This window comes from Carcharodon carcharias, chromosome 20, assembly GCF_017639515.1.
Source record: "Carcharodon carcharias isolate sCarCar2 chromosome 20, sCarCar2.pri, whole genome shotgun sequence".
Taxonomy (NCBI): domain Eukaryota; kingdom Metazoa; phylum Chordata; class Chondrichthyes; order Lamniformes; family Lamnidae; genus Carcharodon; species Carcharodon carcharias.
In genome coordinates, this window is record NC_054486.1 from 6857039 (window position 1) to 6928118 (window position 71080).

A 71080-nucleotide genomic window follows, 5' to 3' on the forward strand; every position below is an offset into this window, starting at 1 on the left:
TTAACTTGTGTTAATTAAAACTTTCGAGAGAGTTATTTACACGTTTTAAAATGCACAACAGAATAAGTGAGAGCGAGCATGGCAGTTACTTGTTGCCATCTCTGGACAAGGCGGATAAGTACCGTGTTCAACTTGATATTCCGGACGAAGTGAATCGATTCCATTTGGCAGCTGGGGCAAGACAATAAGACTGTAGCCAAAGAGTCAATCCCTGGTAAACTCTGTTCATTTCCATAGAATGTTACCATGGCGAGGAAATGGTAAGGGTTAACCTCACACATAAGCCGAGTCACTCGACTGAGTCCGGCCGAAGTTCGGCACCCCCATCCTGTGCGGCGAATCCTTGTTTCTGATCTCATAGATGGATTTCCGCCGTTCCTGTGCCCCTCTCACCGCCGTTTTGATCTTTCTCCAACCCAGGTGATTCAATTCCGCCAAGTTCAGGACCACGCAGAGTCCACTCACCGCGAACATGAAGACCAGGAACACGGTCTTCTCCGTGGGCCTGGACACATAGCACTCGACCTCTTTAATGCACGGGTAGCGGTCACACACGTACATGGACGGGACGTTGAATCCGTAGAGGAAATACTGCCCCATGAGGAACCCGATCTCCAAAGCATTTCGGAAAACAACCTGGATGATGTAGAAACGGGAAATCCCTTCTTGCCGCCGTATTTTCGACATTTTGCTGTTCCTCGCAGCAGAGTTCTGCATTTCTTTAACCTCTAAAAGGTCCGCCTGGGTCCCTTTCATCGGATTTTCCGAGTTCTGAAGAATGCCGTTCACAATTGTATTTTTAATCTTATGGTCTTCCCTCTTCTTATCTTTGTCCATTGTGATGAAGACGCTGGCATACTGCCTCTCCCGCTGCTTGGAGGACTGGTGGACCGAGTAGGTGATGAAGCAGAGGCTGGGGGTACACACCATGATGATCTGGAACACCCAGTAGCGTATGTGGGAGATGGGGAAAGCTTTATCGTAACACGCTTGGTTGCAGCCCGGCTGAAGAGTGTTGCAGACAAACATAGTCTGCTCGTCATCATACACCGTCTCTCCGACAATAGCCACGACCAGAATGCGGAAGATAACCACCACCGTCAGCAAAATCCTAAGAGAGGGGATAGAGAAACAGAAGGTGGAAGTGGCACAACCGGCTTGGTAACTGTAAGGTAGTTCTGCGAGACCCTCCTGCTTTTACCCACCCACCCAAACACATTCTCTACCCCGGGTCCCTCCCAGATTGAAAACCATCCACCGACACAACTTCGAGGAGAGGCTAATTTTTACGCAACTCTGTAAACATTCACATTTGCCAGCAAAGACTCGCGGAAGGTTCTTGGTACACGGGCGAACCCCATTGGCTTCCAAACGCATATTTACTTTTACCCTCTCTGGTTTGTTTGTTTACAAGGTACCTTTGAAATTTCCTGGATTTAAGGCGCTCCGCTACCTGGATTGAAATGCTCGCAAAGCTAACAGTCATTATGGATACATAATAATGGATTAAACTCTTCAGAATGAATGCTACACGCGAACTGACTTGGCCGCGTTAAGGGTCCGTTTGCTGATTTTGCAGATCTTAGCAATCCTCTTACCTCCCTATCATTGTGGAGTGTTGCTGCACGGCCGCTTCCAGCAGCCTCTCTAGAATTGTCCATTCTCCCATCTCGGTGCATCGGCGGCGGGAGCAGAACTACAGCGAGACAACCGGCCGTTCTGCTGGGGTTCTCCCTCCGCTTGTCAACCAGACGGCACAGACACCTGCCAAAGGGTGGCTTTAGCTCCGAACTGAACGCGGCCGGGAGAAACGCCACCAACGCAATGGTACCTCCACACAGAGCCTCTCTTCCTCTTCTCCAGCCCTGCCGATTAACATAATCTCGCTCGCTTTTGACAGGAGGCTGGAGCGGTCCGAATGGGGGAAGATGGTACTTAGAGTCATGAGGGCTTTAATCTTCCTTTAAATACTTACCTCCTGCGTCACGCACAAGCAGGTTCTTTTTTTTTAACATAGACATCAGCTAAATGAAGAAGGATTTTCTCGTTTTTCATTATTGTGAAATATCCCAGGGCGGATTAATTCGCAGCAAAATTTCCATTGTAATCTCAGAGCATTGAAATACCTGCCGTGCGACCGGGAGGTTAGAAATATAAATCGTCAAAAGCCAAATCCAAAACAGTAAAACCTTGGAGACAACTCTGCTGGATCAGGCAGCATCTGTCCATGGAACCAGCACGGCGATTCCTTCAGCAACAATGGTTTGAATTTGATTTTTTTTTCTTTTAAAAAAAAAATCGATATTAAAATCTAAGGAGGTGCTGCTCTTAAAAAAAAAATCAGTCAGCGTTCTCCCAGTTTCGGTTCTGAGCAGGAACTATCACTTGCGTTCTCCGCACATTTCTGCTTGATCTGCCCAGTGTTTTCTGATTTGGACGCAGATTTTTCAGCTCCTGCAGGATGTTGCCCTTGTGGACTCCCCTAAGTTAAACAGGGGAGGGAGGCCAGGTAAAACTGTAAAAACAGCGTAACCCGCGGACCTGACAGTTTGGTGGGGCCAGTGCGCGAGTGTATATGTTGGACACCGCTCTACACAACAGTTAACCACAAATCGCCACCACATGAACTTTGATCGAATATTGCCATTTTTCTGGATTCCACCAGAACACGACAACAACCCTTAAAGACAATGGGCTACATTAACATTCTCCTCCTATCAAATATACGTCAGGCTAAGATTCTTACGGAAGAGACAATGTTTCTTGTTAACTCTGAAGAAGAGTCATACGGACTCGAAACGTTAACTCCGGTCTTTCTCTCCACAGATACCGTCAGAGCGTTTCCAGCATTCCCTGTGTTTGTTTCAGATTTCCAGCAACCACACTATTTTGCTTTTATTTAATTATAAGATTTTTTACGGATTGGTTTCACTTATGGAAAATGCTGCAAATGCTTAGCAGTTCGGTTCGTCTCCAAGTTCCCATCCAAATAGCACACTATGCCGATTTGGATAGATAGTGCACTCCTGGGTCAGTAACTCCCTGGCTAACAGTGTTATGGGAGCACCTTCACCATACGGATTGCAGTGGTTCAAGATGAAGGCTCACCACCTTTTCAAGGGTTATTAGAGATGGGTGATAAATATTACACCTTGTCAGTGACGTCCGCAGACCAGGAGTGATTTCTTTTCAAGCCAGCGTCAATGGAGAGAGCAAACAAGTTAACCTTTTCGGTGTTACTTCTTCCTGGATGAAGGATTACATTTGTTAATTCTTTTCACAGATGCTGCTCAACATGCTGAGTGTTTCCAACGTGTCTTTATTTCATATATTCAGCACCTGCTGTTTTTTTTTACTTGGCTCCATTTATATTGGTTAAATTTCCAGAACAAATGGCAAAATAAGCTTGACAATCTATCGAAACTATTTAGTGCTATTTGATTCCTGATCAAGACTCTCCCACTGGAAGTCTCTGCATGCCCACAGGTGTCCATGGGTATCTGTTACCTTATGAGGCAATGGTGTGGGTATCTGAATGGAGAAACTAAGGCAATTCCATCTTTATAAACCATGTAAGACATTTCATCCAATGTTGGTGTTACTACCCATTGATTTAATTTTTAATATGCTGAACGGAGTAAAATTTAACATCCCATTGCTTCAAAACATTAAGGTGAATTTCAATCTCAGTCGAAGATACAGAAACACTAAAGGAAACTTTACTGCACTTCCATGTGCACTTTCCATCTCCACCAAGTTTGGGGGAAAGATTGAAACAGGTTGGCACAAATGTGAAAATTACATAAAGTTACAAAGCATCTTCCTCAAGAACAATCAGACAGTATTAGAAATCCCCAAACAAAATTAATTCCAAATTGTTGCCTAAACATTCTCGATGGACCATGCTTGTAAAGCAAGGAATATACTAAGCAAATAATCTAATTTAATGCAATTAAATAAAACATGTCTTGTCAACAATAATCTGAAAAGATTCATGTGTGAAGACAATCTGATAGAGAACTAAATAAATGTTGGCATTTCAAACCCCATTTCTGATTATTGGGGGATGACGTGTCATGTGTTTTAATTATTTGTATTTCTCTTTTGGATCTTTCAAATTTTGATTGCTTTTACATAGTACAACTAGTACAATATCAACAAAAACACCCATGTGTTTATTAACATACAGTGGTGTGATGTTATATGTCCTTTGATAGTACTTAACTGCCTTGTCTATTTGCAATTTGTTTTTACTGGGTGTGTATGAAAGCACATTTTCTGAAGCTGTTAGATGCATACATTCATTTTCTGAAGCTAGTGTACATCAAATCACGCAGTACAGAATAAGGCCATTTGGCCCATCATTGCTATACCAACTCTTTGAAAGAGTTATCCAATTGGAACCACTCCCCTCCTCTTGCCCCACAACCCTACAAATATTTTCTTTTCAAGTATAAATTTAATTCCCTTTTCAAAGTGATTGAATCTGCTCCCACCATCCTTTCAGGTGGTAGTACATCCTACATTATAACAACTCACTGCATAAAAATCTCTCTTCAAGATACAAGACCACCTCTAACAGGCAGTCTCACACTGGCCAGGCTGTGTATTAAACATGGTATTATTACAGTCTGATACAAGGTGACAATGTCAAAGCACCCAGAATGTCCAGTAGACCTTGTGAAAACCTTTTCAGTTTGCTGAGCGATGTTTTAAATGTTATTGAACATTTCTGATGTTACTTAGGCTGCAATGGGAATGTTGCTTTATAAATTCGGAATTAACCTGAATCTAATTACACAGAGGGAACTATGAGGCATCCTCTGGGTCAGGTATCCTCAGGACATTGGGGTTTGATGCCACATGGTATTTCATTGCAATACTGTGTCAAACTAGATTTGAAAAGTGCATCTGCTACATCTTCAAGACACCTGATAAATATACCTAGAGCTGAGTTAAATGTTTAGAATGAGATGACCCAGCCTCTGTGTCACCTCCTCCTCCACCCACCACCACCACCCCCCCACCCCCCGCTGCACCACTCCCACCCTCCACCCACCAAAGTATTTAGATTTAAGCAGGATAGGAATCCTGTACTTGTGCAATCACACAGAGCCAGAGCTTTCTCCTGTGCAGCAGATTTGCAACTGCAACCAGACAGTTTAAAAGGGATACGACCTCCTGAAACTGAGCTCTGCAGTATAAATTGAGTAAAACATACAGGTTTGAGATTAGTATCTGTCACAAGCTTTAAACTAATAAAATCTGATTACCATTATACCCCCGTTAAAAAAAATGAAACTGGTGTTTGTTAATTTCTTTAAGGCTGAAGAATTCCTAAAATACACCAATTAAATTGCTATAATTTTGTCTTTCATGTCAGATCAGTTTCTAAGTGTTTTCCAAATTATAGAGAAAATTACAGTACTGGACCTTTTTATCAGTCACTAATGCCTTTAGCATACATGTCAAAAATCAGTAATGCTTGTTAGGCAAGGGAATTGAAGGTCATCGAGGGTAGATGGGAAAGTAGAACTCAAAACACAAACAGATCAGCCATTATCTTATTGAAAAGCAGAGCAGGCTCAATGGGCTGAGTAGTCTTCTGCTCCTATTTCATATGTTTATGTTTGTATGAAGCATTTTGGGATGTGCTGAGATTATGAAAGATGTTAAATTAATGCAAGTTCTTTCTTGTTATGGGATCATCTTTAAAACATTGTTTCACTTTTAAAACACTGTGTCACTTTTACCATTTAAATCAATCAATTATTTTGATCTCTCTGCACTGAAACCAAAAATAATCCTAGTATCAGTTAGATTCTAACTGGTTGTTATATTGCCTGACAACTGATATTCTTGAGTGATGCTCTTGCAAAATAATTGGTTTAATCACAATTATACAACAAATAAAAATCTTTTTATTGCCTCATGATTGATTAGAAATTATTATAGGGCTGAAAAATGGGCCAATTCCCCCATCAGTAGTGTTATACCACAGAAACTCTGATTGCATTAAAATATTGACTGAGCCTTCTGTGTAATTGGATTATGTCAAACATAAGAATATAAATAAATTGTCTCATCCATCAGTTTAGATAGCAGCTTTAAGAGTTTGTCAAAACCCAACCCTTTCCTGGGGGTATTATACTATGCTTCATCTCCTTTCCATATGATCCTGCATCTGTACCAAATAACATTTCACTGCTGTGTCAGCAGGAGTATTTTAACAATAACAATGTATGATGATACAAAGTTCTGAGTGCATTACATGTAGACATGCATTTGGTGATTCTTACAACTTTTGGATCTGCCTTAGATATTCTCTCAAATGCAGTGGTACTGGTCATTCCAATAATGTTTTGAGCATCTTACATTTTAATGATGTGACCACATTGTCCAATATCTAACTTTGGAAAAGCATAGCCCAGGCGAGTAACAATAAGACACCCACCCACCCACACCCTTCACCGGCCTTGTGATCAGAACTGGATATTCTTGTCTTTGACATGTGCCCTTAGGTGCTTCTCCAAACACTTTAAAGGTATATGGATAAAACAGGATATGAAATGAGGCCAGATATGAATGATTAGCTACGTTATTTCATAGGTAAGTGAAATATAGATTAACTGATAAAGCAAACTGCTTGAGTTTGCTGAAAAAAGAGATACATCTAAGCTTTCCATCTTGCACTCATCAGGACATTAGCAAGAATACCAATATTAGGGGAAGACAACAGTTTATACTGTATGTGAAGACAGTGCTGATTGATTCAAATAAACTGCAGCTTATCCCTTTTGTTGGATAGCTTGCTTTCTTTTTGGCAAAACCTAGCTGCAAGCAGCATTGCCATCGTATATTTTTGCTTCCAGTTAAGGGCCTCAGGCCTATATCTTGAAGGATCTTATTTCTTTGAAACATTCTTTAGTGGCCTTCCATCTTGGGAGACAATGGTTTGCACCTTGGTTGCCAATCCTGTATTAAACATCGTCTGTGCAGCTCAGGATCCCCACTCTGGCATGGCAACATGACAGTGAGCTAAGAAGGTGCAAAATTTGCTGGCCTCTGTTTTCTCTGGGCCCTCTTCTTGGCCAGGTGAACTTTCTACTTCAACTCATCTCTTCTAATGCCCCTCCCAGAGTGTCATCCTCCAGAGCTCACAGCATATATAATCATTTGAAACCAGATAAACATCAAAGCAAAATACTGCAGATTCTGGAAATCTGAAACAAAAACAGAAAATGCTGGAAAAACTCAGCAAGTCTAATAGCATCTGTGGAGAGAGAAACAGGGTTGACATTTTGATTATGTATGACTTCTTCAGAGCCAAAGAGAAGTAAAAATGTGATGAAATACATACTGTCTAAGGGAGGTTGGAGCAGGTGAAGCTGGATAGAAGGCCAGCGATAGGTGGGGGCAAAGGAGAGATTGACAAAGATGTCATAAACAAAAGGACAAAGGGAGTGTTAATGGCAGTGTAAATTTGATCACATTTCTACTTCTCTTTAGCTCTGAAGAAGGGTCATAAAGACTCGAAATGTTAACTCTGTTTCTCTCCCCACACATGCTGTCAGACCTGCTGAGTTTTTCCAGCATTTTCTGTTTTAGATTCAGATAAAGATCAGCCAGTCCATTTTTCCATACTGTTGTGATGCCAGCAAGAGATCAAGTCAAGAGATTTCTTTTTACTCTCCCAGCTGAGGTGAAAAACATAAGGCCAATTCATGGAAAAAAATTTGGAAAACACTATTCCAATTCTTTTAGGCTATTTAAACTAATCCAGGTGGCTGCATTGAGTGTGACATGTTACTCAGTACCCACATCTTGTAGATGCAATCTCCTCCCCAGCCAGTTCTTTCTTGATGATATGGGCCCGACTTTAATTCTCTGCAAGTGGGTTGGTTATGACTGAGATAGAATCTTGCCCAATGAACCTGCACTCATCACACAACTGACATCTTGTTCCATAGACTCAAAGCTCACTGCCTAGTAAGGTTGCCAACTTTGGTTGGACATATTCTGAGAGATTTAATCACATGACCTCCTTCCTTAAAACATCCCACCCTACACTCCCACCATTGCGTGCCTTGGCATGTCCAGGTCCTGGGGCATCTTCTTCCCACATCAATTGGAAAGGGAAAAGGTTCTTTCTTACTTGATTGAATGATTCTTGACTGTCAGTTAAGCCTTTTATCAATCTTATATTTAGTTATATAGCTGGTAAACAAAAAAATGTTCAAAAGAATTTCTTTTAAAACTCATCATTTTTAATGCCTTATAAATTTTCTCCTGGGTTATTTGGCGCAGGAGATTGGAGATTAATCTTTAATTTATGGAGACTGAAGGACAATACCAGAGGGTTGGCAATCCTATTACCTAGCTGTTCCTTTTGTCCCTCCATGCCCCCAGCCAGGTGAAAGTGCTAAGATGGTGATTTCCTTCCCATCGAGGTTAATCAATAAAACAACCTCCACTATTCGATTCAGATAAGGAGGCTATTCTCAAGATGAATAGTTAATAGGCCTGAAATGTGACAATTAATTTCCTTTTTATTAGTTGTGATTTCTACAAACCTGACCCATTTGCCTTCAGTTCACATGCTGAATTCTTGGAGCCCGTGGACTTTCTTTTTGAACCTGTTTTATTTTAAAACAAAATCCTTACAGATAACTCAAACCCAAAATCCTCTCCATGAAGAAAAGAATGATCTAAAACACAACAGATTATTGTATGATTTGTCCTCAATTCTAACAGATTTTATAGGTTAATAACTATTTATATTAAACAAATGCCTTTACTTTGGATATAATTCCAGTCCTCAACATTAAGCTTGAATTTACTTTTACACTGTAATTTGCATCAGTTCCTGCTTTGTAATCCCTCACTGCTGTCTGCATTTCCTCCAATCTATACAACCTGACATTGCATCTGGTTTGAATGCTTTTACATGTAAACTTCACTCTAACATAACTGGCATATCAAAACTAAAGAGGAAATACAATGAAGAGAAAAGTTCATCCTAAATTATTTGAAAAAGAAAAGTGCAATGCTCAATTGATATGGCTTAAAATGCACCAGTTGATTTCCAGGGCACCCTTTTTGTTATTGCTGGAACATGTCCGCACCACTCTAGATCCTGGTGCAGCTGGTATTTATTGTAACACTGCCAAATGGACCTTTCTGAAAAGACTGGCGTGACTTATCACACATGTTCCAGAGATTAGAAAGTTATTAGGGATCACAGCATATACTTGAGATTATTCCTGTGAGAAGCCATGTTTTATCAATGGAAATGAAAAGCCCAGGATTAGCATGTATTACATGATGAAATGTCAGCTTCCATTTCTGCTCATCTAGTTGAACTGATGCAATATGAATGGTACTCATACTGTTTTATCTGTAATGAACCATAGTCCACAAGGGATCATAGGCATCTCTCTCTGTTAGACAGCAATGTGGTTATGTAGCTTGAGAGGCATCACTCAATTTCAAGCATTGGCAAGGCAAGGAGGCAGACCTCCATGAACTACCACAGCCATTAAGGGAATCAAACCCACACCGTTGACATCATTCTGCACCATACTCTAGCCAACTGAGCTAACCAACAATTCTTTTATCTAAGGCTGTTATAAATTTTAGGAATAGCTTCATGAATCTAAAATATGTTATGTCTAACAGGCATAAAGAAGAATTGAAATTATTGGGAAAGTTGGTAACCTCATTACAAGTTTCACCATGTCTAAAGTTATCCATTTTACAAATGAATCAGTGGGAAACTTATCTAAGGTCAAAATTAAATCCCCCAAAAGACAATGGCAACTTTAATATTTGCCTTCCTTGTCATTTGTTTGGTGATCCCATATTTACTTAGAACAGGCAGACTCAGAGTATTCGGTGGATGTCTTCTAGTTCAACTTAATTTGCCCCTAGCACTTGATTTTCCCTAATAGCCAATATTGGTCTCTATATTAACCTTCAGGAGGAGTGCCATTTCACATTCCTTATTCTTATATGGTATTTCTTTAGTGCGTCTTTTTTGCTTCTGCTCAATGGCTTCAAATCTGAAGTATTAAAAATGATCACAATATATATCGAGGCTCTACACACAGTATGTCAATGTCCATTTGTAAAGAGTTAACAGGAGTACTTCCATATTTCAGTGCTTTCATACTGCTTTCAGATAGTGCTGACCTTTATTCTGCTGTTAACACATACTCTGGACCAAAGCTTTAGACTTTAATACTACCATTATCACTCCCTCTGTCTTATGTTCCATGACATCTTTGTTATTTAATCTCTCCTGTGTCTAATCTATCCCTGCCTTCCATTTTGCTCCATCATTTTACAACAGCATAAAACCCATCACATTTTTACCTCTCTCCAGTTCCGAAGAAGAGTCATATTAGTCTCGAAACATTAACCCTGTTTCTCCTTTCGTAGACTGCTGCCAGACCTGCTGAGTTTTTGCAGCATTTTTATTTTTATTTCATATTTCAGTGTTTGATTCACATCAAAATTGTTGGTCAAATTGCTCATTTAGTGGTGTTAGACAATATCAGTGATTGGGGTTTACATTGCCTGCTTGGAACTGGAATTGTTTTGTGTATGGCTGGATATGTGGGTGAGCAGGACTCCCTACCCCAACAGTTAAACATTCAAATGTTTTAGAAGTGTGTGTAGGGAATTAACGTGGTGAAGAATTCCTGCACTGTACATAGTCAAACTGACCCCTTGAGCACTTTGTAACCCAAATATAAAATCACTGGATTTCATCTCTGCCTCCTGTCAAAGTAGTTGGTGTGAATCTACCATCTCCTGGGCATCCCACTACACTTGTCTGTGGAGTCAGCACAGGCCCTTACTCTGGATTTACAGAGCTAGATTAGTGTTGGTGCTGAGTTAAAATTGCTTATGTGGATTAAACCTGAAGTGCAAGGGTGGAATTATATAGTTATGATTCAAGTTGTTTCCTTCACAGGTGTTAAAGCTAAAGAGTGAATGCAGCCTGAAACCAGATTCAAATCTCTCCCTGAAGCCAGCTGGAATAGGATCCCTGCAGTCAATTAGAGATGTTCCCCCTATGTATAGGCTACCTGTAAAATCAACAGTTGGGTGGTGACACCAAAGTTGAGGTGTAAATAGACCCCATCAAATATCTCTCGTGTTATCACCTCCATGTACTGCCAACTCCTCCCCCTCCCCACCACCCCAATTTAGACACTATTCAAAAGTTGCAAGTTCCAGTCTCGTTTTATTCATTGATCAATAAATATTATTGTCACAAATAAATTGCACATGTGTAAACAAACTGTACAATGAAAATAGTTTTGAAACTATTTTGTATTTCCCAATGGCCTGTTGATTCAAAGTAACCAGAGGCACAACCTTATCAACCTGAGTTCCAAGTAAGTTAAAATCATGATGTTTAGAAGCATTTGCGGTGGACAATGGATGGACCTGCTTCATCATACTCCTGCTTGCTGATCCACATCTGCTGGAAGGTGGATAGGGAGGCCAGGATGGAGCCTCCAATCCAGACGGAATATTTACGCTCAGGTGGAGCAATGATCTGAAGCATGAGAAAAGGTCATTAGCACTGGTCCTTAGCACTGGTATGCACTGAAGGTCATTAGAACTGGTCATTAGCACTGGTATGCACTGAAGGTCATTAGCATTGGTCATTAGCACTGGTATGCACTGAAGCAATTCTACCTGAAGTCTATCTTTATACATTGCAGCACAGGAATATTTTAGAAATCTTAAAATTGTACGGTAATAGTATGTTATAAAATAACAGAGAATTATCAAAATTAGATGATTAAGGAATAAATTTGTTTAAATTAGCATTTGTTGTAAGAACAGAGTATCTTTTACAATTATATATACTACAAGCAGAATGCACAATGGTTTTGCATCCACTTCTTTTATTACAGTTTTAGATATGTTACCTTGATCTTCATGGTGCTGGGGGCCAGGGCAGTGATTTCCTTTTGCATACGGTCAGCAATACCAGGGTACATGGTGGTACCACCAGACAGGACATTGTTAGCATAGAGATCCTTACGGATGTCAATATCGCACTTCATGATGCTGTTATATGTAGTTTCATGAATACCAGCAGACTCCATTCCTGGTTTAAGAATAGACCAAGTCATACAATCATTATGAATGAAAACTGTCAAGCAGGCAAGATAAAAATTATGCCATACAAGTGGAGAGAAAACAACAGGCCACACCTGTTCAGGTTTAATACACATCAAGTCAGAATGAGACATCTGTTGCCAGATGGCCACTCAATCAATTGATATCTGACCTCCAATTGCTCGTATTCCACCAGTAGGTTCTTATCATAGATTTACATGTATTACCTGCAAGTTTTAATTCATTAGAGAAGTTTGACTGGAATGATTGGACGTTTTTAGGTATTGGGTGTAGGCTGTTAGTTGTATATTAATTGCACTGAACTGGTTGCAGGTGGTGGGTATTCACTAGGGATTCACTTAGTCTCCTATAAATAGGAACAGATGAGAATTGGAGCCTGAGCTTAGGAAGTATATGTTTATAATGTACATCTCTGTGAATAAATGTTTATAAAAGTATGTAAAGATCAACTCCTGTTTTATCCTTCACAACCAGACTTTCTGGACAGTAATATTTATATTTCAGAGTGCCTATCAAAGTCATACAAAATCCATAAATGGTGTATTCAATATGAATAAACCTGAATACCTACCGATGAAAGATGGCTGGAAGAGGGTCTCAGGGCAACGGAAACGTTCATTACCAATGGTGATGACCTGACCATCAGGTAATTCATAGCTCTTTTCCAGAGAAGATGAAGAGGCTGCAGTAGCCATTTCATTCTCAAAGTCCAGGGCGACATAACACAGCTTCTCCTTAATGTCACGGACAATCTCACGCTCAGCTGTGGACAGACAAGGAAATCATTGAGACATCCCTTGTTGAATTTCAGAACACAGATAATGTGGTGTGCTAAGTAAACTAGTAGCTGCATACCAGTTGTCACGAAGGAATAGCCACGTTCGGTAAGGATCTTCATGAGGTAGTCAGTGAGATCCCTGCCAGCTAGGTCCAGCCGCATGATGGCATGAGGTAGAGCATAACCCTCGTAGATTGGGACATTGTGAGTGACACCATCTCCAGAGTCCAGGACAATACCTAGAGTAACCGAATGGATATCATGAACTGCTATTCTCCAATCACATTTCCAAAAGTTCATTGATGACCTCACCTTCACATCACAGATTCAGCATTTCTCAGGTAATGATAATAGATCAATTTTATATTTCAGTATCTCCATCAATGTAATACAAAATTCAGAAGCAGTATATTCAGTATGGATGAATTACTGATAAGGCTTATCATTGTTTGTTAAATAAAAGTAATATGCAGTAATATTTTGGATGATAATTTTAAAAATATGTGAAATCAATATTCTTTAAATTCTACTGGTTCCTGGATCTTACATTTCAAAGTAAGTCCTGTAATTTCAGGGGACTGTCTGAAGCATCTGTCATGTCAGTAAGCATCATCATCTGGGATTTCTGTGCCTACCTGTGGTGCGGCCGGAAGCATACAGAGATAGGACAGCTTGAATAGCGACGTACATGGCTGGAACATTGAAAGTCTCAAACATGATTTGTGTCATCTTCTCACGGTTAGCTTTGGGGTTTAGAGGAGCCTCAGTAAGAAGTGTAGGGTGTTCTTCAGGTGCCACACGGAGCTCGTTGTAGAAGGTGTGGTGCCAGATCTTCTCCATATCATCCCAGTTGGTGATGATACCATGTTCGATGGGGTACTTCAGGGTCAAGATACCTCTTTTGCTTTGGGCCTCATCACCTACATAGGAATCCTTCTGACCCATCCCTACCATGACACCCTATGATGTATAAAAAGATACATTAACTGTTTGAACATTAACCAGCTTCTACCTTCATATTGTTCAGTCTATACTATAAGGTGATAATGAATAAATTGTTGTTGCAGACCAAACGCATAAGCATTAAAGAGCAAATTTTACTACTTGATTAAAAAGTTTAAGAGTACAACGTCGGAGACCCTAGAAATGGTAAAGTTTGAGTGTCTCAAGTTGGGAAAGCTTCTAAAGTTGAGTAAAAGTTGAGTGTACAAAATCCTGGCAAGTTTTACATTTCACTAAAGATGAGGCTACCTACTCGTAATGGCGTCTAGTGGAGGGTGAAAGAACGTGGGTACCTGGTGGCGTGGGCGGCCGACGATGGAGGGAAAGACGGCTCGGGGGGCATCATCTCCAGCGAATCCAGCCTTCACCAGCCCGGAGCCATTGTCACACACTAAGGCGGTGGTTTCCTCGTCGTCACACATGGTGATCTGGAATCTACAAAAAGAGCCAAGAGTGATGAAACAAGCATCAGAGACAGGGGGACTGTACTGTAGGACAGGTGCCACATTCCTGGACCGTGTTATGGACTCCAAAGCAGCTACCGCCGATAATTTCTAAATGAATAATTCCTATTTTCCTGACATTTAGCTATTCAAGTGGTTTAACTGCCAAGTCATTTCCCTAGCACTAGGTGCTGTTTGCCGTTAAACTGTAGTTAAAAATAAATAAAGCTGTAAGTTCTAAAGCTATATTGACACCGGGTTTGTAATTATCTTTGAGTTGTTTCCATAAAGGCTTGTTTGGGTTGCATTTATTTGTCTATAATACCAGATGTCATATATCTCTGACTGCAGAGCAAGCAAAGGATGAAGTCCGGGCTAAGTTGTGCTGGATTCACTGTTTCACAGGTTATTACAAATTACACTCAGAAAATAGTGATCCCAGGTTCAACTCGACTTAAATTCTCATTGCTCCGTCGTACTGGTACAGCCAATAACCTTTCCCCTGTTACACCTGGCCAGCTTTTAGTTTCTTTACCAAAAATATTAAAATCTTAGTTGGAACCTTGAAAGGTCCACTGGTGACACCTGAATAAGTAATAGCAAGGCACGGGGTGGGGGGACAAAAAAAAAAACAAGCAATGCCGAGATTCATAGAGAATATTTCTAAAACGCTTAAATTATATTTGGCGAAAATAAATTGAGAACTGTAATTTTCCCTTTTTTTTTGCATGGGGTAAGTTTTGCAGATTAGCTGCGGTGTGTCCAAGAACCGTTCACCCGCTTCATTAGTTTAAGTTATTCGTTTTTTTTTAAACTCTGAAATTCCACTTAAACCAGTTCGTTTAAAAAATAATGCAGCTGCACAAGTTTGTAGCGTTTCGATCGTAGAGCGCTCTACTCTCTTGTCTCACCCTCCCTGGTTTAGATAGGCTTTAGGGGACTTACCAGAGCAGCACCTTCAGTCACCCGTTCCTCTGCGATGCTGAGTCGGAGATTAATTGAGAGGCAGGCAAGAATTTATATTCCCTGATGTGTTGCTGAAACATAGACCTCCCACCCGCCCCCACCCAGGGACAGCCCGAGACCTTGTCCTTATTTGGTCGCCTGCGCGCCACAGAGCCCTGGTGAAACCATTAATGGAGAGAGCGGCGGCATAGAGGAGAACAGACAACAGTGTGTGCACAGACCCCGCCGTTCCAAACTGAGCCCATGTAAGGACAGCGTCTTCCGCAGCCCGCAAATCTGCAGCGGTCCGCGCAGAAACATCAAAGGGGTGGCCAAATAGGGAATTGCAACTAAAAAACATCCGTAAATGCCGAAAGGTGGGTGGGAATGCGTGGGCAAGCCCCCCCAAAAAGCCAGCGCCGTAAAGTCAATTACTCGTGGGCTAGTAATAGCGCCACAGCGGGTTACCGTCAGAGGCACATGTTTCCCGCGACCATCTTGATTTACATTACATTTTACAATCGGATGTTCATGTGAATGGCGCAAATACAACATTTCTCTAGACAGTGTTCAGCTCAGGACCTTGGGATGACTCTGATTCTAACACTTTTCAAATTCTGATTTGGCGCGTTTATTGTAGCAGCCACTGTAGCGCAACATATAAACATGCCATGTACATTGTACAAGTGTATATTGGATGTATTATATTGTGTAAGTTTATGTACATACATATAATACATGTATGTACATATATAATACATGCATGGACATATATATAATATATGTGTACATACATTATACATGTATGTACAAATAATACATATATGGACATATATATAATATATGCGTACATACATTATACATGTATGTACAAATAATACATGTGTGGACATATATAAAATATATGTGTACATACATTACATATGTATATACAAACAATATGTGTACATACACGTATTATGTACGAACATACATGTATTATAAGTACATGTATTATGTATGTACACATATCTGTGTGCACATACAAACACGTATTACGCATGTACATATATAATACATGTATGTGCACACACACACAATACATCACTTATGTAGTAGTAATCTCCATTTAAACTAGGCTGCATTGATTGCCACGTGATGTTAACAACATATTAGCACAGGAGGATGAAACTGTCGGGAACACCAGAAAGAAACTATGAACAGCCCCACCTCTGAAACAAGTAGGAGTTTATATCAGACATAATGGCAAATAATAGTCATATCACTGCTTTAATAAACTGGTCTATAGGCATCTCCATAGCAATGTACTGTAAGTGCCTTCGATTCTTAGCTGTGTGTGTGTGGGGTGGTCTGTTCTGAAACGGCTTAAAGCTACAGACGTGTTGACTGAACTGTTCAGTAACTAAAAATAGAAAAGTATAAGAGGAATTTCCTAGGTTACGCGATTCCCGACACACGGAGGGAAGGCTCCGAGGGGATTGGGGATCCCAGATGGTTTCACCAAGGCAACCTTGAATTTTCTTGAAGGAATGACTAGAGTGATCCATGGAATTATTGATATTAGCTGATTCCGAGTTTGCCTCTAACAAATGATATTAAGTGGGAGCAATTTACGTAATTATATTTCCATTTCTATCACTATTATAGATTGAGAAATATCAAGCTATGTGCTGTAACAGTGCAACAGTCGTATCGCTCCAGGGCCGAACAAAATGGACAGATTCCTTCCTGGATTTTTCCCTTGCTTTTAAAACATGAATCTGGATGGGCAATTGATAGGAATGTCCTGAGCCTGGAACTGTGTGAGGGCCAATGGTACATAAAGTGGCACCGACCATATTCTGTTCATTGGCAGATAAAACGTGTTCTCTGAGTTCCAAAGACGCGGAATTCTCCCGTCAAAAAGCTAAATCCCAAGTGCAGGGTGACACAGTCAAAGGGCGGGAGACACAGGGGTCTCTCAGAATATTTCAGCACTTCAAGGTTGTCTAAAAAAAATAAATTTTAAGTTTCCTGTTCAAAACTAATTTAAGAACGTCAGAGATCACCGAAAGCAAGGCAGGACTTCATCTCGGTTTTAACAGTCAGACTGTAAAGCGAGATGCTGCGGACGCCAGATATTTGGATATTTGGGATAGTTCAACTGAAGCGCTGAATTAGATCTAATGTGTTGTTCCAGCTGTTGCACAGACTGCCTCGTACAGCAAGGTTGCTATTTGTGTGATAAAGTCTCGATGGAATGCAACGAATAACTTTGGCCTCGTGCCCCGCTTCTGCAGTTCGCTGAAAGCAGTTACCACTCGAGGAGGGAAATCGGTGTAGTTATATTTGCTCCGGGAGCCACTTGTCCAAAGACTTTGAGTAGTGTTTGGCTCTGGAACTAACCGTAATTAGGGAGACAAAAAGAGCAGCGGCCTCCGGGGAGCAGCTGTAATCTTTCTCCTTAACCGATCAGACTGAAGAAGTGCTAGTAAGCAGTGTAATAGTTTGAACCAGGAAGTGTCAATTAGAATATTTAATTCAATATTGAATTCACAATTCAGTTACAAAGAGCAAAATAAAAATGAGGGAAAGAAAGATCGGTTTCTATCTTCGGATCGAAGAGCGCTCACCCTTGTTCTGCTATAAACACATCCTGCTATCTTACCTTTATGTCACTATCAGCACCTCCTTTAGTCTTTAACACTACCATTAAAACTCCCTTTGTCTTAATCTTTGTCAAATTTCCCCCTAACTCCCATCTATCCCTGACCTATTTTGCTGCACCTGCTCCTCCCCCTCTTAAACATTGCAAATTCCTTCACATTTCTACTCTTTAACTCTGGAGAAGAGTCATACAGACATGAAATGTTAACCCTGTTTCTCTCTCCGCAGAACCTGCCAGGATTTTTTGTTTTTTGTTTCAGATTTCCTGCATCTGCAGTATTTTATTTTTATTTTATAAGAACATAAGAAGTAGGAACAGGAGTGGACCATTCGGCCCCTCAAGCCTGCTCCATCATTCAATTAGGTCATAGCCGATCTTCTTGTGTATTGATTTCCACATTCCTATCTAACCCTGATAACCTTTGATCCCTTTGTCTAACAAGAATCTATCTACTTCTGCCTTAAAAAATATTCCATGATCCCACATCCACCACCTTCTGAGGCAGAGAATTCCAAAGTCGCACAACCCTCTGAGAGAAAAAAAATTCTCCTCATCTCTGTCCTAAAAGGGCGATCCTAATTTTAAAACAGTTCCCCCTAGCTCTGGACTCACCCACAAGAGGAAACATCCTTTCCGCATCCACCTTGCCAAGGCCGTTCAGGATCTTGTAAACTTCAATCAAATCATCCCTCACTCTTCTAAACTCCAGTGGAAACAAGCCCAGTCTGTCCAACCTTTCCTCAGAAGACAACCCACTCATTCCAGATATCAATCTAACAAACCTGCTTTGAACCACCTCCAGCATATTGACATCCTTCCTTAAATAAGGAGACCAAAACTGCACACAGTATTCGAGGTGCAGTTTCACCAATGTCCTGTATAACTGAAGCATAACATCCTTACTTTTATGTTCAATTCTTCTCATAATAAAGGAAGCATTCAATTTGCCTTCTTAATTACTTGCTGTACCTGCATACTAATTTTTTGTGACTCATGTACCAGAACACCTAGATCCCTCTGCACCTCAGAATTGTGCAGCCTTTGTCCATTTAAGTAATACTCTGCTTTTTTGTTCTTCCTGCCAACTTCACATTTTCCCACATCAAACTCCATTTGTCAGATCTTTGCTCACTCACTCAACCTATCTATATCCATCTGCAACCTCTTCATATCCTCCTCACAACATACTTTCTTACCTATCTTTGTGTCATCTGCAAATGTAACCACCATGTCTTCACTCCCCTCATCGAAGTCATTGATGTGAACCGTAAAAAGTTGAGGCCCTGTGAGACTCCACTCATCTAATCCTGCCAATCTGAAAAAGACCCATTTATGCATACTCTCTGTTTTCTGCCAGACAGCCAATCTTCTATCCATGCTAATACATTACCCACTACACCATGCGCTTTTATTATCCGTAATAATCTTTGATGGGGCAACTTATCAAATGCCTTCTGCAAATCCAAGCACAGTACGCCTACAGACTCCCCTTTTTCCCCTCTGCATGTTACTCCTTCAAAAAACTCCAATAAATTGATTAAGCATGATTTTCCTTTCACAAAACCATGGTGACTCTTCTCTATTTTGAGCTCTTCTAAATCCCCAGCTATAACCTCCTTAATGATCGATTCTAATAATGTCCCCATGACAGACATCAAGCGAAATGGCCAATAGTTTCCTTCCTCCCTCCCTTCTTGAATGGAGGGGTTATATTTGCTACTTTCCAATCTAATGGAACCTTTCCAGAATCTAGTGAATTTTGGAAAATTAACACCAGCACATCAACTACCTCATTTGCCACCTCTTTTAAGACTCGAGGATGTAGTCCTTCAGGACCTGGAGACTTGCTAGCCCACAGCTCCCATCAATTTACTCAGTACCATTTCCCTAGTGATTTCAATTTCACCAAGTTCCTTTCCCCTGTTCACCTCCTGATTTGCAGCTATTACTGGAATGTTTTTTGTATCCTCTATAGAAATGGAAAAAAAAGACTGGATTAAGAGAGAGAGAAAAAGGAGACAAAAAAGGAAAACAAAAAATATATATTATTTTTCTAAACTAACTTGGTGGAGAATCTTTGGAATTCTTTAACCCAGATGATTGTGTAAGGTCAATCATTGAGCAAGCCCAAGACAGAAATTGATAGATTTCTGAATAGTAATGACATCAAGGAATTTGGGGATTGTGGGGGAAAATGGCATAAGAGGTAGATCATCATCTGTTTGAATGGTGGAGCAGGCTCAATGGGCTGAATAGCCTACTCCTGCTCTTATTCCCTATGTAATTAAAACCTAAGACTCCACATTTATAAAAATTAATTTTCAGTGTCAGAGAGGTTGCTTGGCAGTAATTAAGAGTTACCCTGTCAAGACTGGAATGGACAAACCCTCATATTTAGTTCATATCTATGAGCTAAGTACAACAGCTCCATGGAATGTATTTGAAATGGGAGCCAGATGGCAAGATGCTGTTTTCAGGGAGCTTTTGGAGGAGCATCACACTTCCACAACAACTCCTGGATTTCTGTGTTGAACTGCACAAGTGTGGCTGCCAAAAATTGCTGCCTGATGTCCACATCAAAAATGGCAAACATTGTTCGTCTTATCATTATTTCTACAGCAAATTCCAACTCAAATGGAAGTGTGAACTAGCTGTGCCAAGTGCTAAAATACTTATCTCAGAGAAAATGAAACAACTTGATTTATCACCTCTGAACCTAGCAATAACTAGCACTACCTTGAGAATAGATTTTAATGTAACATTCACTGGCCATTCACTGGCTTAGATATCCATTCCTGCACTGCCTCCTGACTCCCCAAAGCCTTTTGTCATGGCACAGCCAACACTAAATGCTGAGCTGTTCAAATCCCAAAGGGAAACTTGAAACAAGTGACACAACTTGTTTTGCAGTTTTTATAAATTTTGAAATGTGTGCCTTGAATTCAGTAGTAATGAGAATCATAGAATCACAGTGCAGAAGAGGCCCTTCGGCCCATTGATAAGACCACCAAGTCTTATAGGTTTTTATAAAACTAAATTAAACATTTATTAATAAGAGAAATGATTTTAAATACATACATAGATCTACAAATTACTACTATGATAACTTCTAAATCCCCTAATCAATCTAACTCCCAGTTAGACTTTCGTTAAGGCAACAGTAAGACACAGATTTTAAAAGACCCGGGCAAAGAAACACAATACCCTGAATAAGTCAAATATAAAGTGAGTTTTCTTAACTTCAGTTCTTTGAAGACAGCAGCTTGAGGCTTGGATGCCTAAGACTTTTCACACTAGTAAGATCTTAAAATATCTCCCCTTACACACAGCTTTCACTCCATTATACATATTTTCCCTTTGAATGCAAATACTCATTGTTTCACTATGTCTTTGGACTTTATCTTCCTGATAATAAAAACCTCTCCTAGCACTAAGTTTTACCAGTATTCTTTGGGAAAAATAAACACACTCTTTCTAAACTTCGCCTGGCTAGGAGACATATTTCACTCCCTCTTTTGAAAACAATTTAGTCTGGTTTATTTAAAAATGTAAATGTTCCCTTGACACCAATGTTTCTAAACTTCCCCATGTTTACCTAATTAACATTTCAACCTAATTTCTTTTCTTACATCAAAGCACCCAGACTAGCTGCCTCTAATTCAATTAAGTCTTAAACATACACACGCAGACACGTAGACACATCCCACTATTACTCTATTTTACAATAAATTCCAATAACATTATGGAAATTATTATATCTTCCTGACACTTTTTACCACCTCCAAGGCATAAGTCAGGAGTGTGATGGAATAATCTCTACTTGCCTGGATGACAGCAGCTCCAACAACACACCAGAAGCTCAACACCACCCATGACAGAGCAATCTGCTTCATTGTTAGTCCATCAAACGTTCACTCTCATTCTCAGTGTACCGTAGCTGCAGTGTGTAGTACTGCCAACTTGACAAGTCTTCTTCCATACCCACATCACAAACTTGTGACCTCTGATAATAATAAGGATGAGGGTATCAGGGGCATAGGAGTGGTATCATCGGCAAGTTCCCCTTCAAGTCAAACACCAGCCTAACTTGGACATATATTGTGCTTCCTTCAAAGTTGCTGTTTTAAAATCCTGGAACTCGCTACCTAACATTATCTTCAATGGTTCAAGAAAACAGCTCACCACCACCTTTTCAAGAACTACCAGGGGGTGAGTAATTAATGCTAGTCTTGCTCGTGACACCCTTATCCCCAGAATAAATTTTTAAATGTTATTTGCAGCCTTTGCAACCTGCAAGGATTGTGACATTTGCTATGTTATCAGACTTCTGCACAGCAGAAGAGTCAACTGTTTGAAAGGGTCATTATAAATGTCGTCCTGTTTCATCTCGTTATTCAGGATTTCATTGAATTCACTGATATTCAAAAGAATGCCTTTAGACCTACTCTTCAAAATGTTTGCATATTTTTTTCAGAAATGAACATAAAGTGGCAGTTTCCAAAGCGTACACTTGGTAAAGCCACTTGTGGTCTGATCCAATCTTGGATTTTTGTGGTTTTAACAACGGAGCTCGGTTTTATCCAGCCATGGTCTTTTCACACTAAACGTATTGATTCTCAGTTTATAGTAAAGGACCTTCAATGTATTGTAGGTGCAAAGATTGTTAATTTTGAGAGAAAGCTCCAATCTTTGCCAATCGCGCAGCAAACCCGGACATCATCCAGGCTTAGGCTAGTAAATGGAAGTAGCTTTAGTGCCACTCAAGTGTCAGTCAATGCCCATCTTCCTTTAATGTATGTTAAAGATATCATCACCCTTATTCTTGACCATCAACATCCTGGAGATGACCATTAACCATAAACTGAACTGGACCAGTGGCATAAAAACTGTGGCTTATAACCACGTCAGAGGTTGGGCATTCTGAGGTAAGTGGCTCACCTCTTGACTCTCCAGAGCCTCTTTACTACCAGATATAAGTTAGAAATGTGAAGGAATACCCTCCACTTGCCTAGATGGGTGCAGCTGCACCAATGTTCAAAAAGTTCAACACAGGACAAATCAGTCTGCTTGATCAGCATCTCATCCAGCGGTTTAAATATTCTTTCCCTCCTCCACCAGCGTACCATGCCTACAGTTTAGTATCTACAGGATGCTCAGCAGCAACTTGCCAAGGTTTCTTCAGCAGCATTTCCTGAATCCATTTCCTCCACCATCTAGAATGAACAAGGGCGGCAGGTTCATGGGAACACCACCACCCCTGAGCTCTGCTGCAAGGAAGATTCTTTCCTGACATGGGCATATGTTGGGCATTCCTTCATTGTTGTAGGGTCAAAATCCCAGAATTCCCTACCTAACAATATTGTGGAAGTGCGTTCACTATGTCTTCCTGCAGCCACACAAGAAAGAGATCCACTGCCACTTTCTCAAGGGCAATTAATGCCAGCCTTGCCAGGAATGACCACATCCCGAGAAGGAACATTAAAAGTGATCAACTTTTTGTTTTTGTCATTGAAATGATGTTATTCTAGTTAGCTCGCCATGTTACAAACCACTTTCCAGCTAACCGTACAAACAATTGTGGTGCAATTTCAGCCTTTGAGCAGTAGCGTCTTCATGTGAGACCCAAGCCTCTTACCAGACATTGTCTCTGACGCACACCAGCTGTCCTGACCACCTGTCATTGCCCAACACAGTAGCCAGCGAAAACAGGCAATTCAGTCAGGAAAGCTTTGGTGCAGTTGTTGAACAGTTAATCCAAAACGTCTTGCAAGTCACAGCTGAAGAGAAAGCTTCAAGCTTGTACAGAAGTAGGAAAGCTCTTATACTAGTGATCATGCTTGGAAATTCAAAACTATCTTAACGCAGGAGTTCTGACCTACATTTCAGGGAATTACTTGTAACATACCACTGTTAAATTTCTAACCCTGGAATTAGCCGGTCATTTAACCATGACCTGTACACTCTGGATAATCGAATTAAATTGGTGGTTTTCATTGAATAGAACCGTAGGATGGTTACAGTGCAGAGGGAGGCCATTCGGCCCATTGCGTCCATGCCAGCCTCTGCAAGAGCAACTCATAAAGCGCCACCCCTGGTCTGCCAGACAGCCTCCTGTCACTGTCAAGGAGCATGGAGGAGCCCAGCACCAAGTTGGCAGAGGGTATCTTGTTGAGTGATCCCTCTCTGCTCCATCTCCCTATCGTGCTGCAGGCTCAGAGACACTGCCACTACTGCCCCCAAAGCTGTTGCTGTCTTTGCGTACACAGGTCACCCACTGCCCTGCCCTCCCTGCGAGAATGTGGCAACACTCTTTGGCAAATACAGGAGCTCACGAGAGCACTTCCAAAATCACTCCAGAATACTTCCAGACACTGCATCAGAAAACATTCTGAAAATGTAAGTCACCTGTGCCTGGCCCTTTAAAAATATTGCTGCAGGGTAATGTTCCCTCCTGTTGCACAGTGCCGGCCCTTTAAGGATGAGGCACAGTCATGTATGTGCGCATCTTACAGGGAGCGTTGCGTGTGCATGGTCTGCTTGTTTCCTGCTCAGTACACTTCCAAAAACTGTCCGGCTATGTACCCATGCAGCTTAGAGGAAACATGACCGCAGGGTCCACCTTGCTGCTTCACTCTCCCTTTTTCTAGAGTGGACAATGGAGGCACTGCTAGGACCTGAACTGTCGAAATTTGGATTCCTGGTGGCATCTCAGTTGGGCGCAGTGATGTGAGGATAGCACAAACTCAACATATTCAGCTGCACCCAGGGGACGCACCTTTGTGCAATCATTCCCTTGAAGGATGCCACCCAGGCTGTGCAGGTAGAGCCAGCGGCACAGTCTGCCCCTGGGAAAGCTAGGCAGACCCCCCTAGCAGTGCCACGAATATGAACCTTATACCCTCAGGTTATTCCCAGGTTGGGAGTCACTGTCGCCTGTCCCTCAACTCCAGGGTCTTGAGTTCCTGCCATGGACTTGCATGTGACTGAAGAGGCTGGTACTCGACACAGATCTTTGGGCACGTGGGAAAAGACATCCCAGGGAGTAGTGGGATCCGCAGTGCGGGATTTGCTTCCTATTCTTTCCTCCTCTGCTGACACTCTGCCTCATCATTACATCGCTGGCACTCAAAGTGTGTTGCAGCTTGATGGACAAATTGTCGCTATTCTCAATGATTGTTAGCAAGTGCCTCCCAGTCATTAATGCCAATCTGGTCGTGCTTCAAGGAGAGCTTCAGAGTGTCTTTGAAGTGCTTTCTTTGCTCTCCCCTGGAATGTTGGCCATTTGAGAGCTGAGAAAACAGGGCCTGGTGGGGGAGATGCTTTTCGGTCATCCGGACACAGTGTCCAGTCCATCCAAACTGATCTTGCAGGAGCTTTGGCTGAATTCTCATAGAGCTGGCTTCAAGAAGAACACTAGCATTCACTCAACGGTCTCCCTCATTGAATCTAGACGATGTGGTGGAAGCATTGTTGATGCAATTTCTCTAGCGCTCTTCCGTGTCACACAGTCCTGGTCTCACTGCAATACAGGAGTGTGGTGACAGCAACTGCTCTGTACACGAGGACTTTGGTTGACGTATGGAGGACTTTGTTGTCAAACACTCACTACTGTAGTTTGTAGAAGGCTCAATTCGAACAGCTGATCCAGTGTTGGATCTCCCTGTCAATCGTGGTCTTTTGAGAGATATGGCAGCCAAGGTATGGGAAGTGCTCAACATATTCCAGAGTCTCTCCTTTAACATATGTGGGAGGTGGAATACTTAGCTGACCAGGTGTGGGTGATAGATGTTTGCAGAATTGAAGAGATCGTGACTGGCTTACAAGTCTGGTGCAGAGTGGGCAATGCCACTGCTGTCATCTGCAAAGTGTAGATCATGTATGTCTTTGGTGGTCAGTTTAGTTTTGGCATGGAGATGATTGAGATTAAAGAGCTTTTCATCTGGGCAGTACTTAATACTGACACCAGAGGACAGTTGATCTTTGACATTTTTGATCTCAAGGGAATCAAGGATTATGGGGGACAGGAAGGAAAGTAGAGTTCATCAGATTAGACATGGTCTTATTGAATAATGGAACAGGTTTGATGGGCCAAATGGCCTATTCCTGCTCCTGTTTCTTATTGATTTTATTGATGAGGTGAATAACCACTTTCAGGTAGATTGTCAGTCACATCTGGGGATACAGAAAACAGCTTGGCCCATGACATCTAATGTCTGGGGGCCAGAGTCAGGAGTAGAATTAAATAACCTATGGTTTCTGTGCGGAGAAGATTTTTCACAGTCGTGGGATTGGAGGCTCAAGGATGTTTCTAGATTTGGGGGCCAAAGTTGGGCCAGATAAGACCCCCTGGGGCTGGAAGTGGTAGGATGTTTGGGGATGAGAGGCCAGATTCGATGGGTGAAAACACTTCAACTGGATCTGCTTGTCTTCTGCCGCCAGAACTCTCACCTGGTGCAGGAACTTAAATAAAGTGGAGTAATAAATTAACTAAATATAAACTTAGACCTATCGACATCTTGGCTGACCGACTGGAGGTAAGAGAAATCTTAGCTGCTTACAAATGTAAAACTAATTAAAGTTAAATTTTAAAAAATGGATTGCATACATTACTGAACAAAGTACAAATACAGCAAGAGATGGAATTGTATTCCAGGAGCCTGGGAGGTGATCTCTCTGCCACACAAGTAAAGTCTTATGTGGGACTAGAACATTTCACAGAATCCGATCACCTATTTGTGAACAGGGTAACAAATTGTGCTATTTATATAAACTGAGAGCTTCTAAAAAAATTTAAAACAGTCGTAAGAAACGTATGGAGCTGACGACAGCTAATGACGCAAAGCGAGTTTATTTGTCTTTGTTTGAAAAGGGCGTACAACGGTATTAATACAAATTAAATTATCAACAGCCACCCACAGAGTTCAGCAAGGTGATGCCCCTCAGCAGATTTTAAAATACATAAATCTGCCGTCATTTTTGTGGTAAAGTAAAACTTTGTGCCAGTTGTAGTGAAGTAGTTGAAATGGTAGCGATGGTCCTTTTAGCAGGCAGGTTTACTTTTTAGCATATTTTTAGCACAGAGTCTCCCCAGGTTTGCACCTTTTAGAAGGGCATCAGTTATTTCATTGAGTCCAAGGAAATCAGCCAGAGGAGAGAGAAAGCCATACAATCCACCCAGAAAAATACCAAGTGGCCAACCAAAGAAAATAAACACAATTAACCAGAAAACGGACCAGAAACGATTTTTGCTTTCAGCCATGTTTTTCCGTAGTCTGGAAAAGTTGACGAGCTGGGTCTGAGTCAATCCCAAATGCTGGAATGAAAAAAATGAATCACATTAAAAAGAACTCTACAGTCATCGTGAGAATCGTGCGCAGAGACAGTATGGATGTAATTTTCACACAAAACAATTACCCAGGAGTACAACATGGCCAGTATTTTAGAAAGCAGGCTCGCATATTTGCCAGTCCACAGTGCATTTCGCGTTGGGGCTTGCTTCAGCTCACATTGTCTTCAGATAGAGCCTTGGGATGAGACTCTTCCTCTCCGTGTTCAAGCGCAGCTGCCGTTGTGATGCACGCGGGATTGGGTAAGTCTCCGTGCAGATCCAGGGCAGGTTCTCAGAACACAATGGCGTAGGATCCATGGCTTGTGGATGGGTAGCGGTGTGGCTATCACTGCTTTTCTATGGAATAATCATGGAATCCACGGCTGGGGAACGAACAGCAGCCTAGCCGGATCTGAGCTGGAGTTGAGGCTGTTGAAAATGGAATTCTCACCGTCAAGGCTAACACTGGCAGCGCCAGATCTGATCCGAATCCCAGACTTGAGGTAGAAAACGAAGGACAACGTCATAACTTTACACCCGGAGGTGTAGCGATGTGATTATGCTCCTGAATTTACATTTATGTCGTGAATACATAATAATTAACTAGTGGGTGGAACTATAGCAACAATATATTGTGGATGCTGGAAACTTGAAATTAAAACAGAAATTGTTATAAACACTCAGCAGGTCAGGCAGCATCTGCAAAGAAAGAAATAGAATTAATGTTTCGGGTCGATGTCCTTATGTTAGGATTAAAACTATAGTGGAAAGGTGCATTAGAAAATGTAGGACTGAGTGGCCTTGTGCCTCAGAGTCACACTCAGTCTCGTGATTACTATATGCAGTGATCTCACTATTCCGCACTACTTATGTCATCTTCAAAAGAAGCTAAAATGTTTGATCACCAATGAATGTTTGTTTCTTCCCACACAAGACAAATGAATAAAAATGTTAAATTATTTAAAGTTATACATATTTCACAAAACATTCAGCTGTTAGACTACACAAGTGGACTGGAAAAGCATGACAAGAGTCAACCAATGCGGACACACCTGGGTGGCAGAATGATATTAATGGGTCAATTCAATAGTCCACAAAAGTTTGACTGATCCAGGTGCTCCTGTGGGATCTGTTCCCTATTATTGCCAAGACTTTGGAGCTACTCTTCAAATTCATCTGTACATCAAAAGATCATGAGTTGATCAGAGCTTTTTTTCCTTGTGTATCTCCGGGCACCAGAACTTGATTCAAAGTAACAGATTTCCCTCTGTAAAGACAGCTCCATCCACCACCATTTTTGTAATGGCACCTTTGAATGTAACTTTGGACTTGTCTAGTACTATTTGCTTTCTCTTATAGAGTCAGACATAGAGCATCTTCATATCTTGACTTAGGCTAGTGTGCTGTCTAGGAGGCAGTTGTAAAGCAGTTGTTCTTTGTTCTGTACCTGCCTGGTTAGCACAGTTTACATTATGACTCTGCAATGTGCACAATGGTACTGATCACAGCTTTCTCCTATTAGAACCTGATGACAAAGTTGTATAGTAGCTTTGAAAGACATGTATGGATTCTTTTCTTTGCCCCAGTTGGTCACATTATTTGAGATGAGAACTGATAAATTATCCATCAGTTCCAATCCTGCAGATGTTGATATATTTGAAGGATAGCTAAGCAACAAATCCCAGCTTTCAACCGTGGCTAAACATGAGCTGGTCAGGTACAGATGTTTTATTTATGTGGATACCACTATTCATTCTCTTTTGGCTCACTAGAAATGTTGACAATCTGTGATGATAAACTATCAGTGACTTTGCAATAATGGATAGCAACTTTAGGTACTTAGATTTTTCAAATAATTTTGCCCTTTGGCTAAGCATAGATTGGGCGGACCTGATTGTAAAATTGGACAAATTTCATCACACTGGTACGCACTCACTGGGACACACATAGCATCCCAATACAGGGGATATCAGGAGTGGAAATTCCAGAATAAAAACAGAAAGTGCTAGAAAAATTCAGCAGGTCTGGCAGCATCTGTGGAGAGAGAAACAGAGTTAATATTTCAAGTCAAATGACTCTTCTTTGGAACTTTCAACCCCAAGCATGCAGGAGCTCAATTAAGCATTCATTAATTAAGCATTCATTAAGAATTAATTTCTGGCAAGGGGATCCAGCATTTAATTTCTGGCATGTAGGACATGGGGGTCAAGTGATCCCCACATGAAATTGGCACATTGGATTGCTGACGAAGAGTTATGAACAGTTAACCCAAAGGGCACAATAGGATCGGGCAGTTTTAAAGCCACATCTTGATTACTTTTCTTCATTATTTTCTGATGGTGCTTAGATTTTCATGAGGCCCTGTGGCAATCCTCTTCATTTCTCCTAATTTTCTTTAGCCCCAGGGCCATTTTCCTCCACCAGTGAGAATCCTCCATCTGATATGTCTGGAGCAAGAAGCCTCTGGCAAGCCACCAGTACCTGCATTTAACTGATGAGAGGTCCCTATTCTGAATGGAGGTTGGGAAAGAAGTCCCAGTGGTACCACTATGAGAATACTTCATCAAATACTTGTGGGAGAATCTAGAACTAGGGGGTCACTGTTTAAAAATAAGGGGCCGCTCATTTAAGGCAGAGATCAGGAGAAATTTTTTCTCTTAGAGGGTTGTGAGTCTTTGGAACTCTCTTCCTCAAAAGGCGGTGGAAGCAGAGTCTTTGAATATTTTTAAGGTGGAGCTAGTTGGATTCTGGATAGACAAGGGGGTGAAAGGTTATCAGGGGTAGGCAGGAATGTGGGCTTGAGGTTACACTCAGATCAGCCATGATCTTATTGAATGGCGGAGCAGGCTCGAGGGGCCGAGTGGCCTACTCCTGCTCCTAATTCGTACGTTTATATGTTCATACGTAACAAGATCTGCCTGCTCATTTGAATGGTTGCTGGGTGTAGGTGAGTGCTAACCACACTGTTCATTGGCTGCACACATCAGCAGGGCTGCAAAATCATGATTCACTAGCACCACTTAAAGCTAGCCTACACTGTTTAAAGTTAGCCGGCATCTCTTAAAGGGGAGGTGCATTGCGGCTGGAGCAGGTTCTGGCAGTCATACAGGAAGTGACTCTGATCTAGGTAACAGTGACGAATGGTACAACATGGGAAAGAGCAGGTTCCAAGGTTTGCAGATGTTGCCATGGTGGGAGGAAGAAGAGATGTTCTGTATCTCCAGACAGCCAAGAGGTCCTCTGGACACACAGTAAAAAAAGCAGTGGGAGCAGATAGTGGTGGGGTCAATGCTAGAGGATAAGCCCTGAGGACCTGGATATAGTGTCACAAGGAGTTCAGTGATCTCACATGAGTGGTCAAGGTCAGTAGATGCATCTTCAAATGCCATATCCTAACAACTATACTACCAGCCTCAGTAACTTCCCAATTCACCATATCCCCCATCAGTCAACTACCAACAATCTCCATCAATCAGGACTCATATCTAACATCCACTTTCTTCACTTCACCCTCATAGTTAGCACCAATGCAAGCCTCACACACACATGTCCCAGCTTGCACACTTTTCCAACTATTCAACCATGATAACCACATCAGTCAAACAGATTACTCACTGACCCGCTTCCCTGTCTCTTGCCAGACAAGGTGTCACACAGCCAGAGCCAAGAGGAGCTAACTGGAGGAGGACAGGTGCACCTGCATGTCCTAACCTCCATGGGGGAGATGTACTGGCCATTATTGGGAGATCCATTGCTGAAGATGTGGCCATACTGCCTTGAAGATGATGCCATCCTCATACCTAATCCTCCTTCTCAACCCACCTCTCCCTCATCCTGCAGATGGTGTAAGCATACACCTCTTACTTCCTTCCTTCCCCTCAGTACAACCTGTACTGCCTTTTACCTTTCAGAAAACCAAGAGGTGTAGCCTAACCAGGAAGTGGAGGAACAGCAAGAAGACAGAGATGATGAAGACACAGTGCTGTTACTTGATATCACACCCACAGCCACCAGCTCAAGCACTGACACTGCATCTACCTTGGAGGGTAGGGGTGGAACCAACATGTATTAAGATACCGGGCACGAGTGGGCTGCAGTCAGGGGACAAGGATAGCTCAGGTGCCAGCTCGCCAGAGGCTGTACACGGGTTGTGTTGCAGTGGACTCAGATGAGCACTTCAATGGGGAAACCTACATGGAGGAGAACGCTAATGGTTATGCAGGACAAAACTCTTGGTGCATTGGGAAACCTGTCAGAAAGCCTGTGGTCAATGCCAAGGAGCTTGGAGGAGTCCAACACCAATTTGGCACTGGCTTTGCGCAGAACATGGAGCCTATCCTTTCCTGAGTTGTGGCAACCAACTCTTCAAACACTTGTGAATCCAACCATGATACGGTGTCTGATGGCCAATGTTGCAAATTCCATTGCACGTTAGCAACAGCCACCCAGCATCTGAGTGCTGTAACTACAAACTCTGAGAGCTCTCATGCAAGGTTAGCTTACTACTATCATGGCTGTGGATTACAGTGTGCAAAAGGTCCTTGAATGTGTCACAGCTGTGCGACAATCTGTGCTCCATCAGGAGGGCAGGCTCAGCTCCAGGGCAGCACCACTGGCTCTGTGGAGCATGATCCTGCTCTCCAGTTTGGACACAGTGTTCATTCTCCCACTGCTGCCAGTGTCCTTGTGTGTCACCTAACAGTCCTGGACGGCTGCCCATGCGGAGATGTCGCAGACCGAAGCTGGGTCTTCTAGGGCCGTCTCCCCAGTGAAAGTCAGCAGCCTTCCATCAGCTATGCTGCAGTCACTGGGATAGCACGGTGTAGCAGCACTGGGACAGGCAAAGGCACAGGGAAGACAGCCTCTAAGGGAGTGCACACGGATAAACCGGTGACTTTTGTATGCAATATGGAAAGGTCACATTTGCAAATTTGGTTTGGAATTTTTATTTTCTTCCAGTTTGTATTTTACATTGTGGAGCCTGTGATGGTCAGTGACAGAGGGACAGTAAGGTCTGGTGATTGGGCAGTTGTGAATGTGGTTATCGGCATCCTGGTCTAATGTGCTCTTCACAGACAGCCAGGGCAGAAAGGAAGTGCCTGGGTTGCCTCCTCCCTACCTTCTCCTCCTCCTCTCCTACCTCATGCTCCTCTCCTTGGCTGCTCACTGTACAGCTGGTGGCAAGTGCTGTCCCCTCAGGAAGATGTGGTTGTGGGTATGTAGCAGACCACCACAGTATTGACACCTATCCTGCCAAGTATCACAGGGCTCTGCCAGATCAGTGGGACAGGGGTAATGTTGTTTAAGTACACCAATGGTCTGCTCCATCACAAGGGTTCTCAACATTTTTGCTTCTGAGGTTCCCTTGCATGTTACACAAATCCCTCAGGCCCTCTGGAACAAGTATACTTTCTGCATAGAATTCTGTCAGAGTTTCTCCCAATCGCCACAGTTGCTGTCGCTGCTGCTGCTGTCCCAGTGAATCCTGATCCCCACATCCAACCCCTCTTTCCTTCCACAGAAGACCTGACTCCCAGTCTCCCCCTTTACGCTGCAAGTGGCCAATTATGTGTCTCTCCCCATCTCTGTTCTGCTGATATTTTACCATCAGTAGAAGTTCTTCTGCCATTTGGGACAAGTAAATGCTGGCTGCCTCCCAGCAGATTCCCAGGGTTGGCAGTGGGTGGGAGGGAAGCCCCCTTTTTTGGGAACTCTTTGACCCAAATTGCCCCCTGGTGGCAATGGCTGCTTCTACAGCATCAGAGCTGTCTTCCCTCAGCAACCCAAACCCCCACCTTGCCTGAGGCTGCCTGATCATCCCTGGGGACCCCAGACCTGACTGTGACTGCGCACATTGGTTAATGTGCACTCATCCTGCGGGCGCAACTCCTGTAATGGCCACCGGCACCAGGGGCGCTGCTGGGCCTCTCATTAGGTCTGTAGCTCCGAGGGAGGTGGGGTGCGGAGGTGGGATGTGGAGGTGGGCTGCAGAGGTGGGGTGTGGAGGTGGGGTGTGGAGGTGGGGAGGTGGGGTGCGGAGGTGGGGTGTGGAGGTGGGGTGTGGAGGTGGGGAGGTGGGGTGTGGAGGTGGGCTGCAGAGGTGGGGTGTGGAGGTGGGGTGTGGAGGTGGGCTGCAGAGGTGGGGTGTGGAGGTAGGGTGTGGAGGTGGGGAGGTGGGGTGCGGAGGTGGGGTGTGGAGGTGGGGTGCGGAGGTGTGGAGGTGGGGTGCGGAGGTGGGGTGCGGAGATGTGGAGGTGGGGTGTGGAGGTGTGGAGGTGGGGTGCAGAGGTGGGGTGTGGAGGTGGGCTGCAGAGGTGGGGTGTGGAGGTGGGGTGTGGAGGTGGGGTGCGGAGGGGGGGTGTGGAGGTGGGGTGTGGAGGTGGGGTGCGGAGGTGTGGAGGTGGGGTGTGGAGGTGGGGTGTGGAGGTGGGGTGTGGAGGTGGGGTGGTGGGGTGCGGAGGTGGGGTGTGGAGGTGGGGTGCAGAGGTGGGGTGTGGAGGTGCGGTGTGGAGGTGGGGTGCAGAGGTGGGGTGTGGAGGTGCGGTGTGGAGGTGGGGTGGTGGGGTGTGGAGGTGGGGTATGGAGGTGGGGTGTGGAGGTGGGGTGGTGGGGTATGGATGTGGGGTGTGGAGGTGGGATGGTGGGGTATGGAGGTGGGGTGTGGAGGTGCGGTGTGGAGGTGGGGTGTGGAGGTGGGGTATGGAGGTGCGGTGTGGAGGTGGGGTGGTGGGGTGTGGAGGTGGGGTATGGAGGTGGGGTGTGGAGGTGGGGTGTGGAGGTGGGGTGGTGGGGTGTGGAGGTGGGGTGTGGAGGTGTGGTGGTGGGGTATGGAGGTGCGGTGTGGAGGTGGGGTGGTGGGGTATGGAGGTGCGGTGTGGAGGTGGGGTATGGAGCTGGGGTATGGAGGTAGGGTGTGGAGGTGGGGTGTGGAGGTGGGGTATGGAGGTGGGGTATGGAGGTGGGGTGTGGAGGTGGGGTGTGGAGGTGCGGTGTGGAGGTGGGGTGGTGGGGTATGGAGGTGGGGTGTGGAGGTGTGGTGTGGAGGTGTGGTGTGGAGGTGGGGTGTGGAGGTGGGGTGTGGAGGTGCGGTGTGGAGGTGGGGTGGTGGGGTATGGAGGTGGGGTGTGGAGGTGGGGTATGGGGGTGGTGTATGGAGGTGGGGTATGGAGGTGCGGTGTGGAGGTGGTGTATGGAGGTGGGGTATGGAGGTGCGGTGTGGAGGTGGGGTGGTGGGGTATGGAGGTGGGGTGTGGAGGTGGGGTGGTGGGGTGTGGAGGTGGGGTGTGGAGGTGCGGTGTGGAGGTGGGGTGGTGGGGTATGGAGGTGCGGTGTGGAGGTGGGGTGGTGGGGTGTGGAGGTGGGGTGGTGGGGTGTGGAGGTGGGGTGCGGAGGTGGGGTGCTAAGGTAGGGTGTGGTGGTTGAGTGGGGGAGGCACTGTCCTCAGTTGGATGAATTGGTTGGCAGGTCTGGTGGCTGCCCCTTGGTTTGTTCCTGCCTAGGTATCATTGTCCTCCAAAGCAGCATTAACCGCCCCCCCTCCTGCTTTTGGCCCCTGTGGCAGGATTCCTGCTACCACCAAAACTTCCTAGCCCTGTAGCTATACTGCAGGCTGCCTCAACACTGATAGCAACAGAAGAGAAAATGGCAGGAAAAATGTAAATATTTAGGAAATTTAAATAAGTTTACAATCTGTCAGTTTTGCTGGTCGTACTTATCCTAATAGTTTCCTGATGTTAACATATTTCAATGTCCTTCCTCCACAAATACATCAACTCACTGTTGACCTCAGCAGCTCTTTTCCTACTTGCAGTGCTCACCACTCCTCTTTGCCCCTGCTCTAGCTCTATTTGGTTGACAGCTGAGACTGAGATTAACAAAAACAGGACAAGGTAAATTCAAACCTGAAATAGAACCAACGTACACAGGTGCACAGAGCCACCATTGGCTGATTTCGAACGTGACAGAATACATGAGCTGAATGGGCTCCAGTCCCTGTTGGTGATGAATGGCAGTCAGAGGATTCAGGGGAGTAACAATACAAGAGCAATTGCTCCAGTTAAGCCTGGGGTGGGTGGGAATGACTTGGTGGGGGGGCGACAAAATATACAATGAAACCGGCGGACATGAGGTTTGAGCCAGGGGTCTGCACCTGGTGACCAGTAAGAACCAATTCTCTCCCTTCTCAGTGAGCGGGGGGAACTGCAGCTCAGCAGCTGTTGTCAATGTCATTTCACAAATGTTCAGGAAACAGTAAAGGTCTGAGTCAGGGCCAGAGCCACCTGTTTGTTCAGCTCAATCCCACCTTCCAACGATGGTGTTTTTTCCCCTTTGTTAAAATCTGCTTATTTTTCATTCCAGGGCTTATTTATGACTGACCCCTTGAAATCTTCTTGCAGACCCATAGGGGTCAGTAGATCCTCAGCTGACAACCACTGCTTTATCACATTTCGTATGGCAGCCTGGCTTTCATTGTTTCCATATTGAGCCCATGTGTGTGTGTGTGGCTTGCAAACCAGAGTCATGAGCCATATTGCCAGCAGATAGCCCTTGTTGTCCAGTTGCTACCCTTTGGTTTGCCATGGTGGCTCATTTGCAGCTGGCACAGTGGACTGCCACAGAATGAAGACGTCATGGCTGCTGCCAGGATGTCGGACACTGACCTGCATGATTCTCTGTCCATAGTTAAACACCAGCTGGATACTGAGGGAGTGGAATTCCTTTCTTCTGGTACAGGGCAGCACTGGCATGCAGTGCCTGCTAAATGATGTGAGTGCAGTCAATGGCACCCTGGACTGTGAAGAAGCCAGTAATATTAGTGAAGCCATGTGCTCGCTTCTCTTGCTTCACTCTGGTAAGAAAGAATGGAATGTAATTAGCTCACTTTGAATAGAGAGTCTCAGTGACCTCCCTTTGCAATAATGTAAACTGTGAGATGTTGCTAATATCTCCAGCCTGGAAGGAATCAGGCGCATGAAAGTTCATCACCACAATCACCTTCACAACCACTGGTAATACAGTCTTTGCTCTGCTCTGAGGTTGCAGTTGTGATTGGAGGAGATAGTAATGTCAATGAGGATATCCTTACTGAAGATTAGGTGTCTCACACCTTGTTTCACACTGAGGCTCAGGTAGAAAAATAGCTCACCGAATACTCTAGGTGGGTAGGGCCTCCTAGTGAGGCTGGGTGGATATAGCTCCTCCTCCTCCCTCTTCCAGCAGTTTGTCCTGCTCTGTGTCACCTCTGCTTATTCTGCCCATCATGCTGTAGTCCAAGGAGGATTTAAACTACTGCTCCCTTGTCTCAGAGCAGCTAGTTTGTGCAGAGGCCTTGAAGTCAACAAAAAATCCTTCGGCAACTCACACACCACCTCTTGTAGACTTTTGCACCTTTAAACAGTAACAAGTAACAGGCACTTGTAGAACCGTAGCAACAGCCAGAAGAAATCACCCAGCAACTAGTTGATGAAGTTGTTAACCAGCATTGATATGATCCTTCCTGACGCTGATCACATGTTCAGCTTTGCAAGATTAAGTGAGGGCATTAGTTAGAGTGTCAAGCAGCTCCAAAGTGGCACCCTGATGGATGTCACAGTCTGCCTGCTCTGTGTACTTGTGATGGACATTCACTGCATGCATGTCTAACACCTCATCAATATGGTCTCCAGTGCAATTCATCCCACAAGTATGCGCACGCACAGTGCTTGCCATTTGAAGCGCTATAAACTTGCACTAATGAGCCCAATGTCCTGCCCACTATGCAGCCCTTGCGCTTTGTACCCATGCAACCCATTTGAAAACTTTGAACATTTGTAGTACAGAGTAAACTCTACACAACTGTTTCCTGGCTCTCCTTTCTACACCAGTGTAAATTTTACTCTTATCAAAACTAGCAAATGTTATGACCTCTCTAAGTGAAAGCGCCATTTAGGTGGACATCTGTGCATAGTTTTACAATGAGGATTGCAAGGCACCAGGAACTGCATAGACCGTCTAATCTCACTTCACATAGGACCATACAACTAAAAAACACAAGAAAATGTCTCATTCCATCCGTCTGGGTAGGGCTGGCCTGAAAACTCAACCCCAGGGTAAAAGGACAGTGTTGCATTGTCACTTATAGTAAATATATTAAGCCACAATCTCTGTCTAAAGGAAAGAAATTATGATAACTTGATTTTACATTTAACAAATGCCCACTTAGAAAAACATAACATGTATAATAAGCAGAATACATCAGGAAGTGTTGCATTACAATAAGTGAAGCACTCCTCATATGATTTATTTCATGCTCTCCTCGCTGATATTACTAGATATTTATTTTCTGATAATTCCCCACCACAGTACATAGTCCCTGTGTACCTTCAGTCTTGTGTGAATCTAGGGCACGAGATTTTTTTTTTTTTTTTGCAGATTCTGACCATAGATTCATGTAAACAGTAAGTTGGGGTATTTCTATAAATTGGAATTTTAAATAAATATTGAAACTATGTTTTGAAAAATGTGAGAGGATGGTCATTTATTGCAGCATTTTAATTGCAAGTAATTTAAAATATAACTGTTTTCATTCTAAAGGTATAATTCCACCAGAGCTGCTGTAAAAGGGCTAAAACAAATCTGTAGCCATTGGTTAAGGTTAGAAAGGAAATGAAAAGTTCTGTGATTATTTGTTTTAAAATTGAGTGATCGGCAGGAATCTAAGTGATGAAGTGGAAAGCTCACAGTTGTGATGAAGTGGAAAGCTCACAGTTGTAGTAAAGTTTCTTTGTTGCTGATAGGGTGGTAGCCATCCATTTGATTTTTAGCAGAGAGCTTTGCTTGATCTCATATTCTCAGCACAGGTTCGGCCCAGATTTGCACCTTGCAGAAGGACATCGGTGACCTGATCCAGTCCAATACAGGTGGTCAGAGGTGATAAAAACCCGTAGATTCCCCCAAAGAATATACTGAGTGGCCAGCCTATAAAGAACAGCACAATAAGCCAGAAAAGGGACCACATAAGCTCCGCACAGCTAGCCATGTTGCTCTGAAGATTGATAGACTGGATCTGGGTGAATTCCAAATACTGGAGTGAGGAAAACAGAAATTGTTTAAAGAGTACACTACAGTTAACCGTGCAATGCATGATGCGTTAAACAATTATACAAACATTGTTCCTTATACAAATACTCTGTAATTTATGGTACATACTAAATAAATATGGTGGATGGACAACATACAAGCAAGTGACTCAATATCCCACAAACACACACTGCCATCAATTCCAGTGATTTCACTATTCAGCATTATGCCAGCACATTGCATAACATCAGAAACGTAATATTTGAAGTGATAATTCAGTGGTGATACGATGTTTATATATAGTCCTTATGACTAATTAGGAAAGGTATTTGGGAAATCATTTTGTATCATTATTGATATATTTTCCATACACCATCAGCTACTTAGTATGCATTTTTGTGTTAAAGCAAATAAAAATGTCTTTTTACAAGTTTTCAAGACAAAATTCGAGTTCTATGGTGCCATGTGACATCATAATGCAAGGTAATGAAGTCACTACTCACATGAATCCTGTGTTTATTTTCAAAACATTATTTAAAATTAGTTTTAAAAATGGAAGCTAAAATATTTTGTTCCTGGTCCAATGCACATTTCTAGTAATTAATGCTGTGTCATTCATAGCTGTGCATTATTCTATTTAAATGGGGCTGCAACTAGGAACAGTTTTTTGAATGTTAAAAACACTGGGAAAGGTTCTTCCAACCAGTGCTTATTTTAAAAATGTTTTCTACCAAAGCCTTCACTCCTCTGTTTCTTCCCTGCTGAGGCCCTGTAGTTAAATGATCAAAGGAGAGAATGCTTATTAATTAATAGGAAAGGTTTAGATTTTTTAAATAAACTGTTGCTGCATCACTCTTCCCTCCTCTAATTTTTGTTCAATTATTTTGCTGCCCTATTGTCAGGTCAGCGATATTTGACTAACCTGTGTTACTTCACTGACTGGCGTGGAATCCACCGAGCACATTCTAGAATCATAGAATGGTTACAGCACAGAAGGAAGCCATTCGGCCCATCAGGCTTGTGTCAGCTCCCTGCAAGAGCAAATCAGCCAGTTCTGCTCTGCTGCCCTTTCCCCTTTGCCCTTGTGGCCCTGCAGATTTTCTCTCTCTTAAGATGCTTATCCAGCTCCCTTTTAAAAGCCATGATTAAATTTGCCCCCACCACACGTAGTTGTAAATTTGAACCTCCAATGCCACCTAAAACCTCTCAAGCAAGAAGCTATAAGCTTTAACACACGATTCAACTAAACTGTGTAAACTAGCTTCTTAAAAACATTACATTATTGACAATGGCACATCCACCAACATTGATACGTCTTATGGTAAGGTTTCCAATTTAATAAAAAAAAACATTACCTTTGACGGACTAAATAATGTGTTTAAGTAACAAGTATCGAAGGCTGCAATGCCTGCAGTATTCCTTTGTTGAAACTTTGGGGTCACTTCCTTTCCAGTAATTTACCAGCACACAAAGCTGGACACTGTTTGGAAAAGTGAGTAAGTAAGAGTTCAGAAACGTCAATAAAAAAAAAGCACTAAAAGAGCTGGCTAATTTACTGCTAACCCTCATGTGACAATTTACAAATGGCACAAGAAATAATTTTTCCACAGGTAAGGATGTCACAGTGACAAAGTGACATGACAAAGTGACATCACAAAGCAACTTTTTCAACTACAAGCACCCTCACCAACACACTTTTAGCTGACATATGAACACATGTTATTAACAGAGTGCAATTTGGATTTTAAACAATGCACCTTTTGACAGCTTTTAAAATGCCTGGTGACCAAACAGCAATTGCTTTCAACAAAAGGTCTCAGCAGAGGCTCTCCTTTCAAAATATCTAAGCTACATAGTTTATCCTCTAGAAGCGGATAGAGTGATGAAAAACATTTTAAAATACTTCATATCAACAACTATAACTTCATTTCTAAAGTGGCTTGACCATCAAAAAGATGTCCCAGGGTGCTTGACTACAACAACAATGACTACTTGTATTTCTATAGCATCTTAATGCAGTAAAAACATCCCAGGAGCATTATCAAACCATATTTGACACCAACTCCCAAAAGGAGATGACCAAAAGCTTTGTCAAAAAGGTAGCTTTTAACAATCATCTTAAGAAAGAGAGGGAGAGAGGCAGAGAGCTGTAGGGAGAGAATTCCAGAGCTTAGGGCCTAGATAGCTGAAGGCACAGATGCCAATGATACTGCAATTAAAATTGCGAATTCCCAAGAGGCCAGAATTAGATTATCACAGATATGTCATAGGGTTGTAGGACTGGAGGGGCTTACAGAGATTGCATTTTAAAATCAAGTCTTTGCTTAACTGGAGTTCATTGGAGGTCTTTGAGCTCAGGGCTGATAGGTGAACAGAACTTGGTGGAAGTTAAGATAAAGGCAACAGAGTTTTCGGTGACCTCAAGAGTGGAATGTGGGAGACTGATCAGGAGTGTGATGGAACAGTCACATCCTGCGGTCGCAATCGACATGGATGAGGGTTTCAGCAGCCGAAGAGCTGAGGCAGGGTGGAGTTGGGCGGTGTTACAGAGATGGAATTAGGCGGACTTAATGACGGCATGGATGTGTGGTCAGAAGCAAATCCCAGGGTGAAATATGAAATCAAAGTTGTGAAAAGCCTGGTTCAGCTTCAGGTTAATTGCCAGGGAGGGATGGAGTCAGTGTCCGGGGAGTGAAATTTGTGGCTGGGACCAAAGACAATAGCTGGGATTTTCAGCCCCGCTGCAGCTGGTCTCTGCACGGCAGATATGGCGAGCTAGTCAGATGTCTGTTGACTTCGGCAAGACCGGAAGATGCCGCCGGTGGGAAGGGCCGGAGAATCCCGCCCTGTGACTTTGGTCTTCCCAATATTTAGTTGCAATCCCTCAGGATCGAGGAGGGACATGCTTCCTCTCCAGTTCAATGGGTTCTGAATTGGCTGATAAGTCCAATGTGTGATGTGCAGACTGCCATGAGAATCAGCGCTAGAACAGTCAGGTGGATGACTTAATATGTCACATGAGACGCTTAATTTAATTTTTAAAAATGCCCACATGTCCGTCCTTGGCCTGCTGCAATGTTCCAGTGAAGCCCAACGCAAACTGGAGGAACAGCACCTCATCTTCCGACTAGGCACTTTACAGCCTTCCGGATTAATATTGAGTTCCACAATTTCAGAGCATGAACCCTCTCCTCCATCCCCACTCCCTTTCCGATCCCCCTTTTTCCAATAATTTACAATTTTTTTACGCTATATTTTTTCTTTTCCCATCTATTTTAAAATTTATTTCAATCTATTGTTTCATCTCCACCTTTTAGCCCTTTTCGATCCCTTCCCCTCACCCCACCCCCACTAGGGTCATCTGCCACTAGCTTGTCCTGCTTTCTACCCTTAATATCCCCATTAGCACATCCTTTAGATAATATCACCACCGTCAACACCCCTTTGTCCTTTTGTCTATGACATCTTTGGCAGTCTCTTCTTGGCCTCCACCTATCACTGGCCCCCTATCGAGCACTCCTGTCCCACCTCCTTCTACCAGCTTATATGTCAGCTCATTTCTACATGTCTTAGTTCTGATGAAGGGTCATACAGACTCGAAACGTCAACTGTATCGCTCTCCGCAGATGCTGTCAGACCTGCTGAGTTTTTCCAGGTATTTTTGTTTTCGTTGCTTATTTTAATGTTGGGAAATGAAGTAGGACAAAGGACTGATTAGAGAGTGGGAGAACAATTGAGGAATAAAGATCACAAGACAGTTCAGTTCAATGTGAAAATTGGACAAGACAATAAAATATAAAACCAGAGGGTGTGAGACTGGAAAAGGACCAAGTTTCCTTGCAATAACGAAAGATCTGGCCCAAATCAACAAATAGAAATGACAGATCAGCAGTGGGGAAATCTTCAAATGTGAGATGTGAAAAAATATGTTCTTAAGAGGCAAGAGGATGAATTTCCAGGTATAAATAGAGATGAAAACTAAGGAGAGACTTGAGCGAAGTTCATCAGTTGAAATTGTAGTGTGAGGTGAAAAGGGTGGTTAGAAAGGCTAAAGGGAACTTTACAAAGAGACCAGCAGATAATTTAAAAAGAAACAGGAAGGGGTTTCATTTTTGTTAGCATGTTGGATCACTCAGGGATGAGCAAGGAATTCAGTTGTGCTGAATGAAGATATGGAAGTGACACCCAGTAAACATTTTATAACAGCTTTTACAAATCAAGGCAGGATGAGAATATAAGATCGAATAGAGAAGGGTACAGAGCAATTGTTAGGAGTAGCTGTAGAAACAATGTTCATTCTGAAACATTAGTAGAGTTGATGTATCTGAGGCTGTCAGAAGCAGAGGGGAGTCAGCAGAGATGCTGGCCACAACTTTTCAATCCTCCTTACATAATGCGAGGAAGGTCATGGGACCAGATGGAAGTCAATGCAGTCCCTCTATTCAAGGAGGAAAAAAACTGGGGGCAGAATTTTCTGCCTTCTGGGTGGGCAGACCTGACCCAATCTCCGATGGGTGGGGAGCCGATCCCCACTGGAGAAGCGAGCCATGCTGCCATTTTATGCCGGTGGATGAGGTTTCGTGTTTATTCTATTCCCCGCCGGAGCTCCTGGCCCACCCACCAGCCTTAAGGTCACATGAGCTGGGACATGTCAATGAATTTTAATTTAAGAATTTACTTGAATTATAAATCCTTCATGAAACTTCATCCCGCCCGTGGATGAGGTTTCATGATAAATGTGAAGGCCGCCTGGGCTCTTCACCTGCCCGACAACCTTAAGGTTGGACGGGCAGCTCCATTAATTATTTTAATTAGTTTTTAAATGGCCTTAATAGGCCTTTGATAGTTCGGCGGTGCACAGCCGACTCCGATGTGGGCCTGCCAAACTGAAGATCTGAATGACGCGCAGTGACCATCAACGCACGTCATTTTATGTGTCAGCGAGCAAGGCTCACCCCGCACCCCCCCCGCTTGCCGACCTGAAGATTCTGGCCCAGGTTTCAAGAATGGCCCGATTTCTGGCAGATGTTAATAGAGCAGAATTATAAAGTAATGCATTTTCGCAACTAAGGACTAAGCGTATAAACTAAAAAGTGTTGAAGAGTCTGAATGTACAAAGAGACCTTGGGGTTCAAATTCAAAGAGGTAAATTTTCATTTTCACTGCATGGACAGTAGTCTGGCAGAGTCGATCAGAGTGGATCTTATAGAAAACATTCAAGGTTCATTATACAGAAATCATTGGAACGAAAACCAGCAGGCAAGTTGTAACAAGACTTCCCTACTTTTACACTCCATCCACTTTACAATAAAGGCTAATATTGCATTGATCTTCCTAATTACATGCTGTACCTGCATGCTGTCTTTGTGATTCATGTATATTTTCACCAATTTGATTCATTTAATCTATATACAGTGCCTATAAACTACACCCACCAATGTCTTCCTTCCTTTGTCGTTTCTTATATCCACCCCAACTGATTCTATACTTTGATCTTCCGAACCAAGATCATTTCTCACTATCACACTGATCACATCCTTTATGTCCTTCTGAAAAGTCAAATACCCTTGACCCCAGTTGTGGTCAGTTTTTAACTGTGTCTCTGTAATTGCTATCTTATCTTACTCATTTAATTTCCATTTCTGCTATCAATTCATGCATCTTGTTACAAATGTTATGTACATTCAGACAAAGAGCCTTTAGTTCTGTCTTTTTACCATTTTTGCCTGCTGTGTGTGTAGTTCCAGGCTTCTCTATTATAAAAAGCTATATAGAGCATACAGGAATAATTCATCAGAATGATACCAAGGATAGGAAACTATAGCTGGTGACAGTGACACAAGAGATATATGGACTATTTCCACTGGATCAGAGAAGGCAAAAGGAGATTTAAATGAGTTTTTTTTTTAATGATGAAAGGTTTTGAGAGGATGAATAGTTAAAGATGATTACCACTGGTTGGGAAAGCAGTGAAACTGGTCAGCAATTAAAAATTTGTGCTTAAGAGAATGAGAGAAATCTATTCAGGCTGAGAATTTTTAGAATATGGGATGTTTGGCTTCAGGACAGAAACCACTGCTCCCTTTATGGAAGGAAACATGGAACTTTCCCTCAGTAGTAAGAATGTAATATCTGAAGTAAAGGAAGATACAAGGCTCTGTGGAGAAAGAAGAGTGCAGTGATTTGTTTTGGATTTCTCCTACAGTTAGGACAGACACAAAAGGTTCAGTGGATTCCTGTACTGTGCCTCAATAACTTCCCCTATATAAAAAACAAACAATGTGAATAAGCAACTGTTGGAATAAAACTCTGCTTACACTGCAATGATATCAGGATGGCTGTGACACCACAAAAGACACTGTGAAAGAATAAAAGCAAAAAACTGCAGATGCTGGAAATCCAAAACAAAAACAGAAATACCTGGAAAAACTCAGCAGGTCTGGCAGCATCGGCGGAGAAGAGCAAAGTTGACGTTTCGAGTCCTCATGACCCTTCAACAGAACTGACCCTTCTGTTGAAGGGTCATGAGGACTCGAAACGTCAACTTAACACTGTGAAAGAAATTCATTGAAATCCTCCAGCTCATTGCATAAGAAAGGAGAGGTGGATATTTGTTAATCCCCAGAAGAAAAAAACCAGTCTAATGACCTGAAGTTAAATAAACTTCAAGAAATAAAAAACTTTTTTTAAACACACATAAGTTCCAACACATTTTTATAATTCCAAAGTGTATTTGTATCTGAGTATAATGGCAGAAGAAAAATGTTGAACTCATTGTCAAAAGTCAGCGCATGCAGATGTTCAAATAAATTCCTAGAGTATGGTCCAGGCTTTCTGGGCTCCTTTGCCTGGAGCATATCTCTGGCAGGATCGGACTTCAACCTGTCCAAACTTAAGCTGATTCAAGTGGGAAAGAGGCAGAAAGACTAGGCCTATAAATCCATGGAGATTGTATCAGCTGTCCATTAATATTTGGGAATAATTGCCATTGGTTAAAGCAGGTCAGAAATGTTCTGTAAATTGTTAAGCAAAGATGGTTTTGCAAAAACAAAAAAACTGTGGATGCTGGAAATCCAAAACAAAAACAGAATTACCTGGAAAAACTCAGCAGGTCTGGCAGCATCGGCGGAGAAGAAAAGAGTTGACGTTTCGAGTCCTCATGACCCTTTCACAGAACTCATGAGGACTCGAAACGTCAACTCTTCTTCTCTGCCGATGCTGCCAGACCTGCTGAGTTTTTCCAGGTAATTCTGTTTTTGTTTTGTTATGGTTTTGCATATACCGTTCTGGAATATGTTTTCCATTTTAAATAATGAGAGTTGTAGCTAGTTTCTATCACCATGGTTATGCAAATACACAGAGGTGTTGGAGTATATTCAGATGGTGAAATTCATGCCGTAGATCGTCAAGTTGTGAGAGGGGCTAGGAAGCTTCATTCATAAGTGTGCAGATACCCTCAGTCTCCATTTCTCCTCTCTAGAGGAGGTTATTCTCCTAAATTCACAAGGACAGGCACATTTGCATGGCCATTTTCACCACCTTTAACCACCCCACCAACCTCTTGCTCCCTCCCACACCGTCCAATGGGAATAGAATGAGTTCTCTTAGTCTCTCTCCCAGCCTGATAATCCACGTCCGAGGCACACCATTCCTTGATTTCTGATGTGAATTTCCTGTTGAAAATCATGTGCAAAGAACATTATGAGTGAAACACAAGTTTACCTTTTGGTAGATGTGTAAAATTCAGAATTCTGTTAAATACTTTTGCTTACAATGTGCAAAGACAACGTAAATAATTTGTTGCCAAACTGAAAATATCTTTTGAATAAAATATCTGCCTTAGTTAACTATCTTGAATTGGACAATTTCTTACCACCATAGTGCACTCCTACAAGTATTCTGAAGTACTTACAACACTATACTTAACATTGTTGTGAAATATTCCACAAGTATTTAAAACATTTTCTGCATCAAAGAAAGTAACACATTGGCTTTCTTGTTCACCATCTTTGTCCTCACTCTCAGTTTCTCTGCTAACGTGTTTAAGCATTTCTTTGCTCTGCGATGGACTCTTTCGCTTCTTCGATTCTCACACCATTGCTTGTGAGTTGTGGTAAGTAATGGAGAGAGCTGGCTTCAGTTTCAAAAATTGAAATTGGAGATGGAAAATTCTATAAAGTGTTAATGCAATGAGCCGATTAATGATTACTGAACAAGAACATTCCTTAGCAAGAACACTAGAAACACAACTATTTTTTAAAAAACTTATTGTTATTGATCGACTTTAGCACAACGTAAGGTTTTGAATATTTATTGTGCTAAGTCACTGAATATTTGGCATAAAATAAGCTGTGGCTAAACATGACATGGGTAGTGAGGCAAAAATTGGAAAAGCAGGATGCAAACCAAATGAGACAAGAATGGATAAAGCAAGTGGCGTTCAGTCTGGAGCTGAATCTATAAAATGGACATTTGGTGGTTGATGTCTTATTATTCCAACCACAGAGAGCTGTGCAAAGCCAATGCAGGGAATGTTATGTTTGATATATTTTGTACATTTATTTATAATAATGTTAATATTCTTGAAACTCTGACTACCTCACACATAATTGGAATCCCATTTCTATTGCAGCGACATTCCTAAATGGAATGGCTAAAATAAAATTTCTCTTGAAGTTTAAGAGACCTGTACTATATTGAAGTTAACTGCAATCATTAAAATAATGAATAGAATGAAATCGAGTCCCAGATCTATTAATTTTCTTTTGAGAATCATGTGCAAAGAACATTATGAATAAAATATAAGTCTACCATTTGGCACATCTGTAAATCTCGGGATGCTGTGAAATATTTTTGTTTATAAAAGGTGAAGGTTAAAACAGAACATTTAAAAATGTATAAAATTACTTCAATAATGAATAGCAAAAGAAATGTTTTTCTTTCAAAAGTTCTCTTTGGTTAAAAGTAGCCCAGATACTCAACACATTGCTTGAGTGATCAAGCTTCATCTGATTAAAAAGGTGGAGTAAACATCAAGTTTTTCAATGTCTGCAGGGCTTGCTTGGGGAAGGGGGACAAGTGGCTTCAGGCAAGGGAAGAGGCTGCAGGGCGAGGGCTGTACTGGGGAAAGGGGGTATCCCAGGGTGTGTCTGGGCATGTTGACTTGTGCAAGTGGCCTCAAGATGGTGAGGGCTGAGGAGGCAGTCTCCAGAGGAGATAAGGCCAGATGGAAATGTGAGGGTGTGTGAGAGAGTAAGTGGTGATGTCCCTTGAGCTGGCAGTTAGTGAGATGCCGGTAGACAATAGATATTGATGGCTGGCACTGAAATAAAATCAACACAAAAACGTTCCTTCTCATGGCTGGACTTCCTACTTATACCAATCGTCATCTAGGAAATCAGTCAAGATATGTGATGCCAATATTTTCCCACAGCAGCTTGGCTACTGTTACCATAACGATGCAGATGCTGCTCATAATGAAAAATCTCTCTCTTCTTCTCGTTGTAGTACATTCACCACTCAATGCATTAACAGACCAAATATTAATCACGGCACACCAGGTTCAAAATGCAGAAACAAGTCGAGCACCAAGTAAACATGGTAAATGGGATATTAAAGGATTTCTGGTTTGTTAACATAACTGGACCAAGCAAGGTGCAAGAATAGTCAGAAGCAGCAATTCCTGCACCAGAAATTAGAATTCTAGACGCAGGAGTCAAACACTTACAGATTTATTAAGGGTTAAGGGAACATGCTCACAGCCAATATCCTGGAAGGTACGGTGATACATTGCTGATATTTTTTTCCTTTATTCTTTCATGGGATGTAGGCCAATGTTCCAGGGGAGGACAAAGAAAAGACTTCAAAGACACTCTGAAGCTCTCCTTGAAGCACGGCTGCATTGACATCAATGATTGGGAGAAGCTTGCTAACAATCGTTGAGAATGGTGACAACTTGCCCAAGAGGCTGCATCACACTTTGTCCGCTTCCTGCCTCACGCGGGAAACACACCGTCTCGCTGGCAGGCGGCCTCTGAATCACCTGCCACACCTTTACCTCACTGTTTCCTCACTCCGGGCACCATATCTAAACTGCAGCCGCACCCACTGTTCTCAATGCTGACAGCCCAGGACTGCTCCAGTGAAAACATGGCCCTGAAAGCCAGGAAGAGTTCACTGACCCATCTCTGGAATGCCTATCGGAGGTCCATTGTCTTGCCCTCCACCCCCATTCTGGCCACAGGTGGTCCAGCAAACTCACCACTTCGGCTTGGTAGGCGATGGCAGTGGTGGTCAGCACCAACGCTGCACAGAAGAGGTCGGCCGCCCAGTGCAGAAAGAGGATGAATGATCTCATCCGTGCTGCCAGGGTAAGACAACCATCTCATTGCTCTAAACTCACACACTTACAAGCCCATCACACATTCACTGGCATCTCACTCACTGCCAATGCAAGGGACATCACCACTCACTCTCTCTCACACACCCTCACATCTCCACCTGGCCTCATCTCCTCTGGAGACTGCCCCCTCAGCCCTCACCAACCTGAGGCCACTTGCACAGCTCAACATGTGCCTCCACACTCACCCTGGGAGACCCTCCTTCCCCAGTACAGCCCTCACCCTGCAGCCTCTTCCCTTGCCTGAGGCCACTTCTCCCCCTCGCCCTGCAGTGATTGAAAAGCCACCCCTTACCTTACGGCTGATCTGGTAGGTAGAGACCTGCCCCTGAGCCCCCCTAAAAGTGCTGTGGTGCTGCCTGTGAAGCCTGGAGCTGGTGACTGTGAGTGCTGCCCAAAGCAAGGGAGGTAAACACACCTCAAAGTCCTGAGCGTAGAGCAGAGGGCCAGGTGCACATGGTTTATGTACAGTTGAGGAACATGTTGGTGGGCAATCACGCCAACGTGTCCGGATGATCCAGCGTGGGGGGATGATTCTGGAGAGCAGGGATTATACCGAGATGCTAAAGTATTGAAATTAGGTTCCCAATCTGCAATGGCAGGAAACACAGCCCTCCACTGGCAGGTGGCGCGGACGATTGCAAACTGGTTTTACAATGATGTGAAACCGATGTTTGCCATCTCCCAATATTCTCCGCTCCTGCTTTCTCTGACACCTGTCACAAACAGAAACGGACAATTCCACCCAGAGAGTATAGCCTAGTAAACCATCTCGTCCCTAAGTAGGCAGATCTTTGGAATGGTGAGATCGATTTCTTAAGTGACAAAAGTTTACTGTGAAGTAGCTTGTGGTGTATGTAATTTTTCGAATATTGGCATCCCCATGGCACTGGAACCTATGCCTTGGCTAGGATTGGTGCTGAGCAGAAGGGTGATGGCACTTGCCACTGACATCAATAAATCAGCATTTATTTGATTTGATTATTTCAAGAATTTTGGATGCTTTGGAGGGAGGGTTTCCTCCCAATGTTGGTGGTAGTGTAGCCCAGCAGCACAGTACAATGAGGGTGCAAATAGCAGGCAGCTGTGGATGTGGTTTACAGTTAATGCATCGCAAAAATTCTATAAAGCGGGTAACTGCAGCAAAAAAAGGTGTTGAAAGATCAGATTCAGTAGACATGATTAATGTTGTAGAGTTAAAAATGGAAACACATTTTTGCAGAATTTAAAATTTAATCTTTTTTTTAGCGTTTTTTTGATCAGAGTGCAAGAACTTTAAAAAATGGCATTTGCAAAGTCTGATAAATCATGTTCAAACATTAGAGTTTACTTTTTAAACAGGAATGATCAGATTTTTAAAAGATTTCACGTTAAAAAGAATCAACCATTTTAACATTTAAATCATCCTTTCTGGTGTGGGCCTCCTCGCTAAGATTTGCAAATTGTGAAGAGGGCTTTATGTTTGCAAATACAGGTGTAACATTTGAAAGTGCAAACAATTCAGAAGTAATAAACTATTAATCTAACTTTGTGTTGGCTCCTTACTTGCTGTTTGAAGTGGCGAACTTTCCGGTTTTTCGACGCTGAGATGCAGTCAGAAGTGAAGAGAATAAAAGCAAAATACTGTGAATGAGGAAGTGGCGGGGGGGTTGGGAATGAGGACGTGGCGGGGTTGAGGTCGGGCGGGGCTGGGGGCAGATATTCTCCGCTCCTGCTTTCTATGACACCCGCCGCAAACAGAAACGGACAATTTCACCCAATCAGAAACGGACAATTCCATCCAAAGAGTATATCCAAGTAAACCATCTCGTCCCTAAGTAGGCAGATCTTTGGAATGGTGAGATGGATGCCTTAAGTGACAAAAGTTTACTGTGAAGTAGCTTGTAGTGTATGTAATTTTTCGAATATTGGCATCCCCATGGCACTGGAACCTATGCCTTGGCTAGGATTGGTGCTGAGCAGAAGGGTGATGGCACTTGCCACTGACATCAATAAATCAGCATTTATTCGATTTGATTATTTCAAGAATTTTGGATGCTTTGGAGGGAGGGTTTCCTCCCAATGTTGGTGGTAGTGTAGCCCAGCAGCACAGTACAATGAGGGTGCAAATGGCAGGCAGCTGTGGATGTGGTTTACAGTTAATGCATCGCAAAAATTCTATAAAGCAGGTAACTGCAGCAAAAAAAAGGTGTTGAAAGATCAGATTTAGTAGACAATGATTAATGTTGTAGAGTTAAAAATGGAAACACATTTTTGCAGAATTTAAAATTTAATCTTTTTTTAGCGTTTTTTTGATCAGAGTGCAAGAACTTTAAAAAATGGCATTTGCAAAGTCTGATAAATCATGTTCAAACATTAGAGTTTACTTTTTAAACAGGAATGATCAGATTTTTAAAAGATTTCACGTTAAAAAGAATCAACCATTTTAACATTTAAATCATCCTTTCTGGTGTGGGCCTCCTCGCTAAGATTTGCAAATTGTGAAGAGGGCTTTATGTTTGCAAATACAGGTGTAACATTTGAAAGTGCAAACAATTCAGAAGTAATAAACTATTAGCCTAACTTCGTGTTGGCTCCTTACTTGCTGTTTGAAGTGGCGAACTTTCTGGTTTTTCGACGCTGAGATGCAGTCAGAAGTGAAGAGAATAAAAGCAAAATACTGTGAATGAGGAAGTGGCGGGGGTTTGGGAATGAGGACGTGGCGGGGTTGAGGTCGGGCGGGGCTGGGGGCAGATATTCTCCGCTCCTGCTTTCTATGACACCCGCCGCAAACAGAAACGGACAATTTCACCCAAACAGAAACGGACAATTCCATCCAAAGAGTATATCCAAGTAAACCATCTCGTCCCTAAGTAGGCAGATCTTTGGAATGGTGAGATGGATGCCTTAAGCGACAAAAGTTTACTGTGAAGTAGCTTGTGGTGTATGTAATTTTTCGAATATTGGCATCCCCATGGCACTGGAACCTATGCCTTGGCTAGGATTGGTGCTGAGCAGAAGGGTGATGGCACTTGCCACTGACATCAATAAATCAGCATTTATTCGATTTGATTATTTCAAGAATTTTGGATGCTTTGGAGGGAGGGTTTCCTCCCAATGTTGGTGGTAGTGTAGCCCAGCAGCACAGTACAATGAGGGTGCAAATAGCAGGCAGCTGTGGATGTGGTTTACAGTTAATGCATCGCAAAAATTCTATAAAGCAGGTAACTGCAGCAAAAAAAAGGTGTTGAAAGATCAGATTTAGTAGACAATGATTAATGTTGTAGTTAAAAATGGAAACACATTTTTGCAGAATTTAAAATTTAATTTTTTTTAGTGTTTTTTTGATCAGAGTGCAAGAACTTTAAAAAATGGCATTTGCAAAGTCTGATAAATCATGTTAAAAAGTTACAGAGTTTACTTTTAAAAATCTGACAATTCCTGTTTAAAAAGATTTCACGTTAAAAAGAATCAACCATTTTAACATTTAAATCATCCTTTCTGGTGTGGGCCTACTCGTTAAGATTTGCAAATTGTGAAGAGGGCTTTATGTTTGCAAATACAGGTGTAACATTTGAAAGAGCAAACAATTCAGAAGTAATAAACTATTAGTCTAACTTTGTGTTGGCTCCTTACTTGCTGTTTGAAGGGCGAACTTTCGGGTTTTCGACGCTGAGATGCAGTCAGAAGTGAAGAGAATAAAAGCAAAATACTGTGAATGAGGAAGTGGCGGGGGGTTGGGAATGAGGAAGTGGCGGGGCTGGAGGCGGGCGGGACTGATGCCCCGGGCGTTCGCCGGGGAACAGGCCGGGAGTCCCGCTGCGGGGTAGGAGGAGTTAGAACTCCCAGGACACGTTCATGGAGAGAACGCCCCTCAGATAGAAGGGGGTCCCGGTCCCGGGGCGGAGGGGGAGAGTTGCTGCTGACGGGCGGCACGGCCGCGGGGGATGGAGCGATGGTCCCGAGGGCAGCGCCTGAGAGCATTCCTGGAGGGTGAATCCACCGGGCAAGAAACCAGAGTGCGGGAGAGGAGGGATGGAGTCCCACAGTTTGGAGAGTGAGGGAGTCCCACAGTTTGGAGAGTGAGGGAGTCCCACAGTTTGGAGAGTGAGGGAGTCCCACAGTTTGGAGAGTGAGGGAGTCCCACAGTTTGGAGAGTGAGGGAGTCCCACAGTTTGGAGAGTGAGGGAGTCCCACAGTTTGGAGAGTGAGGGAGTCCCACAGTTTGGAGAGTGAGGGAGTCCCACAGTTTGGAGAGTGAGGGAGTCCCACAGTTTGGAGAGTGAGGGAGTCTCACAGTTTGGAGAGTGAGGCAGAGCCACAGTTTGGAGAGTGAGGGAGTCCCACAGTTTGGAGAGTGAGGCAGACCCACAGTTTGGAGAGTGAGGGAGTCCCACAGTTCGGACAGTTCGGAGAATGAGGGAGGGAGTCTCACAGTTTGGAGAGTGAGGGAGTCCCACAGTTTGGAGAGTGAGGGAGTCCCACAGTTTGGAGAGTGAGGGAGTCCCACAGTTTGGAGAGTGAGGGAGTCCCACAGTTTGGAGAGTGAGGGAGGGAGGGAGTCTCACAGTTTGAAGAGTGAGGGAGTCCCACAGTTTGGAGAGTGAGGGAGGGAGGGAGTCTCACAGTTTGAAGAGTGAGGGAGTCCCACAGTTTGGAGAGTGAGGGAGGGAGGGAGTCTCACAGTTTGAAGAGTGAGGGAGTCCCACAGTTTGGGGATTGAGGGAGTCCCACAGTTTGGAGAGTGAAGGAGTCCCACAGTTTGGAGAGTGAGGGAGTCTCACAGTTTGGAGAGTGAGGGAGTCCCACAGTTTGGAGAGTGAGGGAGGGAGGGAGTCTCACAGTTTGAAGAGTGAGGGAGTCCCACAGTTTGGAGAATGAGGGAGGAAGTCTCACAGTTTGGAGAGTGAGGGAGTCCCACAGTTTGGAGAGTGAGGGAGGGAGTCTCATAGTGTGGAGAGTGAGGTAGTCCCACAGTTTGGAGAATGAGGGAGTCCCACAGTTTGGAGAGTGAGGGAGGGAGGGTGTCCCACAGTTTGGAGAGTGAGGGATCCCACAGTTTGGAGAGTGAGGGAGGGAGGGTGTGCCACAGTTTGGAGAGTGAGGGATCCCCACAGTTTGGAGAGTGAGGGAGGGAGGGTGTCCCATAGCTTGGAGAGTGAGGGAGTCTCACAGTGTGGAGAGTGAGGGTGTCCCAAAGTTTGGAGAATGAGGGAGGGAGTCTCACAGTTTGGCGAGTGAGGGAGGGAGTCTCATAGTTTGGAGAGTGAGGAAGGGAGCCCCACAGTTTGGAGACTGAGTGAGGGATCCGACAGTTTGGAGAGTGAGGGAGTCTCACAGTTCGGAGAGTAAGGGAGTCCCACTGTTTGGAGACTGAGGGAGGGTGTCTCACAGTTTGGAGAGTGAGGAAGTCCCACAATTTGGAGAGTGATGGAGTCTCACAGTTTGGAGAGTGAGGGAGGGAGGGAGTCTCACAGTTTGAAGAGTGAGGGACTCGCACAGTTTGGAGAGTGAGGGAGTCCCACAGTTTGGAGAGTGAGGGAGTCCCACAGTTTGGAGAGTGAGGGAGTCCCACAGTTTGGAGAGTGAGGGAGTCCCACAGCTTGGAGAGTGAGGGAGTCCCACAGTTTGGAGAGTGTGGGAGTCCCACAGTTTGGAGAGTGAGTGAGTCCCACAGTTTGGAGGGTGAGGGTGTCCCACTGTTTGGAAAGTGAGGGAGTCCCACAGTTTGGGGATTGAGGGAGTCCCACAGTTTGGAGAGTGAGGGAGTCCCACAGTTTGGAGAGTGAGGGAGTCCCACAGTTTGGAGAGTGAGTGAGTCCCACAGTTAGGAGAGTGAGGGAGTCACACTGTTTGGAGAGTGAGGGAGTCCCACAGTTTGGGCATTGAGGGAGTCCCACAGTTTGGAGAGTGAAGGAGGGAGGGAGTCCCACAATTTGGAGAGTGAGGGAGGTGGTCTCATAGTTTGGAGAGTGAGCGAGTCCCACAGTTTGGAGAGTGCGGGAGTCCCACAGTTCGGAGAATGAGGGAGGAAGTCTCACAGTTTGGAGAGTGAGGGAGTCCCACAGTTTGGAGAGTGAGGGAGGGAGTCTCACAGTTGGGAGAGTGAGGGAGGGAATCTCATAGTGTGGAGAGTGAGGTAGTCCCACAGTTTGGAGAATGAGGGAGTCCCACAGTATGGAGAGTGAGGGAGGGAGTCTCATAGTTTGGAGAGTGAGGGAGTCCCATAGTTTGGAGAGTGAGGAAGTGCCACAGTTTGGAAAGTGACGGAGGGAGGGTGTCCCACAGTTTGGAGAGTGAGGGATCCCACAGTTTGGAGAGTGAGGGAGGGAGGGTGTCCCATAGCTTGGAGAGTGAGGGAGTCTCACAGTGTGGAGAGTGAGGGTGCCCCAAAGTTTGGAGAATGAGGGAGGGAGTCTCACAGTTTGGTGAGTGAGGGAGGGAGTCTCATAGTTTGGAGAGTGAGGAAGGGAGCCCCACAGTTGGGAGACTGAGTGAGGGATCCGACAGTTTGGAGAGTGAGGGAGTCTCACAGTTTGGAGAGTGAGGCAGTCCCACAGTTTGGAGAGTGATGGAGTCTCACAGTTTGGAGAGTGAGGGAGGGAGGGAGTCTCACAGTTTGAAGAGTGAGGGACTCGCACAGTTTGGAGAGTGAGGGATCCCCACAGTTTGGAGAGTGAGGGAGGGAGGGTGTCCCATAGCTTGAAGAGTGAGGGAGTCTCACAGTGTGGAGAGTGAGGGTGTCCCAAAGTTTGGAGAATGAGGGAGGGAGTCTCACAGTTTGGCGAGTGAGGGAGGGAGTCTCATAGTTTGGAGAGTGAGGAAGGGAGCCCCACAGTTTGGAGACTGAGTGAGGGATCCGACAGTTTGGAGAGTGAGGGAGTCTCACAGTTCGGAGAGTAAGGGAGTCCCACTGTTTGGAGACTGAGGGAGGGTGTCTCACAGTTTGGAGAGTGAGGGAGGGAGGGAGACTCACAGTTTGAAGAGTGAGGGACTCGCACAGTTTGGAGAGTGAGGGAGTCCCACAGTTTGGAGAGTGAGGGAGTCCCACAGTTTGGAGAGTGAGTGAGTTCCACAGTTTGGAGAGTGAGGGAGTCCCACAGTTTGGAGAGTGAGTGAGTCCCACAGTTTGGAGGGTGAGGGAGTCCCACTGTTTGGAGAGTGAGTGAGTTCCACAGTTTGGAGAGTGAGGGAGTCCCACAGTTTGGAGAGTGAGTGAGTCCCACAGTTTGGAGGGTGAGGGAGTCCCACTGTTTGGAGAGTGAGGGAGTCCCACAGTTTGGGGATTGAGGGAGTCCCACAGTTTGGAGAGTGAGGGAGTCCCACAGTTTGGAGAGTGAGGGAGTCCCACTGTTTGGAGAGTGAGGGAGTCCCACAGTTTGGGGATTGAGGGAGTCCCACAGTTTGGAGAGTGAGGGAGTCCCACAGTTTGGAGAGTGAGGGAGTCGCACAGTTTGGACATTGAAGGAGTCTCACAGTTTGGAGAGTGAGGGAGGGAGGGAGTCCCAGAGTTTGGAGAATAAGGGAGGGAGTCTCACAGTTTGGACCCTGGGGGAGTCTCACAGTTTGGATAGTGAGGGAGTCTCACTGTTTGTAGAGTGAGGGAGGGAATCTCATAGTTTGGAGAGTGAGGGAGGGAGACCCACAGTTTGGAGAGTGAGGGAGTCCCACAGTTTGGAGAGTGCGGGATTCCCACAGTTTTGAGAGTGAGGGAGGCCCACAGTTTTGAAAGTGAGGGAGTCGCACCGATTGGAGAGTGAGGGAGTCTCACAGTTTGGAGAGTGAGTGAGTGTGGGTGTCCCGCAATTTGGAGAGTGAGGGTGTCCCACAGTTTGGAGAGCGAGGGAGCGAGATTCATAGTTTGGAGGGAGAGAGTCCCACAGTTCAGGGCGTGAGGGACTCCCAAAGTTTGGACAGTCAGGGAGTCTCACAGTTTTGAGACTGAGGGAGGGAGTCACACAGTTTGGACAGTGAGGGAGCCTCACAGTTTGGTGAATGAGGGGGGGAGTCCATCAGTTTGGACAGTGAGGGAGTCTCACACTTTGGAGACTGAGGGAGGGAGTCCCACAGTTTGGAGAGTGAGGGAGTCTCACAGTTTGGAGAGTGAGGGAGGGAGGGAGTCTCATAGTTTGGAGATTGAGGGATTCTCGCAGTTTGGAGACTGGGGGAGGGAATCCCACAGTTTGGAGAGTGAGGGAGTCCCACAGTTTGGAGAGTGAGGGAGGGAGGGAGTCCCACAGTTTGGAGAGTGAGGGAGGTGGTCTCATAGTTTGGAGAGTGAGCGAGTCCCACAGTTTGGAGAGTGAGGGAGTCCCACAGTTTGGAGAGTGAGGGAGTCCCACAGTTTGGAGAGTGAGGGAGTACCACAGTTTGGAGAGTGAGTGAGTCCCATAGCTTGGAGAGTGAGGGAGGGAGTCCCACAGTTTGGAGAGTGAGGGAGTCTCACAGTTTGGAGAGTGAGGGAGGGAGGGAGTCTCATAGTTTGGAGATTGAGGGATTCTCACAGTTTGGAGACTGAGGGAGGGAGTCCCACAGATTGGAAAGTGAGGGAGTCCCACAGTTTGGAGAGTGAGGGACTGAGGGAGTCCCACAGTTTGGAGAGTGAGGGAGTCCCACAGCTTGGAGAGTGAGGGAGTCCCACAGCTTGGAGAGTGAGGGAGTCCCACAGCTTGGAGAGTGAGGGAGTCCCACAGTTTGGAGGGTGAGGGTGTCCCACAGTTTGGAGAGTGAGGGAGTCCCACAGTTTGGAGAGTGAGGGAGTCCCACAGTTTGGAGAGTGAGTGAGTCCCACAGTTAGGAGAGTGAGGGAGTCAAACTGTTTGGAGAGTGAGGGAGTCCCACAGTTTGGGCATTGAGGGAGTCCCACAGTTTGGAGAGTGAAGGAGGGAGGGAGTCCCACAATTTGGAGAGTGAGGGAGGTGGTCTCATAGTTTGGAGAGTGAGCGAGTCCCACAGTTTGGAGAGTGCGGGAGTCCCACAGTTCGGACAGTTCGGAGAATGAGGGAGGGAGTCTCACAGTTTGGAGAGGGAGGGAGGGAGTGTCACAGTTTGGAGAGTGAGGGAGACTCACAGTTTGGAGAGTGAGGGAGTCCCACAGTTTGGAGAATGAGGGAGGAAGTCTCACAGTTTGGAGAGTGAGGGAGTCCCACAGTTTGGAGAGTGAGGGAGGGAGTCTCACAGTTGGGAGAGTGAGGGAGGGAATCTCATAGTTTGGAGAGTGAGGGAGTCCCATAGTTTGGAGAGTGAGGAAGTGCCACAGTTTGGAAAGTGACGGAGGGAGGGTGTCCCACAGTTTGGAGAGTGAGGGATCCCACAGTTTGGAGAGTGAGGGAGGGAGGGTGTCCCATAGCTTGGAGAGTGAGGGAGTCTCACAGTGTGGAGAGTGAGGGTGCCCCAAAGTTTGGAGAATGAGGGAGGGAGTCTCACAGTTTGGCGAGTGAGGGACGGAGTCTCATAGTTTGGAGAGTGAGGAAGGGAGCCCCACAGTTGGGAGACTGAGTGAGGGATCCGACAGTTTGGAGAGTGAGGGAGTCTCACAGTTTGGAGAGTAAGGGAGTCCCACTGTTTGGAGACTGAGGGAGGGAGTCTCACAATTTGGAGAGTGAGGAAGTCCCACAATTTGGAGAGTGATGGAGTCTCACAGTTTGGAGAGTGAGGGAGGGAGGGAGTCTCACAGTTTGAAGAGTGAGGGACTCGCACAGTTTGGAGAGTGAGGGAGTCCCACAGTTTGGAGAGTGAGGGACTCCCACAGTTTGGAGAGTGAGTGAGTCCCACAGTTTGGAGATTGAGTGAGTCCCACAGTTTGGAGAGTGAGGGAGTCCCACAGTTTGGAGAGTGAGGGAGTCCCACAGTTTGGAGATTGAGTGAGTCCCACAATTTGAAGAGTGAGGGAGTCCCACAGTTTGGGGATTGAGGGAGTCCCACAGTTTGGAGAGTGAGGGACTCCCACAGTTTGGAGAGTGAGGGAGTCCCACAGTTTGGAGAGTGAGTGAGTTCCACAGTTTGGAGTGTGAGGGAGTCCCACAGTTTGGAGAGTGAGGGAGCCCCACTGTTTGAAGAGTGAGGGAGTCCCACAGTTTGGGGATTGAGGGAGTCTCACAGTTTGGAGAGTGAGGGAGGGAGGGAGTCCCAGAGTTTGGAGAATAAGGGAGGGAGTCTCACAGTTTGGACCCTGGGGGAGCCTCACAGTTTGGATAGTGAGGGAGTCTCACTGTTTGTAGAGTGAGGGAGGGAATCTCATAGATTGGAGAGTGAGGGAGGGTGACCCACAGTTTGGAGAGTGAGGGAGTCCCACAGTTTGGAGAGTGAGTGAGTCCCACAGTTTGGAGAATGAGGGAGGGAGTCCCACAGTTTGGAGAGTGAGGGAGACCCACAGTTTGGAGAGTGAGGGAGTCCCACAGTCTGGAGAATGAGGGAGTCTCACTGTTAGGAGAGTGAGGGAGTCCCACAGTTTGGAGAGTGAGGGAGTCCCATAGTTTGGAGAGTGAGGGAGGGAGTCCCACAGTTTGGAGAGTGAGGGAGGGAGTCCCATAGTTTGGAGAGTGAGGGAGTGAGTCCCACAGTTTGGAATGTGAGCGAAGGAGTCCCACAGTTTGGTGAGTGAGGGAATCCCACAGTTTGGAGAGTGAGGGAGTCCCACAGTCTGGAGAATGAGGGAGTCTCACCGTTAGGAGAGTGAGGGGTCCCACAGTTTGGAGAGTGAGGGAGTCCCACAGTTTGGAAAATGAGGGAGGGAGTCCCACAGTTTGGAGAGTGAGGGAGACCCACAGTTTGGAGAGTGAGGGAGTCCCACAGTTTGGAGAATGAGGGAGTCTCACCGTTAGGAGAGTGAGGGGTCCCACAGTTTGGAGAGTGAGGGAGGGAATCCCATAGTTTGGAGAGTGAGGGATGGAGTCCCACAGTTTGGAGAGTGAGGGAGGGAGTCCCACAGTTTGGAGAGTGAGGGAGGGAGTCCCACAGTCTGGAGAGTGAGGGAATCCCACAGTTTGGAGACTGAGGGAGGGAGTCCCACAGTTTGGAGAGTGAGGGAGCGAGTCTCATAGTTTGGAGAGTGAGGGACGGACTCCCACAGTTTGGAGAGTGAGGGAGTCTCACAGTTTGGAGAGTGAGGGTGGGAGTCTCATAGTTTGGAGTCTGGGGGAGGGAGTCCCACAGTTTGGCGAGTGAGGGAGTTTCACATTTTGGAGAGTGAGGGAGGGAGGGAGTCTCATATTTTGGAGATTGAGGGATTGTCACAGTTTGGAGACTGAGTGACGGAGTCCTACAGTTTGGAAAGTGAGGGAGTCCCACATTTTGGAGAGTGAGGAGGGAGGGAGTCCCACAGTTGGAGAGTGAGGGAGGGGGACTCATAGATTGGGGAGTGAGCAAGTTCCACAGTTTGGAGAGTGAGGGAGACCCACGGATTGGAGCGTGAGGGAGTCCCACAGTTTGGAGAGTGAGGGAGTCCCACAATTTGGAGAGTGAGCGAGTCCCACAGTTTGGAGATTGAGGGAGTCCCACAGTTTGGAGAGTGAGGGAGTCCCACAATTTGTTGAGTGAGGGAGTCCCACAGTTTGGAGAGTGAGGGAGTCCCACAGTTTGGAGAGTGAGGAAGTCTCACAGTTTGGAGAGTGAGGGAGGGGGTGAGTACCACAGTTTGTAGAGTGAGGGCGTCCCACAGTTTGGAGAGTGAGGGAGTACCACAGTTTGTAGACTGATGGAATCCCCGACTTTGGACAGTGAGTGCGTCCAACAGTTTTGGAGAGTGAAGGAGGGAGTCTCACAATTTGGAGAGGGAGGGAGGGAGGGAGTACCAAAGTTTGCAGAATGAGGGAGGGAGACCCACAGTTTGGAGAATGAGGGAGGAAGTCCCACAGTTTGGCGAATGAGGGAGTGAGGGAGTCCCACAGTTTGGAGAATGAGGGAGGGAGTCCCACAGAGATAAAAACAAAAAAACTGCGGATGCTGGAAATCCAAAACAAAAACAGAATTACCTGGAAAAACTCAGCAGGTCTGGCAGCATCGGCGGAGAAGAAAAGAGTTGACGTTTTGAGTCCTCAAGACCCTTCGACAGAACTTGCGTTCGAGTCCAAGAAAGAGTTGAAATCTAAGCTGGTTTAAGGTGTGTGTGTGGGGGGGCGGAGGCCACCCCTCCATCCTTTTCACGTGGTCCATCTCTGACACTTCCCTTCCCTTCCTTGACCTCTCTGTCTCAATCTCTGGTGATAGACTGTCCACCAATATCCATTACAAACCCACCGACTCCCACAGCTATCTCGACTACAGCTCCTCACACCCTGCTTCCTGTAAGGACTCCATCCCATTCTCTCAGTTCCTTCGCCTCCGTCGCATCTGTTCCGATGATGCTACGTTCAAAAACAGTTCCTCTGACATGTCCTCCTTCTTCCTTAACCGAGGTATTCCACCCACGGTCGTTGACAGGGCCCTCAACCGTGTCCGGCCCATCTCCCGCGCATCCGCCCTCACGCCTTCTCCTCCCTCCCAGAAACATGATAGGGTCCCCCTTGTCCTCACTTATCACCCAACCAGCCTCTGCATTCAAAGGATCATCCTCCGCCATTTCCGCCAACTCCAGCATGATGCCACCACCAAACGCATCTTCCCTTCACCCCCCTTATCGGCATTCCGTAGGGATCGCTCCCTCTGGGACACCCTGGTCCACTCCTCCATCACCCCCTACTCCTCAACCCCCTCCTATGGCACCACCCCATGCCCACGCAAAAAATGCAATACCTGCCCCTTCACTTCCTCTCTCCTCACCGTCCAAGGACCCAAACACTCCTTTCAAGTGAAGCAGCATTTCACTTGCATTTCCCCCAACTTAGTCTACTGCATCCGTTGCTCCCAATGTGGTCTCCTCTACATTGGAGAGACCAAACGTAAACTGGGCGACCGCTTTGCAGAACACCTGCGGTCTGTCCGCAAGAATGACCCAAACCTCCCTGTCGCTTGCCATTTCAACACTCCACCCTGCTCTCTTGCCCACATGTCTGTCCTTGGCTTGCTGCATTGTTCCAGTGAAGCCCAACGCAAACTGGAGGAACAACACCTCATCTTCCGACTAGGGACTTTACAGCCTTCTGGACTGAATATTGAATTCAACAACTTTAGGTCGTAAGCTCCCTCCCCCATCCCCACCCCCTTTCTGTTTCCCCCTTTCCCCTTTTTTTTCCAATAAATTATAAAGATTTTCCTTTTCCCGCCTATTTCCATTATATATAAAAAAAACCCACTAGAGCTATACCTTGAGTGCCCTACCATCCATTCTTAATTAGCACATTCATTTAGATATTATCACCAACTTTAATTTTAACACCTATGTGTTCTATTGTACTATTGTCGTTGACATCTTTTGATGATCAGCTTCTATCACTGCTTGTTTATCCCTACAACCACACCCCCCCACCCCCCCCTCCACCTCTTTGTCTCTCTATCTCTCCGCCCCCCACACACACACCTTAAACCAGCTTATATTTCAACTCTTTCTTGGACTCGAACGCAAGTTCTGTCGAAGGGTCATGAGGACTCGAAACGTCAACTCTTTTCTTCTCCGCCGATGCTGCCAGACCTGCTGAGTTTTTCCAGGTAATTCTGTTTTTGTTTTGGATTTCCAGCATCCGCAGTTTTTTTGTTTTTATCTCTGTGTTTAATTGACTGCCACTGCTCTTCAAGAAATGCCTACCTCCTTGAAGAAGTTCTGTTCCTCTCTGCGACAAGATTTCCGTATCTCTCTGTTGTCTTGCTCATCTTCTTTGCTTTCCATTTCCCTCCTAGTGTTTGACAAGGTGTTTACTAAAACCCGCTTTCACAGCCATATCTCCTTTCTCAGTGACTGTCTCTGTCTCCGACTTACCCCACGTGGATTTCAACTGAAATTCCACCCCTCATGTTTCGAACCCATCCAGGATTACAGGTATCTCCGGGACATAAAACGTTTCTCGGACTGCTGTTCTCGTCACATTCTGAAATCCACACTCAGTGCCATGCGCCGCCATATGAACACACTCGACCTCTCCCTCCAGCAGCACCGCCGTACCCTTTTTCAAAGCTGCGCGTGCCCCCAGTTTCATTTTATCCTTCGGCTCATCCGACGCCTCAACAAGAAACTTTTTCTCTTTCTCTCAAGTGCTAAGGAACGCAAGCTACAACAACTCATCGACACCAACACCCATCTACGACCCCCCACCCCTGCCTGTTCCTCCGTCCCCACCCTTTCTTCCAATCGCAACCCCAGCCGTGTATTCACTATACCCCCTGACCTTCCCCTCTCCGATGCTGAACGTTCAGTGCTCAGCAAAGGACTTAGTTTCATACCCTTACGCCCTCACCTCAATGAATTTCGGGCTCGGCATGATACTGAACTCTTCTTCCGCCGTCTTCATCTCCGGGCTCACTTCTTTGGGCAGGAGTCCTCTCCCAGTTCAACGGATCCTTTTACCCATCTCCAATATTCTCCCTCCACCTGGACCCCTCCCTCTGGATTCTTACCTTCTCTCGATCTTTTCATTGAGAATTGTCGGCGCGACATTAGTCGTCTCAATTTCTCTGCTCCTCTCACCCATTCTAACCTGTCTCTCTCTGAACTTACTGCACTCCATTCTCTCAGGTCCAACCCTGACATTGTCATCAAACCCGCTGGCAAGGGTGGTGCTGTTGTTGTCTGGCGCACTGACCTCTACCTCGCGGAGGCTGAGCGTCAACTCGCAGACACTTCCTCCTACCTCTCCCTGGACCATGACCCCACCACTGAACATCAAGCCATTGTTTCCAGGACTGTCAGTGACCTCATCTCCTCTGGGGATCTCCCTCCCACAGCTTCCAACCTGATAGTCGCCCAACCTCGGACGGCCCGCTTCTATCTCCTACCCAAAATCCACAAACAGAACTGCCCCGGTAGACCGATCGTCTCAGCTTGCTCCTGCTCCACAGAACTCATTTCTCGTTATCTTGACTCCCTTCTCTCTCCCCTTGTCCAGTCCCTTCCCACCTACATCCGTGATTCCTCTGATACCTTACGTCACATCAACAATTTCCAGTTCCCTGGCCCCAACCGCTTACTCTTCACCATGGATGTCCAACCTCTCTGCACCTCCATCCCCCACCAGGATGGTCTGAGGGCCCTTAGCTTCTTCCTCGAACAGAGGCCCGAACAATCCCCATCCACCACTACTCTCCTCCGTCTGGCTGAACTCGTTCTCACACTGAACAATTTCTCCTTCAACTCCTCTCACTTCCTCCAAATAAAAGGTGTGGCTATGGGTACCCTCATGGGCCCCAGCTATGCCTGTCTCTTTATGGGGAATGTGGAACATCCCTTGTTGCAGTCCTACTCCGGCCCCCTTCCACAACTCTTTCTCCGGTACATCGATGATTACTTCGGTGCCGCTTCATGCTCTCATCAGGACTTGGAAAAATTTATTAATTTTGCTTCCAATCTCCACCCCTCCATCCTTTGCACGTGGTCCATCTCTGACACTTCCCTTCCCTTCCTTGACCTCTCTGTCTCAATCTCTGGTGATAGACTGTCCACCAATATCCATTACAAACCCACCGACTCCCACAGCTATCTCGACTACAGCTCCTCACACCCTGCTTCCTGTAAGGACTCCATCCCATTCTCTCAGTTCCTTCGCCTCCGTCGCATCTGTTCCGATGATGCTACGTTCAAAAACAGTTCCTCTGACATGTCCTCCTTCTTCCTTAACCGAGGTATTCCACCCACGGTCGTTGACAGGGCCCTCAACCGTGTCCGGCCCATCTCCCGCGCATCCGCCCTCACGCCTTCTCCTCCCTCCCAGAAACATGATAGGGTCCCCCTTGTCCTCACTTATCACCCCACCAGCTTCTGCATTCAAAGGATCATCCTCCGCCATTTCCGCCAACTCCAGCATGATGCCACCACCAAACACATCTTCCCTTCACCCCCCTTATCGGCATTCCGTAGGGATCGCTCCCTCCGGGACACCCTGGTCCACTCCTCCATCACCCCCTACTCCTCAACCCCCTCCTATGGCACCACCCCATGCCCACGCAAAAAATGCAATACCTGCCCCTTCACTTCCTCTCTCCTCACCGTCCAAGGACCCAAACACTCCTTTCAAGTGAAGCAGCATTTCACTTGCATTTCCCCCAACTTAGTCTACTGCATCCGTTGCTCCCAATGTGGTCTCCTCTACATTGGAGAGACCAAACGTAAACTGGGCGACCGCTTTGCAGAACACCTGCGGTCTGTCCGCAAGAATGACCCAAACCTCCCTGTCGCTTGCCATTTCAACACTCCACCCTGCTCTCTTGCCCACATGTCTGTCCTTGGCTTGCTGCATTGTTCCAGTGAAGCCCAACGCAAACTGGAGGAACAACACCTCATCTTCCGACTAGGGACTTTACAGCCTTCTGGACTGAATATTGAAATCAACAACTTTAGGTCGTAAGCTCCCTCCCCCATCCCCACCCCCTTTCTGTTTCCCCCTTTCCCCTTTTTTTTCCAATAAATTATAAAGATGTTCCTTTTCCCACCTATTTCCATTATATATAAAAAAAAAACCCACTAGAGCTATACCTTGAGTGCCCTACCATCCATTCTTAATTAGCACATTCGTTTAGATAATATCACCAACTTTAACTTTAACACCTATGTGTTCTATTGTACTATTGTCGTTGACATCTTTTGATGATCTGCTTCTATCACTGCTTGTTTGTCCCTACAACCACACCACCCCCCTCCACCTCTCTGTCTCTCTATCTCTCCGCCCCCCACACACACACCTTAAACCAGCTTATATTTCAACTCTTTCTTGGACTCGAACGCAAGTTCTGTCGAAGGGTCATGAGGACTCGAAACGTCAACTGTTCTCCGCCGATGCTGCCAGACCTGCTGAGTTTTTCCAGGTAATTCTGTTTTTGTGAGGGAGTCCCACAGTTTGGAGAGTGAGGGAGACCAAGAATTTGGAGAGTGAGGGAGTCCAACGGTTTGGAGAATGAGGCAGTCTCACTGTTTGGAGAGTGAGGGAGTCCCACAGTTTGGAGAGTGAGGGAGTCCCACAGTTTGGAGAGTGAGGGAGTCCCACAGTTTGGAGAGTGAGGGAGTCCCACAGTTTGGAGAGTGAGGGAGTCCCACAGTTTGGAGAGTGAGGGAGGGAGTCCCACAGTTTGGAGAGTGAGGGAGGGAGTCCCACAGATTGGAGAGTGAGGGAGGGAGTCCCACAGATTGGAGAGTGAGGGAGTCTCACAGTTTGGAGAGTGAGGGAGGCAGTCTCATAGTTTGGAAAGTGAGGATGGGAGCAGCACAGTTTGGAGACAGAGGGAGGGATCCCACAGTTTGGAGAGTGAGGGAGTCCCACAGTTTGGAGAGTGAGGGAGGGAGTCCCACAGTTTGGAGAGTGAGGGAGGGAGTCCCACAGATTGGAGAGTGAGGGAGGGAGTCCCACAGATTGGAGAGTGAGGGAGTCTCACAGTTTGGAGAGTGAGGGAGGCAGTCTCATAGTTTGGAAAGTGAGGATGGGAGCAGCACAGTTTGGAGACAGAGGGAGGGATCCCACAGTTTGGAGAGTGAGGGACTCCCACAGTTTGCACAGTGAGGGAAGGAGTCCTGCTGTTTGGAAAGTGAGGGAGTCTCACAGTTTCGAGACTGCGTGAGGGAGTCCCACAGTATGGAGAGTGAGGGAGTCCCACAGTTTGGAGAGTGAGGGAGCGAGTCTCATAGTTTGGAGAGTGAGGGAGGGAGTCTCATAGTTTGGAGAGTGAGCAAGTCCCACAGTTTGGAGAGTGAGGGTCTCCCACAGTTTGGAGAGTGAGGGAGTCCCACAGTTTTGGAAATTAAGGGAGGGAGTCCCACAGTTTGGAGAGTGAGGGAGTGAGGGAGTCCCACAGTTTGGAGAATGAGGGAGGGAGTCCCACAGTTTGGAGAGTGAGGGAGACCAACAGTTTGGAGAGTGAGGGAGTCCAACGGTTTGGAGAATGAGGGAGTCTCACTGTTTGGAGAGTGAGGGAGTCCCACAGTTTGGAGAGTGAGGGAGTCCCACAGTTTGGAGAGTGAGGGAGTCCCACAGTTTGGAGAGTGAGGGAGGGAGTCCCACAGTTTGGAGAGTGAGGGAGGGAGTCCCACAGATTGGAGAGTGAGGGAGGGAGTCCCACAGATTGGAGAGTGAGGGAGTCCCACAGTTTGGAGAGAGAGGGAGGGAGGGAGTCCCACAGTTTGGACAGTGAGGGATTCCCACAATATGGAAAGGGAGGGCGTCCCACAGTTTCGACAGTGAGGCCATCCCACAGTTTGGAGAGTGAGGGAGGGAGGGAGTCCCACTGTTTGCTGAATGAGGGAGTGAGTCTCACAGTTTGGAGACTGAGGGAGGGAGTCCCACAGTTTGGAGAGTTAGGGAGGGAGTCCCACAGTTTGGAGAATGAGGGTCTCCCACAGTTTGGAGAGTGAGGGAGTCCCACAGTTTTGGAAATTAAGGGAGGGAGTCCCACAGTTTGGAGAATGAAGGAGGGAGTCCCACAGTTTGGAGAGTGAGGGAGACCAACAGTTTGGAGAGTGAGGGAGTCCAACGGTTTGGAGAATGAGGGAGTCTCACTGTTTGGAGAGTGAGGTGTCCCACAGTTTGGAGAGTGAGGGAGTCCCACAGTTTGGAGAGTGAGGGAGGAGGTCCCACAGTTTGGAGAGTGAGGGAGGGAGTCCCATAGTTTGGAGATTGAGGGAGGGAGTCCCACAGTTTGGAGAGTGAGGGAAGGAGTCCCACAGTTTGGAGACTGAGGGAGTCTCACAGTTTGGAGAGTGAGGGAGGCAGTCTCATAGTTTGGAAAGTGAGGATGGGAGCAGCACAGTTTGGAGACAGAGGGAGGGATCCCACAGTTTGGAGAGTGAGGGACTCCCACAGTTTGCACAGTGAGGGAAGGAGTCCTGCTGTTTGGAAAGTGAGGGAGTCTCACAGTTTCGAGACTGCGTGAGGGAGTCCCACAGTATGGAGAGTGAGAGAGCGAGTCTCATAGTTTGGAGAGTGAGGGATGGACTCCCACAGTTTGGCGAGTGAGGCAGTTTCACATTTTGGAGAGTGAGGGAGGGAGGGAGTCTCATATTTTGGAGATTGAGGGATTCTCACAGTTTGGAGACTGAGTGACGGAGTCCCACAGTTTGGAAAGTGAGGGAGTCCCACATTTTGGAGAGTGAGGAGGGAGGGAGTCCCACAGTTGGAGAGTGAGGGAGGGGGTCTCATAGATTGGGGAGTGAGCGAGTCCCACAGTTTGGAGAGTGAGGGAGACCCACAGTTTGGAGCGTGAGGGAGTCCCACAGTTTGGAGAGTGAGGGAGTCCCACAATTTGGAGAGTGAGGGAGTCCCACAGTTTGGAGAGTGAGGGAGTCCCACAGTTTGGAGAGTGAGGGAGTCCCACAGTTTGGAGAGTGAGGGAGTCCCACATTTTGGAGAGTGAGGGAATCCCTCAGTTTGGAGAGTGAGGGAGTCTCACAGTTTGGAGAGTGAGGGAGGGGTGGGTACCACAGTTTGGAGAGTGAGGGTGCCCACAGTTTGGAGAGTGAGGGAGGAGGTCCCACAGTTTGGAGAGTGAGGGAGGGAGTCCCATAGTTTGGAGATTGAGGGAGGGAGTCCCACAGTTTGGAGAGTGAGGGAAGGAGTCCCACAGTTTGGAGACTGAGGGAGTCTCACAGTTTGGAGAGTGAGGGAGGCAGTCTCATAGTTTGGAAAGTGAGGATGGGAGCAGCACAGTTTGGAGACAGAGGGAGGGATCCCACAGTTTGGAGAGTGAGGGACTCCCACAGTTTGCACAGTGAGGGAAGGAGTCCTGCTGTTTGGAAAGTGAGGGAGTCTCACAGTTTCGAGACTGCGTGAGGGAGTCCCACAGTATGGAGAGTGAGGGAGCGAGTCTCATAGTTTGGAGAGTGAGGGAGGGAGTCTCATAGTTTGGAGAGTGAGCAAGTCCCACAGTTTGGAGAGTGAGGGAGTCCCACAGTTTTGGAAATTAAGGGAGGGAGTCCCACAGTTTGGAGAGTGAGGGAGTCCCACAGTTTGGAGAATGAGGGAGGGAGTCCCACAGTTTGGAGAGTGAGGGAGACCAACAGTTTGGAGAGTGAGGGAGTCCAACGGTTTGGAGAATGAGGGAGTCTCACTGTTTGGAGAGTGAGGTGTCCCACAGTTTGGAGAGGGAGGGAGTCCCACAGTTTGGAGAATGAGGGAGTCTCACCATTAGGAGAGTGAGGGAGAATCACAGTTTGGAGAGTGAGGGAGGGAATCCCATAGTTTGGAAAGTGAGGGAGGGAGTCCCACAGTTTGGAGAGTGAGGGACTCCCACAGTTTGGAGAGTGAGGGAGTCCCACAGTTTGGAGAGTGAGGGAGTCCCACAGTTTGGAGATTGAGGGAGTCTCACAGTTTGGAGATTGAGGGAGTCTCACAGTTTGGAGAGTGAGGGAGGGAGTCCCATAGTTTGGAGAGTGAGGAAGGGAGCCCCACAGTTTGGAGAGTGAGGGAGTCCCACAGTTTGGAGATTGAGGGAGTCTCACAGTTTGGAGAGTGAGGGAGGGAGTCCCATAGTTTGGAGAGTGAGGAAGGGAGCCCCACAGTTTGGAGACTGAGGGAGGGATCCCACAGTTTTGAGAGCGAGGGAGGCCCACAGTTTGGAGAGTGAGGGAGTCCCACAGTTTGGAGAGTGAGGGAGTCTCACAGTTTGGAGATTGAGGGAGTCCCACAGTTTGGAGAGTGAGGGAGTCCCACAGTTTGGAGAGTGAGGGAGTCCCACAGTTTGGAGAGTGAGGGAGTCCCATAGTTTGGAGAGTGAGGGAGGGAGTCCCACAGTTTTGGAAATTAAGGGAGGGAGTCCCACAGTTTGGAGAGTGAGGGAGTGAGGGAGCCCCACAGTTTGGAGAATGAGGGAGACCAACAGTTTGGAGAGTGAGGGAGTCCAACGGTTTGGAGAATGAGGGAGTCTCACTGTTTGGAGAGTGAGGGAGGGAGTCCCATAGTTTGGAGTGTGAGGAAGGGAGCCCCACAGTTTGGAGACTGAGGGAGGGATCCCACAGTTTTGAGAGCGAGGGAGGCCCACAGTTTGGAGAGTGAGGGAGTCCCACAGTTTGGAGAGTGAGGGAGCTCCACAGTTTGGAGAGTGAGGGAGTCCCACAGTTTGGAGATTGAGGGAGTCCCACAGTTTGGAGATTGCGGGAGTCTCACAGGTTGGAGAGCGAGGGAGGGAGTCTCATAGTTTGGAGAGTGAGGAAGCGAGCCCCACAGTTTGGAGACTGAGGGAGGGATCCCACAGTTTGGAGAGCGAGGGAGTCCCACAGTTTGGAGAGTGAGGGAGTCCCACAGTTTGGAGAGTGAGGGAGGGAGTCTTATATTTTGGAGAGTGAGGAAGGGAGTCTCATAGTTTGGAGAAGAGGAAGGGAGCCCCACAGTTTGGAGACTGAGGGAGGGATCCCACAGTTTGGATACTGAGGGTGTCTCACAGTTCGTTAAATGAGGGAGTCCCACAGCTTAGAGACTGAGGGAGGGAGTCTCATAATTTGGAGAGTGAGGGAGTCCCACAGCTCAGAGAGTGAGGGAGTCTCACAGTGTGGAGAGTGAGGGAGTCTCTCAGTTTGGAAAGTGAGGGAGTCTCTCAGTTTGGAGAATGAGAGAGTCTCACAGTTTGGAGAATGAGGGAGGGAGGGAGTCTCACAGTTTGGAGAGTGAGGGAGTCCCACAGTTTGGAGATTGAGTGAGTCCCACAGTTTGGAGAGTGAGAGAGCGAGTCTCATAGTTTGGAGAGTGAGGGATGGACTCCCACAGTTTGGAGAGTGAGGGAGTCCCACAGTTTGGCGAGTGAGGCAGTTTCACATTTTGGAGAGTGAGGGAGGGAGGGAGTCTCATATTTTGGAGATTGAGGGATTCTCACAGTTTGGAGACTGAGTGACGGAGTCCCACAGTTTGGAAAGTGAGGGAGTCCCACATTTTGGAGAGTGAGGAGGGAGGGAGTCCCACAGTTGGAGAGTGAGGGAGGGGGTCTCATAGATTGGGGAGTGAGCGAGTCCCACAGTTTGGAGATTGAGGGAGTCCCACAGTTTGGAGAGTGAGGGAGTCCCACAATTTGGAGAGTGAGGGAGTCCCACAGTTTGGAGAGTGAGGGAGTCCCACAGTTTGGAGAGTGAGGGAGTCCCACAGTTTGGAGAGTGAGGGAGTCCCACATTTTGGAGAGTGAGGGAATCCCTCAGTTTGGAGAGTGAGGGAGTCTCACAGTTTGGAGAGTGAGGGAGGGGTGAGTACCACAGTTTGGAGAGTGAGGGTGCCCACAGTTAGGAGAGTGAGGGAGTACCACAGTTTTTAGACTGATGGAATCCCCGACTTTGGACAGTGAGTGCGTC

The 71080-nt window shown here is 45.5% G+C and overlaps 2 protein-coding genes and 2 long non-coding RNA genes across 6 annotated transcripts; all 4 read right to left on the reverse strand.

Annotated features, from left to right (window-relative positions):
- Window positions 1-273: 273 nt before the first annotated feature.
- On the reverse strand, window positions 274-1669 carry gjd2b (gap junction protein delta 2b). Its single transcript, XM_041214779.1, has 2 exons — window positions 1599-1669; window positions 274-1111 (listed from the first exon to the last, which is right to left on the reverse strand). The coding sequence occupies exons 1-2, from the start codon at window positions 1667-1669 to the stop codon at window positions 274-276; spliced, it is 909 nt and encodes a 302-aa protein (XP_041070713.1).
- A 9565-nt stretch (window positions 1670-11234) lies between these two features.
- Window positions 11235-15401, reverse strand: LOC121292544 (actin, alpha cardiac muscle 1). Its single transcript, XM_041214653.1, has 7 exons — window positions 15331-15401; window positions 14236-14377; window positions 13576-13900; window positions 13018-13179; window positions 12734-12925; window positions 11949-12130; window positions 11235-11569 (listed from the first exon to the last, which is right to left on the reverse strand). The coding sequence occupies exons 2-7, from the start codon at window positions 14362-14364 to the stop codon at window positions 11426-11428; spliced, it is 1134 nt and encodes a 377-aa protein (XP_041070587.1). The 5' UTR covers window positions 14365-14377; window positions 15331-15401; the 3' UTR covers window positions 11235-11425.
- Window positions 15402-26806: 11405 nt separating this feature from the next.
- LOC121292668 lies at window positions 26807-29360 on the reverse strand. Its single transcript, XR_005946312.1, has 2 exons — window positions 27392-29360; window positions 26807-27290 (listed from the first exon to the last, which is right to left on the reverse strand). It is a non-coding gene; the product is annotated as an uncharacterized LOC121292668 (long non-coding RNA).
- An 8456-nt stretch (window positions 29361-37816) lies between these two features.
- Window positions 37817-52481, reverse strand: LOC121292598. Of its 3 annotated transcripts, none has more exons than XR_005946297.1 (4): window positions 52378-52481; window positions 45922-46036; window positions 39719-39843; window positions 37817-38367 (listed from the first exon to the last, which is right to left on the reverse strand). It is a non-coding gene; the product is annotated as an uncharacterized LOC121292598 (long non-coding RNA). The 3 variants fall into 3 exon arrangements; XR_005946296.1 differs by lacking the exon at window positions 52378-52481 and adding an exon at window positions 51344-51429; XR_005946298.1 differs by lacking the exon at window positions 52378-52481 and adding an exon at window positions 50308-50411.
- Window positions 52482-71080: the final 18599 nt, after the last annotated feature.

Bases quoted from the DNA above. Each gene is read 5' to 3' on its own strand.
- gjd2b (XM_041214779.1), bottom strand. From the start codon at position 1,669: ATGGGAGAATGGACAATTCTAGAGAGGCTGCTGGAAGCGGCCGTGCAG. The intron at 1,112-1,598 runs GTAAGAGGATTG...CCCCTCTCTTAG, and splicing joins CACTCCACAATGATAGGGAG to GATTTTGCTGACGGTGGTGG.
- LOC121292544 (XM_041214653.1), bottom strand. From the start codon at position 14,364: ATGTGTGACGACGAGGAAACCACCGCCTTAGTGTGTGACAATGGCTCC. The intron at 13,901-14,235 runs GTACCCACGTTC...TATACATCATAG, and splicing joins TCGGCCGCCCACGCCACCAG to GGTGTCATGGTAGGGATGGG. The intron at 12,131-12,733 runs GTAGGTATTCAG...TTCTTAAACCAG, and splicing joins CTTCCAGCCATCTTTCATCG to GAATGGAGTCTGCTGGTATT.